The sequence below is a fragment of the Mytilus galloprovincialis genome, chromosome 1 (assembly GCF_965363235.1).
Source record: "Mytilus galloprovincialis chromosome 1, xbMytGall1.hap1.1, whole genome shotgun sequence".
NCBI lineage: Eukaryota > Metazoa > Mollusca > Bivalvia > Mytilida > Mytilidae > Mytilus > Mytilus galloprovincialis.
In genome coordinates, this window is record NC_134838.1 from 82,345,192 (window position 1) to 82,417,280 (window position 72,089).

General features: G+C 33.3%; 1 protein-coding gene and 2 long non-coding RNA genes across 7 annotated transcripts in view; 1 reads left to right on the forward strand and 2 right to left on the reverse strand.

Moving 5' to 3' along the window:
• The first annotated feature begins 491 nt into the window (after nt 1–491).
• LOC143041900 (uncharacterized) lies at nt 492–45,562 on the forward strand. Of its 2 annotated transcripts, XR_012967830.1 has the most exons (4): nt 492–615; nt 34,922–34,988; nt 43,860–43,959; nt 44,604–45,562. It is a non-coding gene; the product is annotated as an uncharacterized LOC143041900 (long non-coding RNA). The 2 variants fall into 2 exon arrangements; XR_012967828.1 differs by lacking the exon at nt 492–615 and having other exon boundaries at nt 34,841–34,988.
• Nucleotides 45,563–56,497: 10,935 nt separating this feature from the next.
• LOC143041980 (uncharacterized) lies at nt 56,498–67,567 on the reverse strand. Of its 4 annotated transcripts, none has more exons than XR_012967855.1 (5): nt 67,403–67,567; nt 65,976–66,001; nt 65,083–65,131; nt 59,429–59,528; nt 56,498–57,780 (listed from the first exon to the last, which is right to left on the reverse strand). It is a non-coding gene; the product is annotated as an uncharacterized LOC143041980 (long non-coding RNA). The 4 variants fall into 4 exon arrangements; XR_012967856.1 differs by lacking the exon at nt 67,403–67,567 and adding an exon at nt 67,160–67,385; XR_012967852.1 differs by lacking the exon at nt 65,976–66,001 and having other exon boundaries at nt 67,403–67,543.
• A 3,764-nt stretch (nt 67,568–71,331) lies between these two features.
• The window catches only part of LOC143041907 (putative E3 ubiquitin-protein ligase makorin-1), a 14,733-nt gene continuing 13,975 nt past the window's right edge, over nt 71,332–72,089 (reverse strand). Inside the window, exon 7 of the mRNA XM_076214047.1 lies at nt 71,332–72,089. This exon is cut by the window's right edge and continues 2,346 nt beyond it. The gene's annotated coding sequence lies outside the window, so the exon portion shown is untranslated.

Genomic DNA, 72,089 nt, shown 5'->3' on the forward strand with positions numbered 1-72,089 from the left:
TTTGAATATATTTTTTGCCCTTCAGGTTCATGTTGCAGAATAAATACTATAAGCTGTTTTGCTGAAAAAGACAAAGTTATTGCAACAAAGTCGGCGAGGACAGGCTTATAAGTTGACTCACAAAATATATTCGTTCGAATAAGCCCTCATTTACCACATTCAGATTTTAAAAGCGAAATAAAAAAACATTTATTAGAAGTAGTTATATATGAAATTCAATGTTTCAAAGTCTGTGAGGACAATAAAAAAAATCCTTAATGTCATGCATCCCTTTCTTGTCAAGTTTGCCAAAATTGTTTCCAATGAAAAAATATCTAATATCACATAAAGATTAAGATCATTTAAAAGTGACCCCCCTTTTTACGCTCCCCTAAATTTAGATGCATATAGTAATCGCTTTGAAACTCTGTTCATCTGTCTGTGTGGTCGAAACACATGGTTGCCAGAGGGTTTTTATGGTTTCCCTTGCTTGATTGAAATATAACTTACACATATAGTAGAGTATAGGGAAGGAAGTTGCTGGGACCAATGGCACATGATATTGCTATCTAGGATTATTGGAAACACGGCCAAATTCGTTGTTTGAAACCTTGAAATACAAGAAGAAACATATAAGTATGGCATTTATTTTTATTTCATATCTAAAGTTTTATTAAAGAAAAAAAAATAGTAATAATATATGTGACGTAGTAAAATTGAGAATGGAAATGAGGCAATCTAATTAAAAACCGATCTCTCATCGCTCCCGTTAACAGGAGCGATGAGAGATCGGTTTTTAATTAGATTGGAAATGAGGAATGTGTCAAAGAAAAAAACAACCGACCAAAGGCCATCAATGGGTCTTCAACACAGCGAGAAAATCCTGCATCCGGAGGCGGGCTTTTACCTCTGTGGCCCTTTTAACAAAAATGATTATGTGTACTTGACAGTGAAAATAGACGTCACATTTAACTCCGAAAAATATAAATGATCTAAACTAACTGAGTAATATATATTCACCTCTACTTTGGTATCATTTAAATTTAAGAGATTTATAACAATAGATGGCAAAGAAAAATGTTTTGATAACGATTTAAACCCGAAATTCAAATATAAGAATTTATTTGTTTGAAACTAAATGTTTATAAAATAATTCTATTAAATTTTGTCAATTATAAGTTGTGCTTGATTTGACATAAATACTTTGTCAGATCTTGTCATACGAAAAAAGCAACCTGGGGGTGTAGTAAGGAAACTTAAAAACAGCCTTTCTTTCATATAAATGACAGAGTATTTGTTTTTGCGGTTTTCACATTTTTTAAAAGGAAAGAGTCGACTATCCTTGACCCTCCGTTTGGAACGGCCTCTTGCACTGCTTTATAAATGTTTGTAAGTTTTTCTAAGGTTCAACAATTAATTAAATGCAAATTAATGTAGTTTTGGTGTTTTCTTAATGTCAGTTATAAAGATCAATGACAAAAAACAAATATTGATAATAAAACTGAGAATGGAAATGGGGAATATGTCAAAGTGGTTAAAAATTTACACTGGCAAGGTTTTCGAAAGTATTTTTTTGACTTAGATATAGTACGGTCTTAAGGATACAATTTTTGAAAATTGTCTGAAGTTAGGTTATATCAAGAAGCATCGAAAAACATGTCTTAAAGATAAGCTAAGATTTGTAAGATAACAGCCATCAGTGATATTGTTTGCCTTAAATTAATGGAGAATAAAGGCTTTTTCCCCTGGAGAAGAATCTCAATTTGAAATAAAAATGGCTTAAAATTATTCCCAAAAAGACAACTTTTTTCCCAAACTGTGCAGTTTCAGTAGTAATTGTTCATGAATTCAAACTGAAAAACACTCATTTATACATTTTTCATGCCTAAAATAACTATATGTGCAGATTTGAGGGTCTATTTGTGTATGCATAGGCGGATTTAGGGGGGGGGGCAGGGGGCCCGCCCCCCCCCCTTTTTGGGGAAAGAATTGGTTGCTTATATAGGGAATCACTGAAGCGTGACTGGAGCGGGCCCCCTCTTAGGTCAGTCAGTGGGCCCCCACTTATGAAAATTTCTGGATCCGCCACTGGTATCATCACTGACAATAAGGAGTCTTATTTCAAAGCAGGGTTTGGCTATTGAAAGGGGGTCTGTGAATTGAAGTGTCAGTCAAATTCTATTCTAAATTTCCCAACTTGATGAAAATTACGCATATTTTCCCAATAAAAATGGGTAGAGGTAGTTCTGAAAAAAGCCAACAATATCACTGGCCATTTTGTAGTATTTTAAATAAGATGTGTAGTCATGTAAAAAACGATCATAATAACGAAAAAACAATGATTTTGATTATTCTTATCGCATGTTTTATCACTCGAAAAAAAACCCCGATCTACACTCGAAAAAGTGGGCCGATTCACTCTATAAACCACGATCCTAGTCATTACATCCTAGCTCCTTTGTTCTATCCGGCTCAGATCTCCCCTACCAGATCACTCCACTGAGTTTGAGTTTCTTTGTTATGCATGCTTTCCTTTGTTCTGTAACATTTTGGCGGGAATGCCAAATCCACTATAAAACTTATAATTAATTATACGGAAAAGACTATCTATAAAAATTCACACAGAAAAAATCCAGTGTATATGCTGGGATTCGAACTCAAGACCTTTAGCAAATCAAGCCACGACAGATTCTACTACACCAGGACGACTGGATACGAACTGTCAGTAATTAAACATACTTAAAGGAAGCAAGATATTTTTATAAGTGGGGCGAGTTGGCAGACCTGTATTCAGTGGGGTTTAAACCCTTTTCGTTTATAAGTGAGTTGTCAGACTGATTGTTCAATTTGATTTTACACATTTTCAAATTGGGACGAGTCGGTAAACAAGAGTGAGGCATTTTTTTTTATAAAGTGACGATATAGTGTGGGCCGATTGGCCAGTGGGGGGGGGGGGGGGGTGACATTATTTGATATCTACTCATCGTGTTCGGGGTCATTAAGGGTATACATCATATAGTAATATATAAAGTATATTGTAATGGTTGTGTGGCGTTCTAAATTAGATTTTATGAATTGTAAATGGTTTTTCGTCTAATCTAAAACAGCTGGGATGTAAAATAGTTATCCCATTCGGACTTGGTGTGTCAGTGTTAGATTACCATCTGGTCTCCGGCCATCGGGGTAATCTTACACTGACACACCGTGTCCTCGTGGGATAACTATTAATTACATCCCAGTTCCTTTGTTCTACCAGGGGTCATCTGAGCTGGATCATCCCTACCAGATCACCCCAGCTTGAGTTTCTTTGTTTTGAATGATTTTGGCGGGAATATCTTATCTACAATAATATTTAGTATTATTTATTGAGAAAAGACACACTTTCAAAATTTATGTAGAAAAAATCCATTGTCTATGCTGGGAATCGACCTCAAGACCTTTAGCATGTTAACCCATGACACGCACATCTACGCAGGACGACTGGATGGCTAATCTCAGTAATTTAACATATTTAAAGGAAGCAAGATATTTTTATTAGTGGGGGCGAGTTAGCAAATCTTTATTCAGTGGGATTTTAACTCTTTTCATAAATAAGTCGAGTCGTCAGACTGATTATTCAATGGTATTTCACCCTTTTCATATGTGGGGCGAGTTGCTAAACAAAAGTGGGGCGATTTTTTTAGAAAGTGGCGATTTAGTGTGGGCCGATTGGTCAGTGGGGCGAGTTGACATCGTGTTCGGGGGTCATAAAGGGTATATATTATAATTATGTAGTAAGATATAACTTATGTTATAATGGTTGTGTGACGTTCTTAACTAGATTTTATTAATTGTTTAAATGTTTTTGTCTAATCTAAAACAGCTGGGATGTAAAATAGTTATCCCATTCGGACTTTGTGTGTCAGTGTCAGATCACCCTCTGGCTTATACAATATATAATATTTTGTAATAAGTGTGACCAAGGAAAAAAGTAGCTTCGTTTATTATTTTCGACTTAATTTAAAATTTTCAATTTTGATATTTTAGACTTTAATTAGCTGTTAGCTAATTAGTGACATTTTACCTCTTTCATAATGTATGTTCTTAATTGTCATAATCAGATTATCATTTAATATTTATTCTTCAAGTTCTAAAAATAGTTTAATCTTTGTCAGTGAACAATATTGCTCAAATTAATTGTTATTTGTTATGTCTATACTTGTCAATTCAATTGTGTATAAATACTTGTTTATAATTTTTATATGGAAGATTTGGACTCAGGACTTTACACTGCACACAGTTCATCTGTAATAAAAGTAGGCTATTAGTATTCCATGCTGAATTATTGGTTTATTCATTGCTAGTTGAACCAGGGGCGTAGCTACCCGGAGGCACGACAGCACGTGCATCCACGTCGTTTTCACAAAACAAAAACAAAAACAAAAAAAAAAAAAGCAGAAGAGAGAAGGATGAGTTGGTCAATCGGAATCGGAGACTGTTGGTGTCTTTTCCGTCTATCCCGGATATTAGTTTGACAACCTAGTTACAAGTGTTGATGAAGCTGTTCATTCAGAAAAAGATCGTAGCTTCGAAGTTGCGTTCACATTGATTCGGCATTCAAAAAAAGAAATGGCAAAATAAAAAAATATAAATTGAATGTTAAAGGAAACACCTATGTTGTCACTTTTTTTAATTGATGAAATATCATTAAATAACGACATTTGGTTTCAAAATAAATTTTTTTTAAAGATTATAACAAAATCGGAAGGTTACTTGTATCTTTTACAAGATTTTACTTTTGAATTTGTAATACTCAGTCTAAGAATTAAAGATATGTAGTTTTGGAGCACATTTTACAGTGTACAGTTCATCAGTTTGGAATGAGATGTACCAATCGGCATTACTTATCAGATCCCTTCAATATCGTTGAAAATATGCCGAGGCGTGGTTGACAGACTACCGGAGACAATCACCCTGCAACCACGCCAAAACAGTATTGGAAAGTCTCATTATTTTTTGCGTTCATATACCATTTGATAAGGCAACTGGACAGTGGAGTCGCGTCAAGTTATCAGAAAATCGCTTCTTTGTGCTGTATCTGCTTCATCGTGTTGTAGGAAATATCACAAACGAACAAATCTCAATATTGTCTGAAACATACGAAACTGACCTAGCATGTAATTTTGACGAATTCAATTGGGAGGTCGCTCGATGCCGAACACGAACGCTGGTTTATAATATCTCGCGAGTGCTACCATGCCATGATGGCCCTGAGATATATCAGTCACGGTACTACGTATGTAAATGAAAACAAATGTACGATCAACAATGAACAACGAAAGTTTCATAACATTACTGGATTTGAGTGTGAATGTTGACAAAGGAATAGAGAAGTTTGTTTCTGCCCAGACCCGAAGAGCAGATTTTGGACAATATTGAGTAAATTCTGTATCACAAATATGCAGTTGTTTATGTATTACTATATTCAGAAGATTTTTTAATAGTTTACATATAGCTCCTCTTTTAACCGTCCTATGACCTAAAACCGAAAAAAAAAAATTCTGCATAATAGGGTCCCAAAAATTTTTCGCCTCGATCCGCTCGGCGGTAGTTGCTTCCACATCGTTTCTTTCTAGCTACGCCCCTGAGTTCCAAAGTCTCAGTAGTTAGTTTTCATCAGAGTTCAGAGTTCTCAATGCTATTCACAGCAATCGTTCGTTGTGTGATCAGGTGCATCACACAGGTTTCAGTAACAAGAGGCCATTCAGTCAGACTCTTGTTACACAACCCCAAAAGTTACCAAGTTTCCCCGGTGACAGATGTATAAAAAAGAAGATGTGGTATGATTGCCAATGAGACAACTGTCCACAAGAGACCAAAAAGACACAGAAATTAGCAACCATAGGTGATCAGAGGTCACCGTACGGCCTTCAACAATGAGCAAAGCCAATCCCACATAATCGGCTATATTAAAAAGGCTCCGAAATAACTATGCAAAACACTTCAACCGAGAAAACTAACTAAGGCATACTTATAGCATTATGTATGTAACAATAGATACGTCAGCGACTAATTTTATGTATATAATAAATATATCTGTACAATAAACTATGTTTTATTTTGAAAGCGGAATGAATATATTTTGATATGTTATAGAGCTCTTTTGTGTATCATGAAAAGATCTACCTTTCAGCCTGAAGGCAAGTTTAACAAACGGATGTCCATTTGAAATTAAACAATATACATGTATTATATAGCTATGACACTCTCAATTATAGAAGACCCCCCCCCCTCCCCCAATAGAAGGTTAAATAAATAGAAGAGTTTTGAATGTGGGATGTAATCAGGTGAAATCTGGGGTCCTTTATAGCTTGCTGTTCGGTGTGAGCTAAGGCTCCGTGTTGAAGGTCAGGCCCTACATTGACCTATAATGGTTAACTTTTATAAATTGTAACTTGGATGGAGACTTGTCTCATTGGAACTGATACCACATCTTGAAGATGTGATTCTTCCGGCGGGAGTTAAAATCTCCCGCTTTTCAGACCCTCTTTCGTCCCTCCCGTTAAAATTTGAAATCTTCCGATTTTTGAAAATATCAATCTCGAAAAAATTTCAGTAGACATTTCTGTTTTCAAACTAGATACGGACAGGGAAAAAGTCCGAGAATGTTGATATGGGAAAAGTCCGAGAAAAACGGAAGTTTCCTGAATGGAATTTGTGTCAAAAAGGTAAATAGGAAAATAGCCTCGAGTAATCAATGAAGGTGTTAAGGATTTGACTGTATATACAACAATAAAAGATGATTGGCATTTACCTAGTAATCAACTAGCTAGTTAAATATACACGTCTGGATGATTAAAAGTGAAATATACTGACAATAGAACAGTTGTATAAACATCGACTTAAAAAAAAATGATGCTGATAAAACACTTTAATAAATTTTGATGCTGTTGCAATCATGGAACAGATTTACAGTTTATACTGAACCTCAAAGACAGACAATGGAATACCTATATAAGTGTGTTTGTGTTATAATTTGACAAAATGCAAACTGTATGTTATCACCAAATACCCCAGCATCAAATTAAAGAAGACAAAGTATCTAGCCAAATTTAAAAATGGTGCACGTCCAGTGCCAAGGGTCAAGACCATGCTTACTACACTTCATGCAAAACTGACTATGGTGACCTTAATTACTTGACCAAAAATATGTAGACAGCTACCTACCAGAAAGCTCCCACAATTCTATCAACTTAACACCTTCTGTTTCAAACATTTTCAGTAGTGGTACTAAAGTTGACAATGTGGCTAAAGCAGAGGTACTTTTTGCCAACTATGTATGACATTTATCTATAAAACGTATATACCAAATTATAAAAAGTCTATAATATACAATTTACAATGCATGGGCTCGATAATATGTATCATCATTTTGTGTGTATTTCTTTTTTGGAGTAGATGTCATCTAACTAACTATCGAAGTGACCTCCAAAGACTGCCGACAGTCATATATAAGCGATATAAACATAATTATGTATAGATATGAATAATTGGATTTTTTATTAGGTCTGTTTACTTTCATATTATCAGTTACAGCCAAATGACTTGAGAGTGCGAGTTGAAACAAAAGCTTTGGTTAGCTTGTTTGCTATCTTAACCGCTAGATAACAAAACATGCTGATTAACTTACACACTCAAATTTTTGACCGGTTTAAAAAATGTCACACCCGGTCTCATACGCGAGTACTATACTTATATACTAATTCCAAAAAAATAAATCGTGTATATATTCTTTTTTCTGTAAAAGGGATATAATTTGCTACTTCCGGTGTAGATATGTCACTTCCGGTCTCTAATCATAGCTATATTTAGACTGATTCCAAAAGTATATACCGGTTTTATATACTTATATATCATATGATAGTCATAAAATGGTCATACAGTTTAAAGATATTTCTTAGCCATATCCTAGGATACTCTCGAAAACCATGCCCCCGTTGATCATGTTGCTCTATCTAATTTACATCATCGTTGAAACGAAGAGCGGCTAAATTGATTTTAAATAAAAGAATAAATATAACCAGCGAATAATTACATTTAATTTAGTATATAAAGGGTTGGCTACTACGCACACTTTCATGATTGTCGCTTAACAAGAAATTGTCAATATGAACGGCTTACAAAATAATCTGATACATCTGAATATATTTCGTTTTTCAAACAACTGCTTGAAAGCGTTAGTCTTAACCATTACAAAAATGATAACTCAAACCTTGGTGTTTTCATAATATTTTATAGCCTAACCATGATAGACGGTATAGGGTTGAACATATAAAATATGACGTCTCAAATTATCCCGACTTCTTATAAAAGTTGCCTCAGGCAAGAATTTGAACTTTAAACGACTGTAAATTCGAAAAATCACGTCTAAGAGGTGCTAGCCAAAATTTAAACTCGTATCTTTAAGTGATGTCGTTGTTAGAAACCGATAGTGATGAAATTTGTAATAGATTTAAATATTTTGTATACATTTCATTTGACCGCTTTAAGACGTTTAACGTTAACATGTGTTTGATTGTTTTAAAGAGGTTTCTGTTAACTTAATTGTTATAAAGTTTCGATTTTAAGTGCTATCGCTGTACGATAAACATACTTTAATGATCAATAATTATGTATATTTCACAAATTCAGAAAAGGGAGACAGTTTGGTGCCATTGCTAATGGCGTATAAGAAGGTAAAGAGTTAACTTAGGGAAAAGGGGTGGTGGGGGTATGAAAGTGACAAAACATGTAAGCTTAATATATTCTTGTTGCTAATCATCGTCCTTTACTTTAAATTGTAATTGCTCCTTGTCCCTACTCGTACACCTCTTCTATAGTAAAACTAATAACGAGGCTGTGAATAAAACAAACAAGTCTATGAATGCAAAAGATGCATAACCAAGTTGATATGAAGTGTTTAGTTCATATTTCATAACTTATAATTAAATATGAAATAGAGAATGGAAGAGGGGAATGTGTCACTAATGAGATAACAACCCGACCAAAGAGTAAAAACAACCGAAGGAGGCGTACTTCAACTGCCCCCTAAACAAAAATGTGTAATAGTTTAGTGAAAATGGACGGTGTATAGTTTATTACAATTTTTGTTGTTTCACATGCCAAATTTGGAATACATAGTAGTATTTATGCAATGAGTAAAGATTTGTATTACAAGCTTTACAAATATAGCTTGATAATGTTTCTTTTATGCTATACTTCCGACTGAATGGGAATCAATAACATACATATCTCTTTTTTATAATTAAGTAACAATTAATTGTAAAGATATTTTGTAAACCTGATATTGCTGACGTCATCTATTTTTATTTATACATATTTCTAAAATTGGTTGTAAAAAAAAAAAATACTTTTTATAATTCATCTAGGAACAGTGGTGAGCATTATGATCAAAGTCAATAAACAATTTGACTGCCCAAACGGTTGGCATCCTCAATGTTAAGGGGTAGTTTCCCTAAGAAATATATATAAATTTCTTCCTCTAAGATCAAATTCCTTGACACTGCTGCACAAGTAAACAATGGAATCCTATTTTCAGACTTGTATTGCAAGCCCACAGACAAACTCTCCAGACTATCAGAATAAAGCGGATTGATCCACCAATGTCATTATGATACTGTGACCGACCGATTTCAAGAGCTTCGCAGTCACCTAAAAAATAAAGAGATTGATAGAGGTTTTCCTCGTGCTCACAATGTCAACCGGAATGAACTATTACATTATAAGGAGAGAACTGTAAGCAAAAAAGTTGCGTTTGTGTTGACTAACCATCCTGACAAATTGTCATACCTTATCCTAAAATTGGAAAGAAATTGAAGAAAAAAAAACTATCTAAGATCTTTCCCGAACCACCCGTATACTTGCTTTTAGTAATCCCAAAAGCCTTAAAGCCTTCCTGTGCCAAATGATTTATCCTATAAGTCAGGATCTAATTCAGCAGGCTCTTGCAATAGTACGGTGACCAGACCCAATATTTTTTAGATTTAATCGTCAAACATACTATATGGCTATATTATATATCATTGGATTCGGAAAAATGAGTACTATTGACATATCGATGTCGTCAAAAAGAAATGTGGTAACAGTTTTGCATAAAATGAGGTCAAAGATCAAATTCTGTTTTTTTTTCTTCTTCTATACTTTCAAAATTTGAAGAAATATACAACAATTTAGGTTAAATTTTAGATACATACATTTTCTTATATCAATTTTCAATGAATCATCTCGAAAATGTTAAAAAAAAAATGAAAAAGAAATCGATTTATTCTGGAAATTGGCGTTTTTCAAATATTTGTTCTATTACACAAGATCAACACATATTCTGTTAAAATTACTGTAGTTACCTTGCCGGCTAAAATCTAACCTCATCAATAAATGATGAATATTATTTTTACCTGCATCCTTCTGTCATGAAGGCATATTTTGCATAAGACTATTCATGAAATTCATTAAAACTAAAAAGCACTCAATTATTCGAAAATAGTTACAATTCAACATTCCAATCAAAGAGATCCACACAACAGAATTATATCTTCTGGTTAATTGTCAAGGAACATGATTTGAAATTTCTACATAATTCTGACCCTTTACAGGACCAAAGCCCCGGACATGTAAGGTTTTGTAGTGAACAAACACATGACTCTTTCACATGCAGATTTTCCTTCAATGAAGACACAAGATCCTGCAAGAACTCTGCTGAAATATGCCTTTTAAAATACACGGGGTGTAATGAATCATTTTACTCACGCCAACCGTATTCTAAAGGTGACCGGATAGGGGTTTAGCAATGTGTAATGCGTTTCAAATTTTTAGTTTAAAACGAAGTACGTAAAACATACTGTTTCAGTGCCGTCTTGCAGGAAGGTAACCTGACTAAACTTACATCTTACTTGTGGTAAACTTGAATAATTATTATGATGGAGTGGTTTTAAAGAGATAGTTCTGATCATAAACCTTTGAAATTATCTTTCATGCCAAAACAAGGGCTTCATCATTGTCAATATTACCGAAACTCTAAACACAACTGAAATAGTCGTGCGTGTCCTTCGAAGTCTTGTAGACAGTTTGTATACCTACTCCAAACAGAGACGAAGTTGCGTCGCATCCGGTAAGTACATGTGCAGCAGGCAATAGTTTACAAATTGTTGGGGAAAGACAGACACATAGTTATTGAATGGGTGAAAATCTCCGCCCATCATTTACACTGCTAATGTTCCACATCTGCAACCACAACTCGCTTGTATGTGTCCTATTTTTATAGTAGCGAACACACAAAACAATTACAATTGTATAAGAGGTCTTTATGATTGTTCTTCCACTTTTTCACATTTCCCTTAACTCCGTGTCAAAGTTTAAGGCATTGGGTATAGGCCTTCTCTTGAGTGCTGAACAAGTTACGACAGCCATAAACAGTGTTGGTATAAATAACTAAGTTTCAAACGTTCTGACTATGTAAAGCTCACATCAGGTGGAATCTTATCGGATTTGTCAAGGTTTTCCAGTCAGGAATACTTCTCCGCTCTATAATCTGATACACTTTGATGGAAGCTGTAGTCTCTGTGCGGCGTTCCCTTTCGGCAGACTTTATAGAGTTGTTCGTGTCGTAGCGGTCAAAAACATGTGCTACTATGTGCGCCATAGAAATTCATTGGGATATATTTTTTAATAGTAAGCTGCAAGGTCGCCGCATGTTTTACCTTTCTTAGCATTAATAAATTGAACCAATGCCATACCATCTCTTATGTAAGTTGTGAGCGATGATATAAAGGAAGGTAGGGAAAGTGCACAAGAGACTTAAGATTCGAATTGCTTCACAAAATCCGACTTGCATGATTTTCTCATGGTGCCGTCATTTTGAAAAGGGGATAATGGAATGGGTGCGACAACACATGTTCTATGATAACATCATCTCTACATTTTGCCGAAATTAGTGCACGTCTAATTACAAGTAAGTTATGGATTTATGCGACCTGAAAGTATTTCCCCCGATTTATTTTTCAGGTTTGTGTTTGACTTTGATATTGGACTATAAAATCTCCTTGTGATCTTAAGAAAGAGCACTAATGATAAAATGTTTAGACATTTTCAAGCCTTCCTCGACAACTGTGAGCAAAGAACCTCGAATATGTCTTGAAGCATGCATTTAAGAAGAGATATTGATAAGACATTGAGGGTGGGATTCCACACCAAAGGGATCAGTCATGGATCATTTAGATGGTTCACAATGGCAATAACATGTTCTTCATCTCTGTTCATTGCTGTCGGCTTTGTTTCTTACTGTGAATTTGCATAATTTTCAGCATTTCCATCCATTTTCAGTATTACACGACTAATGGATTCTATGAAATGTCTAGTAAGGGCCCATCTAACAAGCGCAGACTTTTGAATTGTTATGCCTACAGTGCCATCTAATCCCCTTGAGGCTTTTATAACGGTCTTTTCTGTTGCCATGTTATAGTACTTTTAAAATGTCCAGGAATCTGTCTAAAAAGCAAAGTAGCCATCTATAAAAGGTGATCAAATGGTCACAGAAAATTGAAGCATATCGAGTATGTTAAATGGCATCCACCTTCGTGGAGTACGGTTGGTTACAAAAATATAATTTTACATTTGAGATGACGATCTCAAGGAAGAGACCAATTTCCCTCTCGTTCTGCTCTAACATTTGACAGCTAAATGTCTACTGCTTCAGGGAACATATCCCAGTATGTAAATGTAAGTAATACATCACATCCCAATAGCGTATATGTATCTATAAGAGGCTGTATATGAGCTTCGAATAGCTCCGTCATATGAGCGTTATGAATTTTGTCTGGCTTGAATTGCTGAAATAGTGCTTCTGAGACAAATGAATTTGATATTATTGATTAATAAAGGTACAAATGTATGAAATAACATATAAATGTTAATTATTTTACATTTTGCGTTAAAAAAAATCATGAAATGAAATTGGAACGCACTCTATTAAATGCAAAGTATTCGTAGTGTTAAACTTTTACAAAAACTCTTTAATAACGAATTAATTTTGCTAAACTTTCTTTGAAATCGTTAAAATAATATGAATAAGGTGTAACAACAATGTATATAATAACAGAAATCATATCACGGATGTTATTTTACAATGTTGACCTCAAAACTTTTCTTAGTCGATTTTTCGTTCAAGTTAATTAACGTACTTCAAAGCCCATTTTACGAAAATTGCACCGTACGATTTTTTGACGACAAGTCAAAATGTTAAGTTTAACCTTTGAACTACCAATACTGTGATTTATAGCCGTATAGTCCGAATGACAATTAAACTCCTTAAATAAGCGACTTTTCCTTACTCGGTCACCGTACTACAAGGGTTGCGGGGAGAAAACTATGTATGACTGGCAAGCAATACTGTATACCCTTACGATTAACAGGCACTCCACCTGTATGAAATACAACAAAAACCCAACAGCTGCAGTATCAGACTTAACGATCCGAATATCATTTCTCGAAAATTATTAAGTTAGGTATACTGCCCTCCTTTAAAGAAGACTAGTCAGACAAATAACCAATCAATCTGTCTGTAGGACTGGACTACTCCGAAAGGATGATTCTCGACTCTTAGACTCCTAGGAGTCGAGATTAAGAATTGAACGATGGACAGATATTGCGTGAATTTTTCTTGCTTCCTGATTGGAAGATATTACGAGACGTGAATAATCAAAGTTTATTGATTGGTTAGGACAATCCAAACCAAGTAAATGTCCTTCAATCCCGTAGAGTATCGGATTTGTCCTCTCTATTTTAGCAATTAGATTTTACACAGGTAACCTTTATCTATAAATAGTCGAATCTTCTGGAGTAAACAACAACGTTAAACGATAATGTGGTAAAATTTGCTGATTGATGCACGTGGCTATTCTAGTAAATGAATTAAGTTACAAAGCGAGAGCACTTTCCATTTTCATCAGCTAAGAGTCGAATAGCCTTTTTGAAAGGCTAACGCTTGTGTTATACTTTACATTAAAATGATATTCACAGTTCAAGATATTACCTTCACCTACACACCAAAGGCGTTTTACTATAATGGTGTCCATCGGATGACAAATCACGTATTTGTTATATATTATTTCAGAAAACATCACGATTTAGCAAATAAATTAAATTGACAGCGAATTGTTTGAAAAATGTTTTGCGTAGGTGTAATTCTGTAGATTAAATTAAACATTAAAAGAACTTTTATAAAATTTGTTAGTTTTAACAAAACAATATTATACATGGGGGCTTGATTAAAATAAGATTAAGTTGTACTTGTTTTCGATCAAGTACTTTTATTGTACCTTTAAACAAAATATTTAAATTGAAATAATTTAAAAATCAAATTGCTTTTCACCAGAAAACAATTTCGTCAAATCAATGTCTATTCAATATATTGTTTATTCGGTTATATGCAGGTCAAACTTTCATTGTGCTTGACATTGAGCTTGAAAATTATATTTAAAATTATATTAAAAATTTTGTTATAGGGTTATTGCTTAATATTCTTATATTGGTGTAAAATTGTGTATATGTATCCTATAAGCTGTATTGCTTCCGGAATAAAGTATTATTGTTATTATTATTGCATGAATATTGGGAAATATTGTCCCGAGTAGAATTTTATATTGCACGAGCTTGCGAGTGCAATATATGATCTACGATGACAATATTCCCTAATAAACATGCAATAACCCTTTTATTGTATAGCAATATAATATTTGAAAGTAAAAATTGGTTTTAACTAAGATTTTGTCGTTGATTACGTCATGATTTTTGAAGATTTATTGCACTAGTGCAATATTAGAATTTATTGCACACTAACTTTTTTTTTGTGGGAAATATTATATTGCTATGCAATAATATCAGATTATTACATGGCATTTTTCATATCGCATGTATTATCAGCCCTAGGTTCAATATCAGCCCAAGGGCTCTGATGATACATGCGATATGAAAAATGACATGTTATGATCTTTCTATCATATGCTTCAACAATGGAGAAAATAACAGATTCATTAATTGATCCTTTTACGTGTTTCCCAAATAGAAGTTTAATTAAAGAGGGAAAAGTTCACGGACGTCGGACCCCAAATGACCCCCCACCAAATTTAGATCATTCGATATGAAATTTTTCTATCATATGCCTCAACAGAGAAGAAACATATTTTAATATGGACGAATCGACAAAAATGTACATAATGAACACTGTTTGGAAAAGTCAACTTTTTTAAAGTAACTTTCTAAATTATGTTTGAAACTTTTAAAAATGCATTTATTCAATAATTTTGTGGGTTTTTTTTGTGTATTATTTTACACAATATACTTTCCAGTATCCAAATAATTGTTTTGTACACTACTTTGTAATGTTTAAACTTTTTCATAGAAAACGAAAACGTAGCATTGTGAGGTGTATTTTCCGGAATTTGCCGAGTATCACCGGAATGCCATGCGATAACGTTACGAAAAGGCATGTGATAACAATCGAAGCATGTGATAAACTTTTCATATCAGCCCGCTAAGCACCAATTCTAAAAAATATGGAATTTACGTTGATTTAATGCTATTATCATACAGTAAAAAGTATATGTTATTTAGTCTAAGTATATCCAATCACAGATATAAAACTCTGAAATAATATTTGTTTAACATTTGACACGTAAAGGTTGACCTGTAGTATTTAGACGTTTAGAAACAGTTGAACTGAAGTTCTAATTTTATATTGCTGTCTAATATCATAGATAGCAGGACACGTCTATCAAATTTTATAAAATGATGAATAGCATTATGAAATGATTCCAAACAGATATAAATAGGCAGGGTCTAAAACATTCGAGGGGTACTAATAGAATAGCCAATACAGTCAAACAAAAGTTTTGCTTAAGTTGCAAGTTGAATTTTATCGCAAGTATATTTTATGTCATGCCGTTACTAGATTTTTACATGAGAGTCCTGATTCTGTTCTATTTGAATATGCAGTTATCAATTTTAAGTTGAAATAAGCACCTGATGCAACATAATTGGTACCGTCAAATAATGTTATAAAATTGAGAATGGAAATCGGGAATGTGCCAAAGAGACAACAACCCGACCATAGAGCAGACAACAGCAGAAGGTCGCCAACAGGTCTTCAATGTAACGAAAAATTCCCGCAACCGGAGGCGTCCTTCAGCTGGCCCCTAAACAAATATATACTAGCTATCACTGCTTCTCTACTTGCTTTGTGTTAGTCCTAGAGAGTAGGCCTATCACAACCACAGAAGCCAGTATTTCGGTACTAGCATTATACAATATACAACTATGGCCCGGTGAAGAGGTGAATTTCCAAACTGGTTTCTAACGTAAGTGTTTTGACAATCTGTTACAATATTTTACTATTGATAGTACAAGTGTGGACACAGATAAGTGTGGATAGTACGATTTACTATTGAAAGTAATATGTTCCTTCGGTATCATATAACAACTATGGCTCATTTGGATATTTAGCTCCTCAGCGGGCCATAATTGTATACAATTGTTCTTTGCATGTTTGTTGTTATAAAATTTTAAAATCATCTTAAATGTACAGGATAGTATTTCCTTCATGCATAGCTCTGATTCCTTGTCCGGTTGGAAATTTAAAAAGTAAAATTGCAGCAATAAAAAACTCCAAGGAAAATCAAAACGTAAAAGTCCTTTATAAAAAGACAAACTCAAATAAAATTAACTGTAATTTCCAAGGGCTAGTTGTCAAGATGTCAGATGGACATTAAAAAATTAGTTAAATAAGGCGGAAGCTTTATCTTATGTAAAAACAGATGAAAATGGCAAATGGCAAAATTTAGTTTTAAAGGATGCCATTCTTCAGGGACGTTCTACACTAGTATAAGAAGTCCCTGCATTCGTGAACAGGCTCAGTAAGAAAACCAATTATAAAACAAACGAATTGAATTAAATGAACTTAGTAAACATTGGACTATGACTTATTGATAATTCAGCGCTATTGATTTAGGAAGCGTTGACTCTAGAAAGATAGATCTTTTAAATTTCTATGCTTTTTTTACCATTTAAAAAAAAGACAAACGTGTACAATTGATTTTATCTTGTTTTACTGGTTTCTGGTTACAGTTATCTTACTGTGCTATAATAGTTCTGAAAAAAAGCCCCCCAAAATTGGTAAAAATTTTAATTTAGGGGAAATAATCCCGAAATGAACACAAACTGCAAACCTCGTGACTTGCACAATAACTATGTCTGGGTAGGAAAATGTCGTACTGGTTCTAAAGATAAGGGTGGAATTGGTATATGTGTTAACTCCCGGCTAAAGATTTTAGACGAAAACTTAATTGATAGTGTCGAGACGATGGTTTTGAACGACTTTGAATCCTGTGCAGAATGAATAATGTTTAAACGGCTGTAGGGGGTTGTTTACTTTCCAAATGATGGAGTGGATAAACCCACTACTGATAAGCTGTTCTACGAGCTTTTGGAAAACTGTTCAGTTTTTCGCCGGCTCGGGTACGAGATCTGTCTTACGGGCGACTTTAATGGTAAATTCCTAAGTATAAATGCGATTTTACTGGCAAGACGTTAGTAACCGATATAAAACAAAGCTACAACGGTGTAAGACTTCGTCAATTCTCAGAAACCGTAAATCTAGAAATTGACAACTCTATGAACTGCTGTGAAGGTTTTTACACCAGGGTTCTTAATATTAACCAGAAGTCTGCAATTGACTATATTTTATTATCGGAAGCGCTTTGTAACCATGTCAAATCGGTTTTCATCGACGAACTCGGGAGTTTACATCTCCATAGCGACCATGTAATTATTTGGATTCGGTTGCGTAAACAACGAGACGACGTTAATAAACTGCGAAATCCGACATGGCTTATGTGGAAAACTGAAAATGTTGACTGGGACAGATTCAAAGTTAACATAGACAATGTATTCGATGAACATTGGCACGAAACATCAAATGATATAAATGTTCTTTGGGATATTTGGAAAGCCAAAGTTAACTACGCGGCTGATATGGGTATGAAAAAAGTTCCGTTTGTAAAAAAATATAGAAACTTTTGGGACAAACCCCTAGATCGAATGCTAAAGTTCAGACGTGATGCAAATAGATTGCAACGTTTACATAATAGAACAAGAAATCATGATAGCCAACTCGGAACTCATATTTCTGACGTTTATAAAAAAACGGAAATTAGCACTTCATGAAGCCATTAAGCGTAAGGAATTCGACAGAAAGGTTAAGTGTCTCACGGTTAAGGGCATAGCTACTAATAAAAATAGTAAATTTTTCTGGAAACTGCTCAGAGGTCCGAAAGAAAATGTTAACCCCAGTCGAATTATCGATCCCAACAATAAGGGCGATTTTATCGAGGACGATGCAGACATAAGTGAGTGTCTAAAAACTCATTTTAGCAAAATCGGAAAAGACACAACTACTAAACCCGATTTCAAAAACCATGTCACAAACCTGTTATCTGAAATTGAGAGCAACCGTGGCCGTGGCGAAAATTTGCTTTCAGTATCTTTTTCGAGTGACTCTATTTCAGATGTACTGCGTTGGATTCAACTAGGAAAAGCACCCGGCTTCGATGATATTCCGAACGAGTTTTTTGAAATATGGTGGTGATACGATGGTTAAGACTTTGTGTGATCTGTTTACCTTCATATCTGATCACGAACAGTTACCGGTGGAATGGCAGAGGGGGATTATAAAACCTCTCTATAAATCCGGTTCTGTTTACGATTTAGATAATTACAGAGGTATCACTTTGTCATCAAATGTATATAAACTTTTTTCGAAGACTTTGGAAATACATATCGTGAACTTCCCCGAACAACACAAAGTACTTGGGGAAAACCAGGGCGCTTTTCGAAAGGATCGACGCATTGAAGATCAAATATTTGCTTTACAAGGTATTTGTGCTTTGTCACGCTCTTCTAAAAGACCCCTTTACTTAGCCTTTTTGGATTTATCAAAGGCGTTTGATAGGGTATGGCGCGATAGGCTTTTTGTTAAATTATGGCAAAATGGGATACAAGGGAAGGTATGGCGTCTAGTTAAGAATATTTATAGTCATGTAGAAAATAAGGTACTATTTGTTGATATTGAATCTACCTGGTTTGAACAGGAATATGGTGTCAAACAAGGCTGTGTATTATCACCCACTTTATTCTCTGTGCTCATGAATGACTTGGTTGATATGCTTAATGAAAGCGGTGTAGGTTTTGATCTTTCGCAATCTCATAAGATTGGATCTTTCGCAACAACTTATAAATTGTCTCCTATTTGCAGATGATGTTGTACTTGTTGCCAAATCGCCAGAAGACTTACAGACGTTACTTTGGATTTCACACGATTTCGCAACTAAATGGAACTTGAAATTTAATCATAAGAAATCTAAAGTTCTAGTGGTTGGGAAGCGGTTGAATCCGGAACGAGTCGGGTCTCTTGGTGATGTAAATATCGAGGAAGTAAACGAATATAAATACCTCGGTTACTAAATAAATAGATCACTAAAGTCAAATTTCCATGTAAATAACTATTTGAAAGATAAGATGAATAATATGCTGAACTATTTGTTACGTGTCCTCGGTGAGCATGGAAATTTTAACCGTGTTAAATTTGGAGACGCCCTTTGGAACTCAGTGCTCCGGCCTTCTTTAACACACGCATGCGCAGTCTGGATGCCAGGGAGTTTACATCTCCATAGCGACCATGTAATTATTTGGATTCGGTTGCGTAAACAACGAGACGACGTTAATAAACTGCGAAATCCGACATGGCTTATGTGGAAAACTGAAAATGTTGACTGGGACAGATTCAAAGTTAACATAGACAATGTATTCGATGAACATTGGCACGAAACATCAAATGATATAAATGTTCTTTGGGATATTTGGAAAGCCAAAGTTAACTACGCGGCTGATATGGGTATGAAAAAAGTTCCGTTTGTAAAAAAATATAGAAACTTTTGGGACAAACCCCTAGATCGAATGCTAAAGTTCAGACGTGATGCAAATAGATTGCAACGTTTACATAATAGAACAAGAAATCATGATAGCCAACTCGGAACTCATATTTCTGACGTTTATAAAAAAACGGAAATTAGCACTTCATGAAGCCATTAAGCGTAAGGAATTCGACAGAAAGGTTAAGTGTCTCACGGTTAAGGGCATAGCTACTAATAAAAATAGTAAATTTTTCTGGAAACTGCTCAGAGGTCCGAAAGAAAATGTTAACCCCAGTCGAATTATCGATCCCAACAATAAGGGCGATTTTATCGAGGACGATGCAGACATAAGTGAGTGTCTAAAAACTCATTTTAGCAAAATCGGAAAAGACACAACTACTAAACCCGATTTCAAAAACCATGTCACAAACCTGTTATCTGAAATTGAGAGCAACCGTGGCCGTGGCGAAAATTTGCTTTCAGTATCTTTTTCGAGTGACTCTATTTCAGATGTACTGCGTTGGATTCAACTAGGAAAAGCACCCGGCTTCGATGATATTCCGAACGAGTTTTTTGAAATATGGTGGTGATACGATGGTTAAGACTTTGTGTGATCTGTTTACCTTCATATCTGATCACGAACAGTTACCGGTGGAATGGCAGAGGGGGATTATAAAACCTCTCTATAAATCCGGTTCTGTTTACGATTTAGATAATTACAGAGGTATCACTTTGTCATCAAATGTATATAAACTTTTTTCGAAGACTTTGGAAATACATATCGTGAACTTCCCCGAACAACACAAAGTACTTGGGGAAAACCAGGGCGCTTTTCGAAAGGATCGACGCATTGAAGATCAAATATTTGCTTTACAAGGTATTTGTGCTTTGTCACGCTCTTCTAAAAGACCCCTTTACTTAGCCTTTTTGGATTTATCAAAGGCGTTTGATAGGGTATGGCGCGATAGGCTTTTTGTTAAATTATGGCAAAATGGGATACAAGGGAAGGTATGGCGTCTAGTTAAGAATATTTATAGTCATGTAGAAAATAAGGTACTATTTGTTGATATTGAATCTACCTGGTTTGAACAGGAATATGGTGTCAAACAAGGCTGTGTATTATCACCCACTTTATTCTCTGTGCTCATGAATGACTTGGTTGATATGCTTAATGAAAGCGGTGTAGGTTTTGATCTTTCGCAATCTCATAAGATTGGATCTTTCGCAACAACTTATAAATTGTCTCCTATTTGCAGATGATGTTGTACTTGTTGCCAAATCGCCAGAAGACTTACAGACGTTACTTTGGATTTCACACGATTTCGCAACTAAATGGAACTTGAAATTTAATCATAAGAAATCTAAAGTTCTAGTGGTTGGGAAGCGGTTGAATCCGGAACGAGTCGGGTCTCTTGGTGATGTAAATATCGAGGAAGTAAACGAATATAAATACCTCGGTTACTAAATAAATAGATCACTAAAGTCAAATTTCCATGTAAATAACTATTTGAAAGATAAGATGAATAATATGCTGAACTATTTGTTACGTGTCCTCGGTGAGCATGGAAATTTTAACCGTGTTAAATTTGGAGACGCCCTTTGGAACTCAGTGCTCCGGCCTTCTTTAACACACGCATGCGCAGTCTGGATGCCACTTTCAGCTACAAATATATCGATCATCGACAGTTGGCAATACCGCGCAGCTAAGATCATTATGAACACTAAAATGAATATTCCCCGTTCCGCTCTCCTTCTCGAGCTTGGATGGGAACCCGTATCTGCATTTATCACCCGCCAAAAAGTTGCGTACTTTAAAAGGATTAATAACCTACCAGACGATAGACTGTGCAAGCGAGTCTTTAGTGAAATGGTTCAATTAAACGAAAGTGTCTGGAAATATGTTCAAGAGATGAACACCTACACGGAAAGTATTGGGTCTGATAAATTTAACTGTCAATATTGTAATGCCATAAGGGAAAGTTTAATTATTGATGTTACTACTAAAAGTAGCCTTGATTTGTATCAGCACTGCTATATTAAGACAGGTAGCCAGTTATACTTAGAGGACATAGGCGATTTTAATTCATCTCGTCTTAAACTGCTCGCAAGAACAAATTATTTGCCATTAAAGCAGTTTCTTTTTAGAATGCATATGTCCGAGGACAACCTATGTCCCATTTGTGGTTCAGGGGAGTCAAAAGATTTAGAACATTTTCTGCTCGGGTGTACATCTCTTGAACAAACCAGGTCTAAATTTTTCACCTTATTTGCCTCTTTTAATGATAGAAATGTAAGTTTTCTGGAACTGTCGCCACGTGCACAAGTATTATTTTTAGTTGGCGATATTGGTTATGCTTTTAACGATGAAATTGGTTCATTTTATGATGTTTATGGAAGAATGTATCTCTTAGAATTATTTAGATTACGTCAAACTATGGTTGAACCAAAATAACCTTTGAGTTAACTTACTCGTATGTACTATTATATATTGATTGATCTTAGTTTTTATGCTTTATACATGCTGCATGGTCAGGTTTGTCTATGAATGTTTTAATTACATGTATATTTTAACATTCTATAAATTGTCTTTTTTAATGTGCCATGTATGTTATTGTTTCAAAGACATTCTATAATGAAACCATTAACTAAAATGTATATAATTGTAAATAATATAGTATAGACGCACTATATATATATATGTTAGACTCAGATCGACGTCCGGCCTCTAATCGACGTCCGTTCCTCAAATCGACGTCCGTTTCACAAATCGACGTCCAAATCTGACGTCACATTCTCAAATCGACGTCCAATATTTTGATACTCTAATCGACGTCCAATATTTTGATACTCTAATTTACGTCCAATGTGACGGCACTACTTGCCAAAACTACACCCGATTGATTGTTGTCGTCTTAATTTAATGTCCAATATCAATAAATAATAAATTATTGGTCACAGATAAGGCTTTTAGTTTATTCGTTTGAATTGTTTTACACTGTCATTTCGGGGCCTTTTATAGCTGACTATGCGGTATGGGCTTTGCGCATTGTTGAAGGCCGTATGGTGACCTATAGTTGTAGAGAGTTGTCTCATTGGCAGTCATACCACATCTTCTTTTTTATATCAATTGTTTACACTTATACATGTACATAATTTATTTTTCAATCCGAAATAGGTATCATGCATATTAAAGTTTTTCTTGATATAAAGTTAATCCAATTGATCCACATCAAGGAGCGTGTGTCATTCCTATTCATAATAATTAGGCAATTAGTAATGCAACCCAAAGACTAAGAAAACCAAACGACATGTAGGAGCTTCGTCCCTCTTTTTTAATAGATCCTTCTTAGTAAATAATGTACAGTTACTGTCTCAACAAGTTTCTTTAATAGCCCAATAAAGGAAGTTAGAAAAAAAAGCTCCCCAAAGCACTGGCTTGCTCTACCCATTTAATATTCATGAAAGAGTCCTATGTCAAGGCAATGTTCCTGCAAATATGGTTTTGGACTCAATTCACTGAAAATATTTCATGTTTGCAATATTTCTGTGAAATAACATGATAAGTGTATTGCATGTTAACATTTTGGCATGTTTAATAGAGGGGAGGGGGGGGGGTCACATTTTTTTTATTTTTTTTACAGGGGGGATCAAATCAAAACAGATAAATTTTATGGGGGGATCAAGAAAATTTTATACTTTTGATTTCAAAATGACCAGTCCCCCTCCCAGGTAAATAATGATAAGTCCCTAAATATATTTTATTTGTCTCACATAATATGTTTAAAGGTTTAAATGTTTCAGCTACTATCGGTTCACTTCAGTTTTGTATTCTGTGTCAAAAACGGACGTTGATTAGAGAAGCTCAAAATCGGACGTCGATTAGACAGTCATAAAATTGGCCGTCGATTTGGAATGTTATTTTATTGTGACGTCAGATTTGGACGTCGATTTGAGGAACGGACGTCGATTAGAGACCGGACGTCGATCTGAGTCTTACATATATAACACGATTTCAGAAACAGCGATTGTTTTTTAGAGCTTTCTATTTTAGTGTGTCTGACTCTCTATTTATTATGTGTTTTTAAGATAAAAAGTAATAGCGCCAAAAAATGGTAATATTCGTTATTAAAAGCCTATATTTTGAAGATCTTGTCTTGCAAATCATATTTGTCATTTAAAAATTATATCCTTCTAAATAAAAGGCAAAAACACAAAACGATCATAAAAATTGTCATTTAAGGTCAATAACTCTTATAAAATGTCAATCTATGATTTCAATGTTGACTGAACTGTAGATCTTGATTTGTTCATTTTTGCTTCTTAAAGTTTCCAACTACCTAGCTATTATTGTTTTCAAGATAAAAGACATAAACACAAAAATAAATCATGATGTCTTTTAAGAAAAGACAAATAACCGATCAAAATATGCGAAAAGCTTCACACAAAAATACTCAATCAATGTACTGAAGACCAGAAGTACTGAACATCGGATGACCGCTGGTTGTTGTGGATGGTCACAAAAAATCACACCTTTATACCTGAAAATGAGGTTAATGTACAGAGATATAATTTTTCTGAGACAAGTTCGTGTGTGGACGAGGAATAAATGACACGGAATTCAACCCCACCGTAATAATTTTTTATATTTTAGTGATACAATTAAATCAGTATACTCTGGTTTGTTGTTATATATTATATTAATATTTGTATGTAACATTTACATCTATGAATAATTTTCATCCATTTGTATATATATCATTCTATTGTACTACTAGTAGTCTAATAATAGTACTGTAACACTGCAAGTGCATGGTGGACTATCTTCTGTAATAATTCGATTTTTCTAATACATTGGATTTGAGTAGGCATTCATATTTTCCCGCAAAACGTTCTGGAGATATTCTTCCACATGCGTTAACACAATTTTTCTGTACATGTTCATAAAAATTAATGATTTGTCTTATATATATATATATATATAACTCGTCTAAACATCAACCCAACAATGTTAGATCTGTAAATTTGCTTTCGCAAATTTTTGGTTCTTCCCTCGCCGGGATTCGAACCCATGCTACTGTGATATCGTGACACCAAATCGCCTGCACTGCAGCCGTCCCGCTAGACCACACGACCACCTGGGCTCTCAAAAAAAGAGCTTTCGCTAACCGTGTGTTACCTTTCCACGTCAGTTTTAATCTAGCGGCGTACTGCAGTACATGATATATATATATATATATAATATATATATATATATATAATAATATTTTTAAATTTGCAAACTACATTTCACATCAAATAATAACAGTTCGTTAAAATATTGTCACTAGCGCTTTCATGCCTTCTGGCAATCTTCAGGCGACGTTTTAACAATGTCCTTGACGACACTGCCGTTGGTAACGTTTATTACGTTACAAAAACGATAAGGGGAGATAAATCAAACGTGTTTAAGTAGATCCGTTTAATTTTGGCTGAAAGTCCTTTATAAAGTGTGCTTCCTTTGCCAGTCTTTTATATTTGTTCGATTCGTTCATTTTATAGAACGGATATACGGTAAATTTTCCACTACTGCACGTTTCGAAATGTTCGCTCACATCTTGCATTCGTGTGGATGGATCTCGTATCTGTTGTCTGTGAACACGAACTCTTTGACAAATTGAGTTACCAGTCTGTCCGATGTACCATTCCTTGCAAGTGCTGCATACAATACAGTAAATAAGGTTTACCGTTTTGCAATTCATGTCTGCATTTGGAATAATGGTTTGGCCGTTTTTCAATGTTATTTGCGGACCGGTTGCCATGTATTCACAAAGACCACATCTAGGGTCATTACATTTTGAAACGTTGTATTGTATTCCATTTTGGTCATAAAACTTAGCCCTTGTTAAAATCTTTTTAAGATTTAAAGGCTGTCTTTTACTTTTCAGGAATTTTTCTGTAGGGAAAAGCTTTTTTAATTTTTTCGTTTTTTGTAAAACTGGCAAATTTGCTTTTATGACGTTGAATATGTCAGGATTGTACGGGTTATGAGTGCTAACAAACGGGATAAGTTCTGTATTACTCTCTTTACGTGCTGTGGACCTGAGTTAAACGGGATAAGTTCTGTATTACTCTCTTTACGTGATGTGGACCTGCTATATATATATATATATATATATATATATATATATATATATATATATATATATATATATATATATATATATTATCGCTTGTTATGATTTCATTCCTTCAATGATTACTCATAACAATATTTTTTTTAGAACATTAATGATATAAAAATGTTTTGTCTTTAGAAATATATATATATATATATATATATTTCTAAAGATTTTTTTTAGAACATTAATGATATAAAAATGTTTTGTCTTTAGAAATATATATATTATATATATATATATTTCTAAAGACAAAACATTTTTATATCATTAATGTTCTAAAAAAAATATTGTTATGAGTAATCATTGAAGGAATGAAATCATAACAAGCGATAAGGCATCTTATATTGCACTCGACAATATCCGCCTATTAATACGATGGATACTGGCCAGTCAAAAACGAAAGTTAATTAAATCTTTGTTGCAACAATACATCGGAATGCCCTCACGATCATCACGACGTAAAAAGTATTTTAAACCAGTTATAGAATTTAAATAAGACATGGGAGATAATTCAAACATACTTTTCACTTCACTATAGTCTATAGACAGCAGGATGGGTTTATACCTTTTCGGCGGGACTACAGTTTGTCATATTTACAATTACTTTTTATATTTCTGACATACTTCAACTTTACTTAAGAATTGATTGATTCTTTTTGTAACTTCATTTGGGGTGTAAAAGCGTTTACCGAAGTACATTTTGTTTCCGCGCTTCATTCCAAAAATGTACGCACGGTCAACGATTTTACAACCCTATGAAGTTACAAAAAGAAGCATTCAATACTTATAATTAATACATTTTTTGCTTGGAACATGAAAACACGATTTTTGTCAAGTTTTAAAACTATTACAGATTGACCGGATCACGATGCTTTCGAAGAAAAAGATAATCGAATATGCCTTTATATTTGAACTATTTTCTAAACTTTTAGATATTGTGCTAAAGCAAATATGCACATTATGTTTTAGAATATTCAATTCAATAGTTTAAAGACAAATATTTAAAGAATTTATTATCTAAATTTTATTGATATATAAAGACTTTTTTTCCGTTTTTATTAATTCACAGGTTTCAAACGATTTTTATAAAAAAGTAAAATTTAAAATAACATTTTCACAATTACAGCTTTCAACAGTTTAAAAGCCTTTCTTGCGTAATAAGGTTTAATACTCAAGTTGACATATTTGGTTATGTCATATGGAATGAGGATCGTTTTAGTGTTTCGGTTATCTAAATCTTTCTAATTAGCCTGTAAAGGACCTCAAACGGAAACAAAGTCACAAGACTTCTGTGTTAATTTTTGGTTATAACTTTTAAAGAGAAGCTCTGAAAGGTGATCCTAATGGTACATTTATTACAGAAAACCTAACACATTTTAGGACAAACCTCGTCAAACAGTTAGCAACGCTAAAGTTCAACAACAAAATCAATGCCTGCTGGACCACAGACGGTCGGATCTTTGTCAAAGTGAATGCTAACAGTCAAAAGCGCATTATTAACAACCTCGATGATATTAGTGATCTCGAGTCAGATATCCAACAACTTGAAGAACGCACGAACACAAATAACTCTGATGGAATGTAGAGTACAAGGTTTCACCATATTTCATATTGATATATATATATAATAAAGACTTATCTTTAATTCTACTACAATTGAATAACTTTTTGAGAGTGTGTCATATGTACTGAACAGTTAATAACAAAATATTATATTTACAGATTGTTTCTTTCCCAAATGTGAAACTGTATGAAAACCCCGCATCTTACCAAAAGCAATCAAAGTCAGTGATCCTATTAAAAAATTCTATGTTCATCCATTAACACAATGTATTGAGAGTAAATTAAAGTCTCGGTTTTTTTTTTGTTTTTTGTTTTTTTGTTTTTTGTTTTGTTTTGTTTTTTAAAGGTTCATTCATTCTTATTCTTAAACTTGAAAAACACTGAAGTAAAGATTCATTTGAAAGAAAAATCAATTTAAAAAACAAAAAGCAGTAGCTAGTACTGTTAGTTAAATAATACACATTCCAACTTAATATGTGTGTATATTCTCGATATATAGTTGTCGGAATCCGTAAAACTTGTTCCAATCTGTTTTTTTTTTTATTTTGATTTGTTTTTGATTTGTTTTTCTTTGGTTAGAAAGGAACAAAAACTAAATCCAAAAGTGTCCCTAAAATCATAGCCTTTTTTGTTACCTTATATTACACTTATTTTGACCTTCACCACTGTATTTAATATTTTCAATTGCATGGTATGTTGTTTGTATGTATATATTATGTTTATTAGGTGCATCTAAAAATTGAACAATTTTGTTAATTTTATTGCAGGTACTAACTTGACAGAGACCTAATGAGAATCTTTTTTAAAAATAAATAATTATAGCCCATTTCATTAAAAGTCTTTAAAAAAATTACATCGATTGAACATTTCCGTTTGCCGTAAATTTTATGTTTATCTATGAGTACATACTCTAACCAGTCTACTGACCATAGGTGTCAACAATAGATAATTGTGGTTAAGCTCGAGTAATTTACCATTTCGAAACCGTTATACATTGCCTAGAGATTCACGAATTAATTGTAGTTCACCCACAAACAAAATCTAACCGAACTACATACAGATGACCGCTTTAAACTAACATAATACCCTATTAAAAAATATTAATACCCTATTAAAAAATATCAACTATTTGATAAGAATAAGAAAAAAGTTAAACATGTCGAGAAATGGGGAAATCCAATATTTCACTTACTAAGTTTTTCAAGCATCACAATTCATTGTTCAATAGTTAGATAAGCCATTTGAAACAACTATAAATTGAACGGGATTTTTGCTTGTCTGCAAATTGTAAATTGTATGTTGACGTACTAACCTATTGCGTATCATATCATAATTTGTTATCTAATGTTTATAGCCTGTCTTTAACTCTATTAAGCTAACAGCATTTCTGGAAGTTTGTGATAATAGTCATAACACAAAAACATTTGTTTTGTTTAGCCAGGATATATATATATAAAAAAAAAAAACAACTTAAAGCTACAAACCTACTTACAGCCATGTCTATTGATCGCTGGCTAATAGTTGTCTCATCGGCAATCATACTTTAGTTTCTGGGGTAACTATCAAATACAGTCCCATGTACTTTTTTCTTTCTTTATTTATTTACCAATTGCTTTTTTTTTTTTTTTTCTAAATACAATACATATAACTTCTTCAGTATTACAATATCCCATTTTCATTCTCCTTTTTTTTATGACTTCCATATTTGCGAGGCTTATTTATTGGCCTTTAACATTTTTCAACTTTTCTTGCTCTTACTTTTTTGTATTTTTCTGTGATGATGAAGGTGGTGATGATAATGATGATATGTGTGTCAGTTTTGTAATGTTCTCCTACAGCAGTCCTCTCCTAATTCCTGTAACAGTTTATTCATGTAATGGATAACTGCGTCCAGGAATACAGGGCTGCTATAGGTATATTTAATAACAGAAAAAAACGATGTGGACCTTCATCCAATTTACACATAGCTTCCTATCTAGACATATTTATAATCAACTTACGTTGCAGTCTCCTCATCTTCAATCTCTCTGTTTTACAAACAATTAATCCAAGATCAAACATTATTTTTCTGTTGTACGTACTTCATTTTCTCCTTATTATTGGAAATGTTGAAACAAATCCTGGTCCAAGTTTTCGTAATGAATCGAACGCACCGTCGATGAATGAAACACAACCACAAGAAAATTTTATATCCATTTGTAGTCTCAACATAAGATCCGTGAGAAATAAACTAAAATTTCTAAATAATTTTTGTGATGAATTTGATATTATTACGCTATCGGAAACACACTTAGATCCCAACATTGCTGACGCCGATATAAAACTTGATTCCTTCTCTTCAAATATAGTCCGAAAAGATAGAAATAGCTTTGGTGGTGGTTTACTCATTTATGTCAAAGATGGTATCGGACTTAGTCGAATAAATGCACTCGAAACGAAAGAAGACGAATCCCTTTTTGTCAATATCCATGCTAAAGGTCAAAGCTTCCTATTGTGTCACACTTACCGATCGCCTAATTCAGATAATAACTACTGGACACGATTAAATCATGCAATTGGGATGGGTTTGCAGGTCAATGAGAGGATGTAATTACGGGTGATTTGAACTCTGACTTACTTACTACGCATAATAAAAAACTGATTGACACATTCAATTTGTTCAATTTAACCAATGTTATTGAATTACCTACTAGAGTAACGGACCATAGTAGTACTCTGTTAGATCCGATTATTATTAGTGACTCTATGTCATGTTCCTTTTCAAATGTTCTAAAAACTCCATCTGTATCTGCAATTAGTGATCATGATGCACCTGTTGCATTTCTCGAATGTCCAATGTCCGATTTTAAATCTTTTAAAAGAGAAGTATGGCTATACGATCGGGCTGATAAAGCCAAATTTGCTGAGAAATTAGACGAAATAGACTGGAATACTATGCTTCCCGAAAGTAAAACCACTAATGAGATGTGTGAATGTTTTACAATAGAATTTTTGAAAATAGCTAAAAAATGCATTCCTACTAAAATAGTAACAGTACGACATAATGACAAACACTGGTTCAATAATGACATAAGACGTGAAATTCGAATCCGAGACAGATTAAGAAAAAAAGCTATTAAATATAATTGTGAAAATAATATTATGAAGTACAAAAAACAACGAAATAAGGTAAATAATATGAAAAAAATCGCCAAAGAAAATTTTGAAACAAATTTGGACTGTCTAATATCAAAACAACCCTCAAACTCAAAAACGTATTGGAAATTAATGAAAACGTTAATTAAATCCAAAAAAGGTTCAGAAACCATACCCCCTCTCCAAAATATTATAAATGATAATGAACTGAATGATACTGTATATGAAGATGAGGAGAAATGTAATTTGTTGAACAAATATTTTAGTATGATTTCAAAATTAGATGAGGATCATGTTGATTTGCCCGAATTTGATACAAAAACTAATAGTAAGTTTTCAGATATTCAAGTAAATATAAAAGAAATAATAGATATTATTCAGATATTAGATCCAAACAAAGCATCTGGTCCTGATGTGATCAGTCATAAGATGCTAAAGCTGTGTCCAGAAAAGGTAGCAGTTCCACTCCATATTATATTTAATAAATCCTTAAGAGAGGGAATATACCCAACTAGCTGGAAGATAGCAAATCTGATACCCATTTTCAAAAAGGGAGATTCATCCTTGCCATCAAATTATAGACCGATATCCTTAATTAGTTGTGTAGGAAAAGTTATGGAAAGAGTAGTGTTTAAGCACTTATACAATCATTTAAAAGCTAATAAATTAATTTATGAGTATCAATCAGGATTTCTCCCTAAAAATTCAACTGTTCATCAACTCTTAGAAATATATAATTGCATATTAAACTCTTTGGAAAAAAAAGATATAAATTGTTTTGTATTCTGTGACTTCTCTAAAGCTTTTGACAAAGTTTGGCATAGGGGTCTTATATATAAAATGAAAGCTTATGGTGTTGACGGAAACGTATTGAATTGGTTTCAGGATTATCTACACGACAGAAAACAGAGAGTAGTATTAAATAACTCGTCTTCTTCCTTCTGTAATGTCTCAGCTGGTGTCCCCCAGGGATCAGTTCTGGGCCCTCTTCTCTTTGTCTTATATATTAATGATATTGCTGATAAGCTTACTTCACTGTGTCGGCTATTTGCTGACGACACATCATTCAACTATTCTGGTAACGATGGAGAACAGATTAGATCTGTTATTGATCGCGACTTGAAAGAGCTGGATGTTTGGTCTTCTAAATGGCCTATGTCATTCAACCCAGATAAAACCGAAATTATGATTTTTTCAAATATTGAGACTCCAGACCTCAGCTTTTCCTTAAATGGTAAAAATATACCTTTAAGTACATCTCATAAGCACCTGGGAGTTAATTTCAGTAGTGACGCAAAATGGAACAATCATATTGAAAGTATAATTACAAGTGTAAAGAAACACTTAAATGTTTTACGTAAACTTAAATATCGATTATCTCGAAATAATTTAGAAAAACTATACTTAGTTTTTATTAGACCCATTTTCGAATATGCCACGGAAGTGTGGGATAATTGTGGAATAGGCTACTCAAATAAATTAGAAAATTTACAATTGGAGGCCGCAAGAATAGTAACAGGTCTACCAATATTTACAAAAACTGAAACTTTATATTCTGAGGTTGGCTGGGAATCTCTTTTTGAAAGAAGAAGAAGAAGAAAATTACAGATGTTTTATAACATGAACCAAAAGCATACACCAGAATATCTATGTAATCTTGTACCTCCTTGTGTACAAAGTACAACCAACTACCCGTTGCGAAATGGTCAAGATATTATTGTTCCATTTTGTAGACTTTCCCTTACTACTGAATCGTTTATTCCCTCTACTATACGTGAATGGAATAAACTTGATCCAAAAATTCGCAGTGTCGACTCTATTTCTAAATTTAAGAAAGAATTAAAAAACGATAGTCTAGTATGTAAAATTGAAACGTTTTATTTGTACGGCCCAAGGAAATTAAATATTATCTTAACGCAATTGCGATGTTCCGCTTCATCCTTAAACAATGACCTATTTAGAGCTAACATTATAAATGATCCCTCTTGTCATTGTGGGTCCGATATTGAGGATGTCTACTATTACTTTTTCGTTTGCCCAAAATACACATTATGTAGGAAAAACTTATTCGATAACCTTAACTGGCTATCTGAAAACTTTGTTTTAGATACAAAACTATTAATTTGCGGACACTTGGAACTTTCGAACGAACAAAATATTCAAATTTTCAAACATGTTCAGAATTACATAAAAAGTCAAACAGATTTCTTATGCCTTGATAGAGCGTTATTATTGCTGACACAGGACGTCATCGTTGCCATCAATCCACAAGTCATCGTCACAGAAGTTTACGATTTTTCAAACTTTCTTTTTCCTTTTTTACTTTGTCTCCTCTTTGTTCACCTATGAAAGCTAGTATTATATTGTATAAACTGTTTGTTTTATATGCATGTCCATTATATTATACTATTATTGTAACTTTATATTGTATTATGGAGAAGACTTCATAAGTATGATTTACTTGTGTCTAATCCATTTTGCTTTAATTCAGCAAATAAAATATGTTTAAACTAGAAAGAGAATATCCGTATTAGTCAGTAATGAACGGATCACACACACAATATCAATCCATTATACCCTTATCATTCACTATCCCAACAGAGAACGTAAAGTCGAAAGCCCACAATATTTCTTAATCAGATGATATAATGTTACTTAAGGATGTTCGCTTGCTTTGGAATTATTGTCAAATTTTCCAAATCCTCTGGTTTTATCTATTTGTTTGCCTTAAAAAATCTGCCCATTGACCACCATTTTTCTTTTTATACATCTTTTACATGCATAATTATAAGCCATCTGTAAGAGTCTTATAAAATCATTGTTATTTTTTAATAGTTTTTGAGAAGTTTAACTGGTCAATGAAAAGTCAAGAGAGAACATTTTCCCGCCAAAATTCAAATGGCTAATATATCGAAAACAAGCACATTGACCCCTATATTTTTTTTCTTTTTTTGATTCCTCAATTAATCCCCTATCAATATATACTAGTGTTATAAAAAGCTATTTATTTTGAAACTGAGCAGCGAACTTCCTTAATTTTTTTTTAAAGTTTAAAGGGTTGTACAGAGACCCTATCATATAAACTATGCAGAGCAAGTATGAAAGAATTATCAAAATCAACAAATACACAAAGGTTTAGAAACACAATACAGTTTAAAGTCCCAAAATGTAATACTAAAAGTAAATGAAGGAATGAACGTATATATACATAATATTTATATTCTATGAATCTAAGGCGCAATTACAAAACAAGTAAGCGGCCTACCAAAACCAAAGCCAATAGCAACAATAATACAGCTGAATACAAAGAAGAGGCTTAAGATACCAAAGGAACTGACACTCCCATGGCAAATAAAGCAAAACATAACTTCCATGGCAAATAAAGCAAAACATAACTTCCATGGCAAATAAAGCAAAACATAACTTCCATGGCAAACAAAGCAAATCATAACTTCCATGGCAAATAAAGAAAAACACAACTTCCATGGCAAATAAAGCAAAACACAACTTCCATAGCAAATAAAGTAAAACACAACTTCCATGGCAAATAAAAGAAAAACACAAACAGTTACTATATACAAAACTCAACACGAAACCAACTTTAAAGTCAGGGATGCTATCAGGTGGTCTAGAAGAGTACCAACGATTATATACAATGTTGGTTAGTATCTAAAGAAGATGTACAATACACACATAAAAAACCTATCAACAACAATGGACCAAAACAACAACATCATCATCACGATATCCTAGTCCTTGTTGTAAACTCTCGTGTATGTTTCAAAACTCGTTATAGCAACGGGACATGATATGGAAAGAAAATGATAAAAAGGACTTATTTTGTTATATCTTATTTCTAATTATTTTGTTTTAAAAGAGAGGTTGCTTTGCATTCAACTCGCCTCTAGTCTGAACAATTGCGTTGATAAAAATATATATTTAAACCTCTTTACTATATTTTTACCTATACACATGAATTTTGTCATACCTGTGTATGTACATAAGACAAGTTAGTCAAGTAATTAATACTTAGATAACTAAGGATTGTAAGCATTTACCTATGTATGTTGCAATTTTATTTTCATCTAGGTAACTTTTATTTTCTTCCGGAAATAGAATGGAAATTTTCTACAAAGGAGGAAGTACTTAAATCAAGGTACAGGTTTCTTTTTTTCTTTCTTTATTTTATACATACATTCATTCATTCGTTTGTTTGTTTGTTTGTTTGTTTGTTTGTTTGTTTGTTTGTTTGTTTGTTTGTTTATTCACTTACACTTTGAATTCGTTTATTAATACCTATCTTTATGCAATCTTGGTTAAAAAGAGTTCAGATATGAAAAAGACATGGCGCAAAATACAAAAGACAAGCAACAGTATCTACAGAATTCAACAAAATAAACTTAAAACTGAGCAACACGAAAGTCGTAAAATTATGCCAAAAAATACAATGCACAGACACATTCAATTTAGTAATGACGTATTTTACCAACATATTTAAACAAAGGTAAACACACGTTATTAGTAACGAAACATTACATAGTCCACATTGGCTATATGTAAAGGTGGGTGAGGTGGGTTGGGGTGGATGAGATCTAACAAAACACGTTTAACACCAATCCATATTTGCACCGGTTCTCAAATCAAGAACCTCTAGTCTTTGTTCGTCTTTTGTTGTTTATTAATTTTGGTTTATATGTATTTTTCGGAGTTAAGTGTGGCGACCCTTTGTTTGAACTAATTTTTAATGTTATTGTTTAGGTGTCAGCTAAATCCCGTTTACGGGTGCAGAATTTTCTCGCTGCATTGAGGACCCCTTGGTGGTCTTATTGGCTGTTTTCTGTACTTTGGTCGGGTTGTTGTCTCTTTGGCACATATCCGTTATCCCCATTATCTATCTGATTATTGCAATACTATTATGTTTGTAGACACAAAACAACAAGTAGTTGATACGATGCATTATATTTCAAGCACCCATAAACCTATATTCTGGTAGTTTACTTTCTTGTCGTACACTTCACTAGACAGTTTAAAGAGAAAGATACACCATAATACAACGAACTTTTGATGAAATTCTTTCCAAACTACAAAACTGATATACATATAGACTACACTAGAACACACCCGTGATATCGCGGGGTCGTGACTGAATTGAAGTATATAACTATGCGTAAGCCTTATTTTAGTATTGGAATTGTCATCTGATAAAGTCATGCCGATTATAAGACGCACAGTTTCTCTGCTTTCAAATTCTTTCTGTTTGAACCCGTCGACCTGGAACTTATCAATTATTGGCAATATTAAATATTTGGAAAACAAGAGGTTCTGGAATTGAGTACTTTTTAATAAACAGCATTGTCCTACAGTAGAGATCACTTCTAACCTCTCATTAAATCTGTCAGAATCTGTCAGGAGAACTGTTCTAGGACAGTACGTAGAACTGTCAGCCTGACACCTTTTAGTCAGTTCTAGCTAGAACAGTTCTAACCTAAAACTGATTTGGTCAGTTCTACCTAGATCTGATCCTGACAGTTCTACCCTAGAACAGATTTAGACAGATCTACCTAGATCTGACCAAATCGTTGGTCAGTTCTACTTCTAAAACAGTTCTACTTTTAGAATTGATACAAATTTTACGGCTAGAATTGATTTATAAATTCTACGGCTAGAATTGATTTATGAATTCTACGGCTAAAATTGATTTATAAATTAATTGATTTATAAATTTTAAGAACTCTTTGTCTAAATAAAAAGGCTTCGGCAAAATAGCGATTAGAATGAAATTCAAAACAGTTTGGCTGTGGCCATTGATTGACACATTAAATTCATCCATTGACTGGGACAATTTAGGTGAACGTTTGTATGTAACGACCACTGCTCACTATGTACTTTTTAAAGACACTTTAACTATGGGGTCACCAAAGGTTCTCAACACCTTAATAAAGTAATTCGAAAAACTAATCAGAAATAACACGATGTTTTGATTTATATCAATTATATAAATCAAAACATAAAGGTTATTCCTGATTAATTTTTCGAATTATTTTATAATTAAAGGCGTTAAGAAACCTTTGGTGACCCCACAGTTTAAATGTCTATCGTAGGTACGTCGTAAACAGTGGTCGTTACAGACAAACGTTCATGTAAATTGTTCCAGTCAATGGATGAATTTAATGTGTCAATCAATGGCCACAGCCACACTGTTTTGAATTTCATTCTAATATTATATAGTGTTTTGCTATTTTTACGGTTTTATTTCAGATTTTTAATCGGCAAGAGAACATGTTTAACCCCGCCATATTCTGCATGTATGTGCCTGTTCCAATTCAGGAGCCTGAAATTTAGTGATTTTCTTTTGTTGATGTGTTACATAAATTATTTGTTTTTCTTTCATCGTTTGTACATAACTTAGGCCGTTAGTATTAGGGGGGTATTATTTGAATTGTTTTACATTTGTCATTCCGGGAGTCAGGATGGCTCGTTTCACATAACAAAATTATTTGACTTCTTTAACCAAATGTAATAACTTGTTTCCCAATCCACTATTATAAATAAATATATTTTGAAATTAAACTTAAACTGACCATATTTGCTCTTCATCATGTATTGGTATATAGGTCAAGAGGGACTGTAGTATATAAATAACTGCAATATTGGAAATCAATGACCACAATTCAAGTTTTTTTCGCATCAATTGAGAGTGCCAGCATTTGCTATTTTATTCAAAAGATCACATCAGAAAACAAATATCAGTAGTTTTCATACCTCAGACTGACTCACGTAACAAAATTATTTGTCTGCATCAATCAAAACTGACCATATTTGACAGCATCAACCAAAACTGACCATATTTGCTCTTTTTTTTGTAACTCTTATAGTCTCATAGTAAATCAAAACTGACTATATTTGACAGCATCAACCAAAAACTGACCATATTTGACCGCATCAACCAAAACTTATCATATTTTTTCTTATTTATGTAACTCTTATAGTCTCATAGTAAATCTGTAATATTTTTATGTAAGGATGGATTGTACAATACCAATGATAGAAATATTGGAACACAATGCTACCTAATTTCGTTTGCATCAATTTAGAGTGCCAGCATGTCCTCTTTTTATTCAAAATATTGCATCATAAACAAATATCAGCAGTTTTCATACCTCAGACTGACTGGTATAGCAAAATCATTTGTCCGCATCAACCAAAACTGACCATATTTGCACTTTATTATGTACATGATGCAAATCTTGATAGCTGCAAAGTAAATCACTTATATTTTTATATCAGGATGGATTGTTTAATATAAATGAAAGCAATATTGGAAAACAATGACTACAAAATTATGCTCACATCAGTTTATAGTGCCAGCATTTCCTCTTTTTATTAAAAATTTTGAATCGTAAACTAATTTCAGTAGTTTTGACATCTCAGACTGACTCATATAACAAAATTATTTGTCTGCATCAACCAAAACTGACCATATTTGACAACATCAACCAAAACTGACCATATGTGACATCAATCTAGAGTACCATCATGTCCTCTTTTTATTCAAAATATTGAATCGTAAACAAATTTCAGTAGTTTCGATATATCAAACTTAGTCGTTTTAACAAAACCGCATCAACCAAAACTGAACATATTTACACTTTATCATGTGGCTTCATTGTAAACCAATAATATTTCTATGTCAGGACGGATCGTATGATAAAGATGACACCAACTTTGGAACACAATGTATACCGTATCTAAAAATTTTGTCCACATCAATTTAGCGCGCCATTATTTCCTCTCTGTATCCATAATAATGAACCGTCACTAAAGTGACTTTTCAAGTCAGTGGTTCGTGATAGTTTTTTTTTTTAAACAAAACTATTTAACGGCATCATCCAACACTCATATGACTGATTCATATACTTTATTTTAAAATGAAAAGTACATGTATGTAATAATGAGAAGTTCTCTTCTTGGAATAGTATACTGTTATTATAATTTGAAAAAGGCAAAGAAAAATGATTGATTTTGTTTTTAGGCTAACGTCTAGGGGCAAATGTTTCAATCATGTTCAGATCGAGTATATTTTTCTTACGTTCCAGACTACCATATATCATTTATAATCATTATGGCTAAGTCTGGCTAAAGTTACGAGATGGTGCAAATGTACATAGTTTTTTTTTTACGCTATACAACATTTTTTTCATTAATATCCCATAATTCATCCGCTGTACAATTTTCGTTTGAACATTTGTCAAAACAGAATCTTAAATCATGAAAGTAAATCCAAGGCAAACAAGGTAAATTACGATTAAAATTCCATGAATTAATGCAGAGTTATATTTAGGAAGAGACTGTTAAAAACGGGGAACGATGATGTTTCATTTGCAATCTTATAAAAATATTTCTCCGATGAGTTGGATAACCTTCTATCCACTTCGATATTTGTACATTGTAACGTTTGATCAGTAAAACATATAGGAAATCTGCTATTATATAGTAAAGTAAGTGGAACTGATTTTTTTTGCTTCTAAATTTTAAAGTGCTCTTACTGCAGTGACGTCATATAAAACTGTTCTACGGTTATTTAGTCAGTTCTGCTGACAGTTCTACGGTTAGAACTGATTTGGGCAGTTCTACCTAGAACACTTTTAGACAGTTCTATCCTAGAACTGATCCTGACAGTTCTACCTAGAATTGATATAGTCAGTTCTACCTAGAACTGATTCTGACAGTTCTACTTAGAACAGTTCTAGGGTAGAACTGTTCTAGGTAGAACTGTTCTAGGACAGGTTAGAACAGTTCTATGACAGATTATTCTGACAGTTCTAATGAGAGGTTAGAAGTGATCTCCACTGTATAATAGTTATAAATCATGTAAAGTTTTACGTCATGCCCGCTAACAAATTAAAAACTGTACCTATACGCCTTTTTTCAGTAAGTCTAGAATTTAAGTATTCGTATTGTCATCTTAGAAAGTCTTACTGATTTAAATTCTACAATTGGGAACAATTTGAAAATGATTGAATTTAGTAGTGTCAACCCTGTGATTGTGACCCGTGTATATAGCAAAATCCGAAATACACCGTTTGGTGGTGCGCCTGTCAATTGCGGAACGTACAGCTAAGGTAATAGGTAACAGGTGATTATACTATTTGTATCGGTATAGGATTCGACCCGGATCTTGTTTATTATTGGCTATATTAATTATGTGGAAAACAAAAGGGTCTGGAGTGGTGTAATTTTTAATCAACACCATTGTCCTATATTGGCTATATATAAAATTGAATTATTTGATTTGTCGTTTTTAACCCATGACGGCTGACAAATTGGACCTCGTTATTTTAGTATTATTGATATCAATTTGTCATGATATAAAGAATACCATAGCTTTGAAAGAATATGACTCCAGTGTTTGTAGTACAGGTTTAACAGGTTTTACCAATTCACATTTTGTGCCAATGCAAAACTAGAGGCTCTCAAGGGCCTGTATCGCTCACCTGACTCACCTGGGTTTTTGAAATCATATAAAAAAAAATTGGCTACAACACTTGGCCAGCACCTCATTAGGAAAGGAACATGTATGCTATGTTTGGTTTCATTCAATTCAGTGGTTCTCTAAAAGATGAAATTTGTAAGTATTTCCCATAGGGTCCTATTTTAAACTAAGCCCCCCCCCCTGGCGGCAATCGTGAACGTTGGATTGGCGACAAAGTAACAACACTTGGTCAGCATCTCATCAGAAACATTCATGCTATGTTTGGTTTCATTCCATTCAGTGGTTCTCTAAAAGAAGAAATTTGTATGTATTTCCCATGGAATCCTATGTTAAACCAAGCCCCCTCCCCCACTGGCGGCCATCTTGGACGTTGGATTGGCGACATCTCATTAGGAACATTCATGCTATGTTTGGTTTCATTGCATTCGGTGGTTCTCTAAAAGAGAACATTTGTATGTATTTCCCATAGGGTCCTATGTTTAACCAAGTCCCCAGCTGGTGGCCATCTTGGATGTTGGATTGTAGACAAAGTAACAAATCTTGGTCAGCATCGAATAAGGAACATTCATGCTTTGTTTGACTTCATTCCATTCAGTGGTTCTCTAGAAGAGGACATTTGTATGTATTTTCCATTGGGTCCTATGTATAACTAAGTCCCCCACTGACGGCCATCTTGGATGATGGATCGGTTACAAAGTAACACCACTTGGTCAGCATCTCATCAGAAACATTCATGCTATGTTTGGTTTCATTCCATTCAGTGGTTCTCTAAAAGAAGAAATTTGTATGTATTTCCCATGGAATCCTATGTTAAACTAAGCCCCCCTCCCCCACTGGAGGCCATCTTGGACGTTGGATTGGCGACATCTCATTAGGAACATTCATGCTATGTTTGGTTTCATTGCATTCAGTGGTTCTCTAAAAGATGACATTTGTATGTATTTCCCATAGGGTCCTATGTTAAACCAAGTCCCCTGCTGGTGGCCATCTTGGATGTTGGATTGGAGACAAAGTAACAACTCTTGGTCAGCATCTCATAAGGAACATTCATGCTTTGTTTGACTTCATTCCATTCAGTGGTTCTCTAGAAGAGGACATTTGTATGTATTTCCCATTGGGTCCTATGTAAAACGAAGTCCCCCACTGACGGCCATCTTGGATGATGGATCGGCTACAAAGTAACACCACTTGGTCAGCACCTCAAAAGGAACATTCATGCCATGTTTGGTTACATTCCATTCAGTGGTTCTCTAGAAGAAGTTCAAAATGTGAAAATTTAACGCCGACGACGGACGACGGACGCCAAGTGATGAGAAAAGCTCACTTGGCCTTTCGGGCCAGGTGAGCTAAAAAGGAGGGTATAAAAGCAATAAGAAGAATAAAAACAATAAAAAAGGGGCGATAGGAAAAACAACAGTCTCAATACTCAGATGCTCCGCAAGGGTCAGCAGTTTGTGTTCCACTAGTGACATGTGTAAATCTTGTTAAAAACATGGATTTATATTTAGTGATAAAAGGATTTTGCAATTGTTTGTTACTAAAATTCTCGTGAATTATTATTTACACAAGGTTTCTGTTGACCATTCTTTCTTATAAATCGAAGCGGACTTATTCTTTAAATATGTCTTTAGAATCAAGATTGCTTGTGTTAAGAGAATTTTCAAATTGTTTATACTATTGCACAAGAATTTCTTGTAATTATTAGGTAAACATATTTGGTTCATAATTCTCCTAAAGTAAAGACAGTCTCATGCACAGTAAAGGAGTAGGTTCAGTAAGACCCCTTTTTGGCTCCAAAATATAGCAGTTTTACAAAAATGTTAAAATGTAAACTGTTAGTTATTTATTGGAAAGAAAAATGCTTCTGCTACATAAATGTGTGCTGTTTTTGACAATACAATGTACATATATCGGGTACTAGTATCCTTAAGTCATGCCAAATTACTGAAATCTTCACAAATTTAGCATTTTAGTTAAATTTTTGACGGTTTCCGTCTCAAATGAAAGTGACCGCATTTGTGTTCATTCTTAATATTGAAATGTAAGTTGTACAAGTACACACCCGTGACTGAATTAAAGTATATAACTATGCCTAAGCCTTATTTTAGTAATTAGTATTGTCATCTGATAAAGTCATGTCGATTATAAGATACAAAGTTTTCTCTGCTTTCAAATCTTTCTGTTTGAACCCGTCGACCTGGAACTTATCAATTATATATTGATACTTATCAATTATTGATAATATTAATTATTTGGAAAACAAAAGGTCCTGGCTATCCAGGAATGGAGTATTTTTTAATCAACAGCATTGTCCTATATTAGTTATCTTAGAAAGTCTTGCTGATTGCTGAATAAAACTACAATAGGGAACAATTTGACAATGATTGAATTTAGTAGTGTCAGCCCTTTGATTATGACCCGTGTATATAGCAAAATCCTAAATACACCGTTTGGTGGTGCGCCTGTCAAATGCGGAACGTACAGATAAGGTAATAGCTAACAGGTGAATATACTATTGTATCGGTATCGGATTCGACCCGGAACTTGTTAATTATTTGCAATATTAATTATGTGGAAAACAAAAGGGTCTGGAGTGGTGTAATTTTTAATCTACACCATTGTCCTATATTAGTTATATATAGAGTTGAATTCTTTGATTAGTCGTTTTTACCCGATGACGGCTGACAAATTGGACCTCGTAATTTTAGTATTATAGATTTGATGATAATACATAACATATATAAAGGTTGAGGATGAACACGGATGCGACCACTTTCATTTTGGACAAAAAACATCTGAAAAGTGACATTTTTTGGCATGTTTGATAGATTTATCATATTTAAGCTTGAATCGGAGCGTTTTTAATGACTAAATCAATAAAAATCCTTCACATGAACTAATTGAATCAACTGAAATAGACACATCAGTGTTTAAAAAGTGTCTAAAATCTTTCGTCAGATGAACTTGAAATTTGAGGCCATAATCGGCCCTTACCATACCTACTCCTTTGAAGCCCAGGTTTGATTGCTAAAAATCAGTAAAGTGCTTTCATGGAGCATTTTGCAGACCAAATTATTAACTTTGTATGTAAGGACACTAATGCAATTTTGAAAGTCAATATATCTGCAACCTGCAGTAAATGTTTTACGTTGTTGTTTAACTTTATTTGCATGTCTTTTTCTTCTAAGAAGTCGGGTGCTGGTGTTTGGTTCTTCTAAGAAGTTTGGAGTTTGGTGATTGGTTCTTCTGAGAAGTTAGGAGTTTGGTGGTTGGTTCTTCTGAGAAATCGGGTGTTGGTGGTTGGTTCTTCTGATAAGGCAGGTGTTGGTGTTGGTGTTGGTGTTGTGCGTTTGGATTTGGGATTTTGGTCGGTGTAGTCTTGTGACCTGTCCCTCAAGTCATTATTGGGTCAGACAATAATAAAATATTGTGTATAATTTACTAGGTTAACGATCGGAACAAGAGTAATTAAATGTTTAGAATTTGTTAAGAAAGTATTATCATTTGATTGGATCATTTTTGGTTTACTTTCAGCAACTATAAAAGGAATATGCCATTATGCAGTTTAGAAAAATAATTTCTATAGGTACATCTGTAATCCAATTTGGAAATGTGGTGTGCCGGTCTACGGCAGGTAATACATAAAACTTGATAACGAGACTCTATTGATTAACAATTACAAATTAGAATTATAGCTGCTGCTTCTTTTCTTTCGATTGTGTTATGTTAAGTGTTGCAGTTTTGTTTATCTATTCATATTCCATATAGCAACAGCGTCTTACAATGTATCTAAAACATACTTATTTATAAGTGGATAGAAGTCTTTCAATTTGATAAAAAAATCATATTTCTTTCAACAACATACACCTTTAAGCCTAGTTTACAGTTTCTTTGGTATAGATAATGGACAGGAAACGTGCGCTATCATGTGATGGTTAACTACATGTTACATGTTCCATTTTAGTATTTATTCTTCCTTCATGTTTTCTTACATCAAATTTGTACTTCTCATGTGAAACAGGACAGGTGCCAGATGTGGAACAGAATCCGTTTGCTGTTCGCATTACACCGGTTTCTTAGCCTCGTACAAATGCAGCTGATATTTAAAGACACTTAACGGTTATTGTCTATACATAAAAGGTGACATGAATTTTAAACACCAGCGGAAATATAACTAAAGAAAACGACTTTGAACTTGAAAATTCTTGAGCCTTTATAAAATGAAACAACTAAGCTAATTCTGAATATTTTTGCATTTTTCTTTTAATTCTATTTCAGATAGTGCCACTCAGGATGCCATACCAGAAAACTTCGTCACGACAAACATAATAACATTATCAGTGGTTTCGTTATGTTGTGTGATAGCAATCGTTTCTCTTCTTCTTTCATGTGGAATTTGTGATATTTCAAATGGCGAAGTCAGTGGTGAACTTTCCGTTGCAAATCTGCAAAAAACAAAACCTGCCATATATTACAGTTCTACTCCGTCTTACGATGCATCTTGTGATATATCACCAAACAAAACTTTGCCATACAAATTAGATCCTAAAATGTGCGACAATTTATCAAGCAGCCAGAGATCACATGCCCAAGTCGCTGTTAACAACAATCATATGGACAACGCGAGCGATTTTGAAGGCACCATTGTCAGGCATACGGATAACATGTGAATTCATTTTTTTTTACCACCAGAGATGATTAACTTGAGAATTTTGAAATAAGCAGTATCTTGCCCTTGTAATTAAACAGTATTGTAAACGTTTAGATTAATATGAAAGACATTCTGATTGAATTTTCGATCAATATTAACTCGCTTGCTCGCCTGATCGTAAATCAGAAAATCATATTTTAATTAGAATGTAGAACAGATTCATTCTTTTGGGAAAATATGAAGGGCATTTTTACTCAAATTGAAACTTTTTATGGCTTATTATGCAGTATGGGTTTTGCTAATTGTTGAAGGCCATCAGGTCCTCTGTACATTATTGTTAACTCCCAATAGTCCTATGTCTTTTGGTCTCTTGTTTTTATATTTTACGTTATTTTCATGTTTCCGAGCAATTTAAAAAACAAAAACAAAACTTGAAACAGATATGCAAACACATCCTGTTACTTGGTTTAAAGAAACTAAACATTAGCTCTATCTATAGCGTCTATAGACATAGTTCATGATACATATCAAGTTCACAATACAATTTATATTAATTTGCAAGCAAAAATAGCAATTGAAACAATAATTCACTTGTCTTTTTTATTTCTTTCTGTATATGGTTTCTTTTTTTTTAATTCATTTGAATCATATGTTGCTTATATCAGCGGCCTATATTACAGTTATATACCGAAGGAAAATTTAATATATGATGCTTCGCATCCTTTCGATATAAAACAATAATTTTAATAACGAAAGTACCTTGTTTCACTTGTCTTTTTTTTTGTGTGTGTATGGTTTTCTATTTCATCCTGTAAAATGAAGGTGATACCAAGATGTTGTTCAAAGAATTTAAAAGAAATGACCAAAGTGCATACTTCATTAATTCATGCATTCGCTTTATACAAATATCAGAAGTGAAAGACAGGTTCAGTATGGCCGGACTGAAAAATAGAAAAGAATGGATAGAAAACAAAAAGGCTAAATGATCATGTCCAGTATTTACAAGCAAGAAAAAATACACAGACTATTAGCTCCTTTATTTGCTTCCAATCAAGGGAATAGCACTACAATATAACTTCTTAAAAGGAAAGAAGCTATGTGATGTATTTTTTTTCTCTTTTCATCAACAGTAGAGTTAAGTACTTAATTTTCAACAGTTTGATCATTGGGCTATGTGGAGCAGAGGTAACATGAATCGACTGTCATCACACAGATCCCGTGTTCAAGTCTCACAGCCGGAGATGGAAAAATGATTTACTATATTATATGTAACTTAACTTTAATTTCAATTTCTAAAAGACAACTTACCTACATATTGTTTGTCTAACTGCATTCCCTCAGTTGTTTGCTACATTACCGTCATACGTACATGTACAGTCCCTTTGATTATTTTTGTTACTGGGTTGCTGTCTGAATGAGGTTAGCCCCATATCTCATTTTATTGTCAATCGCGTGAAAAGGTGTTTTTTTAATCATTTTTTTTAATCAAGTATATAACCATGTTTATATTTTCAGTACGCATTGTTGGACTACCAAACAATCGGTTGTCAAAGTTGAATAAATGTCAACTCTGTGTATTTTAACATAATTTCTTTATTATGCGAAAAAAAAAAGAATCTGGAAAATCATACGCTAAAAAGTGCGACTTTTTCAATAACTGAATTGTATGTTTATGGAGTTGAGCATAAGTAGATACGCGTCTTTTAGTCAAGCTGTGATACAGATTGAAACTTTTTGTTTCATTTTGTAACGTTGTACATCCCATGTTTGTACCTAAAAATTCTAATGTCTTCACTGGGGACTCCAGAGCTGAAACCTTATAAAGTAAGTTTAGCAGGGAAGTTACTCTGCAGATATTGTTTTCATGTTTTTCATGTTTTTCAAATCGCTTCTTGGAAGCAACATCCTGCTTCTTAAAATATACCATGTTTATTCACTGACAGAATGATGCATTTAAACCATTATTGCACGATACCTTGTAGGAAATTTTGCAATTCGTATGTAAAGAAAACACCCTTTCCTAGTAACAAAATATGTCCTATATGTAAATGTGTCGTCCTGATGTTGGTAAACGGTTATAAATTTACTTTCAAAACAACTCTTACTTTCCGTAATGATAAAAAAAACCTCTTACTTTCCGTAATGACTTAAAACAAAAGGTCCTCATTAAACTATCACGCAAACTCTTCAGTCTAATTCAGCATGTTCTTTCAATTTAAAAAAACACACCATTTCTAAATAAATTACACTAAAGATCTTTAAATTTAATCATTCTTTAGCGCACTCTGACAATCGATTTATATTAGCTGTTTCTTGTCCAGTGGCCTATATTACAGTTATATACCGAAGGAAAATTTAATATATGATGCTTCGCATCCTTTCGATATAAAACAATAATTTTAATAACGAAAGTACCTTGTTTCACTTGTCTTTTTTTCTTTGTGTATATGGTTTTCTATTTCATCCTGTAAAATGAAGGTGATGATACCAAGATGTTGTTCAAAGAATTTAAAAGAAATGACCAAAGTGCATACTTCATTAATTCATGCATTCGCTTTATACAAATATCAGAAGTGAAAGACAGTTTCAGTATGGCCGGACTGAAAAATAGAAAAGAATCTATAGAAAACAAAAAGGCTAAATGATCATGTCCAGTATTTACAAGCAAGAAAAAATACACAGACTATTAGCTACTTTATTTGCTTCAAATCAAGGGAATAGCACTACAATATAACTTCTTAAAAGGAAAGAAGCTATGTGATGTACTTTTTTTCTCCTTTCATCAACAGTAGAGTTAAGTACTTAATTTTCAACAGTTTGATCATTGGGCTATGTGGAGCAGAGGTAACATGAATCGACTGTCATCACACAGATCCCGTGTTCAAGTCTCACAGCCGGAGATGAAAAAATGATTTACTTTATTATATGTAACTTAACTTAACTTTAATTTCAATTTCTAAAAAACAACTTAATTTAATTTTGCCATGTGATTATGGACTTTCCCAATGGATCTTCATCTAAGTTCAGTATTTTTGTGATTTTACTTTTTACCTACATATTGTTTGTCTAACTGCATTCCCTCAGTTGTTTGCTACATTACCGTCATACGTACATGTACAGTCCCTTTGATTATTTTTGTTACTGGGTTGCTGTCTGAATGAGGTTAGCCCCATATCTCATTTTATTGTCAATCGCGTGAAAAGGTGTTTTTTTAATCATTTTTTTTTAATCAAGTATATAACCATGTTTATATTTTCAGTACGCATTGTTGGACTACCAAACAATCGGTTGTCAAAGTTGAATAAATGTCAACTCTGTGTATTTTAACGTAATTTCTTTATTATGCGAAAAAAAAAAAAGAATCTGGAAAATCATACGCTAAAAAGTGCGACTTTTTCAATAACTGAATTGTATGTTTTTGGAGTTGAGCATTAGTAGATACGCGTCTTTTAGTCAAGCTGTGATACAGATTGAAACTTTTTGTTTCATTTTGTAACGTTGTTCATCCAATGTTTGTACCTAAAAATTCTAATGTCTTCACTGGGGACTCCAGAGCTGAAACCTTATAAAGTAAGTTTAGCAGGGAAGTTACTCTGCAGATATTGTTTTCATGTTTTCATGTTTTTTCAAATCGCTTCTTGGAAGCAACATCCTGCTTCTTAAAATATACCATGTTTATTCACTGACAGAATGATGCATTTAAACCATTATTGCACGATACATTGTAGGAAATTTTGCAATTCGTATGTAAAGAAAACACCCTTTCCTAGTAACAAAATATGTCCTATATGTAAATGTGTCGTCCTGATGTTGGTAAACGGTTATAAATTTACATTCAAAACAACTCTTACTTTCCGTAATGACTTAAAACAAAAGGTCCTCAAGTATCTACCCTGGCCTCGTCCTCTTTAACCTATCACCCAAACTCTTCAGTCTAATTCAGCATGTTCTTTCAATTTAAAAAAACACACCATTTCTAAATAAATTACACTAAAGATCTTTCAATTTAATCATTCTTTAGCGCACTCTGACAATCGATTTATATTAGCTGTTTCTTGTCCAGTGGCCTATATTACAGTTATATACTGAAGGAAAATTTAATATATGATGCTTCGCATCCTTTCGATATAAAACAATAATTTTAATAACGAAAGTACCTTGTTTCACTTGTCTTTTTTTCTTTGTGTATATGGTTTTCTATTTCATCCTGTAAAATGAAGGTGATACCAAGATGTTGTTCAAAGAATTTAAAAGAAATGACCAAAGTGCATACTTCATTAATTCATGCATTCGCTTTATACAAATATCAGAAGTGAAAGACAGTTTCAGTATGGCCGGACTGAAAAATAGAAAAGAATGGATAGAAAACAAAAAGGCTAAATGATCATGTCCAGTATTTACAAGCAAGAAAAAATACACAGACTATTAGCTCCTTTATTTGCTTCCAATCAAGGGAATAGCACTACAATATAACTTCTTAAAAGGGAAGAAGCTATGTGATGTACTTTTTTTCTCCTTTCATCAACAGTAGAGTTAAGTACTTAATTTTCAACAGATCATTGGTCTATGTGGAGCAGAGGTAACATGAATCGACTGTCATCACACAGATCCCGTGTTCAAGTCTCACAGCCGGAGATGGAAAAATGATTTACTATATTATATGTAACTTAACTTTAATTTCAATTTCTAAAAGACAACTTACCTACATATTGTTTATCTAACTGCATTCCCTCAGTTGTTTGCTACATTACCGTCATACGTACATGTACAGTCCGTTTGATTATTTTTGTCACTGGGTTGCTGTCTGAATGAGGTTAGCCCCATATCTCATTTTATTGTCAATCGCGTGAAAAGGTGTTTTTTTAATCATTTTTTTTTAATCAAGTATATTACCATGTTTATATTTTCAGTACGCATTGTTGGACTACCAAACAATCGGTTGTCAAAGTAGAATAAATGTCAACTCTGTATTTTAACGTAATTTCTTTATTATGCGAAAAAAAAAGAAATCTGGAAAATCATACGCTAAAAAGTGCGTCTTTTTCAATAACTGAATTGTATGTTTATGGAGTTGAGCATAAGTAGATACGCGTCTTTTAGTCAAGCTGTGATACAGATTGAAACTTTTTGTTTCATTTTGTAACGTTGTACATCCAAAGTTTGTACCTAAAAATTCTAATGTCTTTACTGGGTACTCCAGAGCTGAAACCTTATAAAGTAAGTTTAGCAGGGAAGTTACTCTGCAGATATTGTTTTCATGTTTTCATGTTTTTGCAAATCGCTTCTTGGAAGCAACATCCTGCTTCTGAAAATATACCATGTTTATTCACTGACAGAATGATGCATTTAAACCATTATTGCACGATACATCGTAGGAAATTTTGCAAATTGTATTAAAGAAAACATCCTTTCCTAGTAACAAAATATATCCTATATGAAAATGTGTCGTCCACTTAAATATACTTTCAAAACAAATCTTACTTTCCGTAATGACTTAAAACAAAAGGTCCTCATGTATCTCTTGGATAATACTACCCTGGCCTCGTCCTCTTTAACCTAATATGAGACAGGCATTACCTGTGAACGGGGACGAAGTCTATTTTGTTTTTTTTATTTAATAAAATTGAGAATGGAAATGGGGATGTCAAAGAGACAACAACCCGACCAAATAAAAAACAACAGCAGAGGGTCACCAACAGGTCTTCAATGTAGCGAGAAATTCCCGCACCCGGAGGCGTCCTTCAGCTGGCCCCTAAACAAATATATACTAGTCCAGTGATAATGAACGCCATACTAATTTCCAAATTGTACACAAGAAACTAAAATTAAAATAATACAAGACTAACACAGGCCAGAGGCTCCTGACTTGGGACAGGCGCAAAAATGCGGCGGGGTTAAACATGTTTGTGAGATCTCAACCCTCCCCCTATACCTCTAACCAATGTAGTAAAGTAAAACATGTTGATAAACGGAAATACCGTAACGTTTCCGATATTGGTTCTGTTGTTAGGGATTTAATTGTGACATTATTTAAGGTGGTACCTAACACTTAAACTAAAATTAATTTGGCTCGTTTAATTTTCTTAAAATTTTGACAAAGTATTTACTTTGACCCTTTGACAAAAATATTAAAATTTCAAAAAATTTGAACCAACCGTTTAATCAGAAAAATTACACTGGTTATATAGCAGTTTGACAAACACTTATTTTGATCATTGAGAAGCTTAATATTCCCTTATGAACACAACGTCATTAAAAGGTTCTGCTGATTTTACAGAGTTATCTCCCTGTAGTGTTAGGTACCACCTTAAGTTACGACGTCATATTTAATGTAAACAAAGAAACGCTGTTATCAGGTAACATTTTTTTTCATATCAAACAATTATTATTAAAATATATTTGTTGATAAATATACATTTTATTCAAAGTCTCATGCCAACAAGACGGAATTAGGAAACAACAAGACCGGAACAGGAAGTAGATCTGAAAAAAAAGTTAACGATTTTGAGCAATCGTAACTACTCGGCCATTCTCGCTATGCAGTACAATTTCTTCGTGCAACCAGAAAGGCCGAGTTGTTCCGATTGCGATTTTGAGTTCATTAGTAGAATGAAAAATTCGGAAAAATTTTCCGATTTTAAAAAAAAAAATTTTTATTGATTTTTCTACCGTAATTGGGGACTTCGTCCCCATATAAGGGAAAAGAACATGGATTAGCATGGAGACATAAAACTTTCGAGCACGATTTTCGTACTCAGACTCGAAAATCAACCAATCAAAATACTGGATTTGGTGTTTCGAGCACTTATTTCGTACTCCAAGTTCTGAGTAAAGTTTAATGACTTAAAAACAGCTAAAATATATGGATTTTCGATGATTTTCTATTAAAGAATATCAAAGAAAGGTTTGGAATTTTAGGGCAAACTAAGATGCATCTCTATCAGAGTGAAACTTTTCACATGATGTTGAATAATAATATGAGGCAGGCATAACCTTGTTGGACTACCAAACAATCGGTTGTCAAAGTTGAATAAATGTCAACTCTGTGTATTTTAACGTAATTTCTTTATTATGCGAAATAAAAAAAAGAATCTGGAAAATCGTACGCTAAAAAGTGCGACTTTTTCAATAACTGAATTGTATGTTTATGGAGTTGCGCATAAGTAGATACGCGTCTTTTAGTCAAGCTGTGATACAGATTGAAACTTTTTGTTTCATTTTGTAACGTTGTACATCCAATGTTTGTACCTAAAAATTCTAATGTCTTCACTGAGTACTCCAGAGCTGAAACCTTATAAAGTAAGTTTAGCAGAGAAGTTACTCTGCAGATATTGTTTTCATGTTTTCATGTTTTTGCAAATCGCTTCTTGGAAGCAACATCCTGCTTCTTGAAATATATCATGTTTATTCACTGACAGAATGATGCATTTAAACCATTATTGCACGATACACTGTAGGAAATTTTGCAATTCGTATGTAAAGAAAACACCCTTTCCTAGTAACAAAATATATCCTATATGAAAATGTGTCGTCCTGAAGTTGGTAAACGGGTTTGAATATACTTTTCAAACAAGTCTTACTTTCCGTAATGACTTAAAACAAAAGGTCCTCAAGTATCTCTTGGATAATCTTACCCTGGCATCGTCCTCTTTAACCTATCACCCAAACTCTTCAGTCTAATTCAGCATTTTCTTTCATTTAAAACACACCATTTCTAAATAAATTACACTAAAGATCTTTAAATTTAATCATTCTTTAGCGCACTCTGACAATCGATTTATATTAGCTGTTTCTTGTCCAGTGGCCTATATTACAGTTATATACCGAAGGAAAATTTAATATATGATGCTTCGCATCCTTTCGATATAAAACAATAATTTTAATAACGAAAGTACTTTGTTTCACTTGTCTTTTTTTCTTTGTGTATATGGTTTTCTATTTTATCCTGTAAAATGAAGGTGATACCAAGATGTTGTTCAAAGAATTTAAAAGAAATGACCAAAGTGCATACTTCATTAATTCATGCATTCGCTTTATACAAATATCAGAAGTTAAAGACAGTATCAGTATTGCCGGACTGAAAAATAGAAAAGAATGGATAGAAAACAAAAAGGCTAAATGATCATGTCCAGTATTTACAAGCAAGAAAAAATACACAGACTATTAGCTCCTTTATTTGCTTCCAATCAAGGGAATAGCACTACAATATAACTTCTTAAAAGGAAAGAAGCTATGTGATGTTCTTTTTTCTCCTAAATCAACAGTAGAGTTAAGTACTTAAATTTCAATTATCTGGCCATTATTTTTCCATGTGTAGCAGAGGTAACATGAATCGACTGTTATCACACAGATCCCGTGTTCAAGTCTCACAGACGAAGAGGGAAAAATGAATTACTATAATATATGTTACTTAAATGATGATTTATGAGTTTGACTGTCCCTTTGGTATCTTTCGTCCCTCTTTTTTAACTTAACTTTAATTTCAATTTCTGAAAGACAACTTAGTACCTACATATTGTTTGTCTAGCTGCATTCCCTCAGTTATTTGCTTCATTGCCGTCATTCGTGCATGTACAGTTCCTTTGATTATTTTTGTCACTGGGTTGCTGTCTAAATGAGGTTAGCCCCATATCTCATTTAATTGTCAATCGCATTTTTTTAATTTTTTTTTAAAATATTTCTTTGATCAAAAATTGAAAACAACACGCTCAAAGTCAAACATTTGAAATCCGAAGATGTCTAAGTACCGAAACCGTTGAAGAGCTATATGTCAAAAATACCTAAAATAAATAGCCAAATTCATCTAAAGCCAACTTTGCCTGATGGAGTTGAAACCTTAGTTTCTTAATAATTTCAAAATTTATAAACGAACAATCAAGTATATTACCATGTTTACATTTTCAGGACGCCTTGTTGGACTACAAAACAGTTAGTGGTCAAAGTTGAATAAAGGTAAACTCTGTGTATTTTAACGTAAATTCTTTATTATGCGAAAAAAAAAAAGAATCTGGAAAATCGTACGCTAAAAAGTGTGACTTTTCCAAAGACTGAATGGTATGTTTATGGAGTTGGGCATAAGTAAATACCCGTCTTTTTGTCAAGCTGTGATTCAGATTGAAACTTTTTATTTTGTAACGTTGTACATCCAATGTACGTAAAAATTCTAATGTCTTCACTGGGGACTCCAGAGCTGAAACCTTATAACGTAAGTTTAGCAGGGAAGTTACTCTGTAGATATTGGTTTCATGTTTTTTCAAATTGGTTCTATAGACTCTATCTTGGAAGCAACATCCTGCTTCCCAAAATATACCATGTTTATTCATTGACAAAATGATGCATTCAAACAATTACTGCTCGATACATTATCAGAAAATTTGCAATCCTTGTGTAAAGAACAAATTGACAAACGAACTTAAATATATTATCAAAACAAGTGGTACTTTTCGAAATGTTTACAATAAAAGGTCCGCACATAACTCTTGGACTTTCTAACTCAGGCTTTAACCACTTATCAACCAAACTTCTCAATTTTATCAAACACATTCTTTCCATTAAAACACACACTTTCTAAATTTTATCAAAAGTCTTTAAGTTTATTCTTTCAAAGATTTTGCAAGTTTCATTTATAGATTCTATGATGGAAGAAGAGTTCTGATTATCGAAAAATACTACTACCATGTTTTCTCACCGACAAAATGATGCATTTAAAAAATGACATATAGAAATTTTGCAATCGTGGTTACTATTTTCTAGTTACAATATATAGCTTATATGGAAATGTGTTGTCATTGAGATACCAATCGAACTTTAAAAACCTTTTAAGCAAGTCTTAAATTTGTTAAGGACTTAAACAAGTTTACGTACATATTTCTTGTACTTCGCAAATTAGATAAACTTTCAAAACAATGACAAATCGCATTTGACTGTCATTCGTATATTAATATATGTTTTTATTGTTATATTGTGAAATACATTACCATGGTTATATTTGCACATGGCATTGTTGGACTACTAAGAAAAATATGATAAAGATGTATTTCTATTTTAAACTCAGTTCACAGTTTGTCGAAAACATAATCAAAATAATCGAATGCTAAAAACTGCAATTTTTTCAAAGACTTCATTTGATGTCTTTTTTTCAAGTTTGATCTTTAGACTATTGAGGAAGCACAATTCTGTCAATTGTATGTTAATGTGCCCTTAAGGTGTTTTTTTTTTGCTAGGTCGTTGTTTCACTGAGGTTCACCCCACATTTCATCAAAAGTTTAAATGCTTTACTTGCAAACTATTTTTGGAATTTCCTCAAACATTGTAGTTGAGATTGACACCATGACATTTTGGTCTCTTGTGGACAGTTGTCGCATTTGCAATCATACCACATCTTCTTGTTTTAAACCAACATCAAATGAATCGGTAGGCGGAGTAACTATCTGTTGATTTGATTTAATTTGACGTAAAACAATAAGATATTCATTGTTCAATCAAATCTTTGAAATATGTAAACAGACTGTTGCTCCGCCTACCCATTGCATTTAGGTGTCAATCTTTATGTAAACAGACTGTTGCTCTGCCTACCCATTGCATTTAGATGTCAATCTTTATTACTATGTTTTAAAGTTGTTTTTGTTGCACTTCAGTGTTTCTTTTGTTTCGTTGTTTTCCTCTCATAGTTGATGTAAAATTGAGAATGGAAATGGGGAATGTGTCAAAGAGACAACAACCCGACCAAATAAAAAACAACAGCAGAGGGTCACCAACAGGTCTTCAATTTAGCGAGAAATTCCCGCACCCGGAGGCGTCCCTCAGCTGGCCCCTAAACAAATATATACTAGTCCAGTGATAATGAACGCCATACTAATTTCCAAATTGTACACAAGAAACTAAAATTAAAATAATACAAGACTAACAAAGGCCAGAGGCTCCTGACTTGGGACAGGCGCAAAAATGCGGCGGGGTTAAACATGTTTGTGAGATCTCAACCCTCCCCCTTTACCTCTAACCAATGTAGAAAAGTAAACGCATAACAATACGCACATTAAAATTCAGTTCAAGAGAAGTCCGAGTCTGATGTCAGAAGATGTAACCAAAGAAAATAAACAAAATGACAATAATACATAGATAACAACAGACTACTAGCAGTTAACTGACATGCCAGCTCCAGACTTCAATTAAACTGACTGAAAGATTATGATTTCATCATATGAACATCAGACACAATCCTTCCCGTTAGGGGTTTAGTATCATACCATCATAACATATATGAGAAGAACATAACCCGTGTCATGCCAATAACTGTTTTTAGAATAAATGTGTTTAGTTTCGATGCAAAGACCTTATCAGTGACTCAATTGATGTGTTTACCTCAGTTTAGTTTGTAACCCGGTTTTGTTTTCCCTCAATCGATTTATGACTTTCGAACAGAGTTATACTACTGTTGCATTTATTAAGCAAACATCTAACCAAATTTTGCTAGCAAGGCATTTTGATTTTGATCAGCATGGACATAATAATAGCTCTAAAATGCAGTATTTATACCTTTTATACCTTTTACGAAGAAATACCAAAAGAATTTAACTATTTTAAAAACAAAAAAAGGTCTGTTTGGTCGCTCGTTATCAGACGCAAATGTGTCCTCATTAAGTTATAAAACCAAAATATCTTAAACTTTAAAAAGGCTAGTATCTAGTAATGACTTAAGTCGCCATACATATTTTGTGAAAGATAATGGAACTCATCTTCGCTAGCCTAGGGTAACGATCATTTCCCCTCATCTCCACCCTTGACAGATTAAGCCATCATTTCTGATAACACTGTTGCGGATAGGAGCGAAGATGAATGGAACTATATTATATAAAATATTTTCTACAGTTTACAAAACAATAATAATGGATATGATGAGGGAAATAAGTAATATCTTGATAAGTTCCCCTTTCGATGAGAAAACTTTATTTAAAGTCAAACAACACACTTAGATCACGGTTTATAAAATATAAAAAAGAAGATGTGGTATGATTACCAATGAGACAACTATCCACAAAAGACAAAAATGACACAGACATTAACAACTATAGGTCACCGTACGGCCTTCAACAATGAGCAAAGCCCATACCGCATAGTCAGCTCATAGGCCCCGATAAGACAATGTAAAACAATTCAAACGAGAAAACTAACGGCCTTATTTATATAAAAAAATGAACGAAAAACAAATATGTAACACATAAACAAACGACAACCACTGAATTACAGGCTCCTGACTTGGGACAGGCACATACATAAATAATGTGGCGGGGTTAAACATGTTAGCGGGATCCCAACCCTCCCCTAACCTGGGACAGTGGTATAACAGTACAACATAAGAACGAACTATAAACATCAGTTGAAAAAGGCTTAACTCGTCAGATGGACAAAAATACAAGTAGAGAATGTCATGTTTTGGAGAACATTGTTATAATTTTTGCTTTTCAATTTTTATAACTTTTCAGCATTGATATGTATCTCCTTAAACAGAATGTTTGTCTGATATTTCCAAGCAAGTCTTTAATCATTTGGATCCTATATCTATTTGGAGAATGGTCAAGTATCATCAGCTGTCACATTGCCTCGATGTGAACATCAATAAGTCGGAAGAAAATGTTCAACTGTTTTGTCGTTGGTTGTCTTATTTCATGTCATACTATTGAAATATGTTTCCATCTACTTCTGTTCCTATCATCTGATTTATACCAAACAAGTATCAGAGTAATTGTGATAAACAACAAGAACGCCAGCGATCCTGTTATAATTCCTGTTAACTCACCTCCAAACCTGAAATGAATACATATAAAAAGATTAACTAGGTTTACACTCTCGTTCTCTGATCTCTGGTAGAGATGGGAAATTCTAAAAGTTCTAATCGCTGCCTTTTGTCAACGGCGCAACCAATTAAATGCATTTATATATGTTTACTATGAATGTAAAGAAAATTATCAGACTAAATGACATATAGTTTGATAGAACTGACGCCAAATAAAAACAAGATTTGTATGTTGTGTTGGCTTTTCTATCTAAGAACATGCCTGTACCAACTCAGGAATATGACAGTTGTTGTCCATTTGTTTAATGTGTTAGAGCTTTTGATTTTGTCATTTGATAAGGGACTTTCCGTTTTGAATTTTCTTCGGAGTTCAGTATTTTTGTGATTTTACTGTTTATCTCCCTCTTGTTTTGATAGGTATTGGGATAAAGTAATATTTGGGATTCAGGATCCAATACAAGGCGTGAATAATGTCATGAATGCATTCTTAAACTAAATAATGATTGTATCTCTAAAGCGATGAAGCCAGATATAACTAATCATGACAATATTTACATTTTATAGAGGCTTCGATTTTCGTAGCTAGCTGAATGAAATCATAATTGGGATATTAATGTCCCAAATGCAGAGTAGGGAAAATTTTATATAAGAGATTACACATATAAACTATGTAACCGCTAGAGTATTAAATAAGAAAAATGACCGAAGGGGAAAAGTAAGTCGGTCATCAGTTTGAGATGCATATTTTAGATCTGTATAAAATTATAAAGAAATTTGAATAATGTTAAAAAACACTCTAAGATTTCAGATGACTCAAATTAGATAACGGAGTATATATATCTCACAGCTGTTACGATATTCCAGAGCTTGTATTTCCTATCATGATTTTCTTGCTTATAAGGAAGTTCTAAACAAAGAGTTTAAAGAGGTGAAGTTGCAATTATTCCTTTGTATGCCATCACGAGTAGGTTGACCGGTAAGGAATATATATTTTAGAAATTATAGAGGATATTCTCCAAATGTCGTAACCAAAATCCCAACCCCTTTCCCCCGAATGTGACCTATCAAGTTAAACTTATTACCAGATGTGTACTAACATGAGCAACATGACGGGTGGCATATGTGGGACCGTATCTGTTGACCCTAAGATCACTCTCAGATATTATGGGTTTCATGTGCTCAGTCTATAATTTTCTATGTTGTGTTTAGTGTACTATTGTTTGGCTGTTTGGCTTTTTTCTTTTTAAGCCATGACGTTGTCAGTTTATTTCTACTCATTAGAATGAATGTCGCTTTTATATCTGTTGCTTCTTTTTTAGAACATGAAAAGAAATTGTTCGACACATTTCAAGCATGAAAATATAACATACAATTTTCAAAAATATTAGATGCACATTTTTAATTTGCGTTAAATTGGTGTTAAAGTTCGATTAGTTTTGGAAAACACTCTTTGGGTAACGGATGAATTAACCTAGTTACTGTCAGCGTTTCAAACCGTGACGTATGCACCGAGTGCTACTATTTTTATATATGCTTTCGTATATTGTGTGCAGGAGATAAGAAAAACGATAAATATGTACATGAAGTTATTAGTTGAAGAATGACAAAAACAACTAAATGTTTTCTCTTTTCTCATCTATTATTCGTTACTTTACTTACAATTCGTTTTCTGGACAACAACTGCTTCCACAGCAACCAACTGGACAGGATTGAACAAATGTATAGCCATCAAGGGAGCATGAAATCATTGGGGGAAGTCCTGCAATTAAAAGGAGCTTTATTAAAGATAGCTATCAAGGGAGCATGCAAAACTTTGAGAAAGTTCTGCAATCAAACTCACCTTTATTAGAGATAGCCATCAAGGGAGTATGCAATAATTGGCGGAAGTTCTGCAATTAAATCACAGCTTTATGAGAGATAACCATCAAGGAAGCATGCTATCATTGAAGGAAGTTCTGATATTAAACGCAGCTTTATTAGAGGAGGAGTTTCTACAATAAAGCACGTCATTAAATTGAAAGCATATATAACGAACCATTAATGATAAATATAACTAACCATATATGATAAATACCTTGCTTAAAATGTAAGTTTTCATAAAAATCCAATCTTGAGATATTTTTTCCCAGTATAGCTCTTGTGCATTACGTCTTTTTACGCATTCGTTTGTTAATGCATTTTAATTTGTAAGCATCAATGATTCTTTTTGTATCAAAGTTTAAATTTTGTTCCTCAGATCGGTGGGGTTAGATATCTTACTGTTTTGAGTATTGAATGTAAAATTCAGTCGTACATGAGGAATGCTATTAGATATAAACTCAACATAGATACCAGGATTACATTTTGTATTTACGCCAGACGCACGTTTCGTCTACAAAAGACTCATCAGTGACGCAAACTTCATGAGATTGTGATGAATACCTTACGGCTTTTGTATAAATGACAGAAGTTCATTAATATAATAGAGACATAATGGGGAGTATATGATGTATATTGTCGATGACATATTGCAATAGAAGCATTTCATAAATAAACTCATTATAGATATAAGGCTTAAAGTTGTATACGTCAAACGCGCGTTTCATCTACAGAACACTCATCAGTGACGTTCGAATCAAAATGGTTAAAACGGCTAATAAAGGAGGGCGAAAGATACCAGAAGAAAAGTCAACCTCATAGATCGAAATAAACTGACAACACCAGGGCTAAAAAAAATGACAAACAGACAAATAATAGAACACAAAACATAACACATAACATAGAAAACCAAAGACTAAGTAACACGAACCCCACCAAATACTGGGGGTGATCTCAGGTGCTCCGGAAGGGTTAGCAGATCCTGCTCCACATGTGGCACCGGTATTTTTGCTCATATTATTACAAATCCGGTAAATAGTCTAATTTGGTATTCACATTCATGAAAAGGGAATGACATTGTAGTTACGACATAAGGAACATGTCCGAAATCATCTGTGAAACGATTTAACGGTCAACCAACTTGTGATGGCGTCCGTAAAGTTTACGAAGGGATGATTTCAACTTTTCCATTTAGAAATCTTGGTTTATTAGCTCCCTAATAAGCAGCAATCCTCTATGAAGGAAATCATAATAGGACATACAAGCCCGGTATAACGTATCAATTGTGAGATATATACTCCGTATGCCGACGCTGCTGGAATGTTGCTACATAGAAATGGAAAGTTCACGATTAGGAAGCTGAAATCATCTCTTTTGTAGTAAAGTTTTGTTTACAACCGACTCTCATTGTCAATTTCTAGATGTAAGTCAAGATATGATTTTGTTATCAGTAAATTAAAAGCAAACTAAATATTACTAGTATGTTATATACATATACACATGCATGGATCTACAATCTGTCGATACCTGTAACTTGGCATTGCACAAGGTCATGTTTTTCTCTAGCTGTTTATGACGTCTTTACACTAAATCCATTGGAGGTTGGATGTGTACCGATTGATAGTTTATTCTTAGATGCATGATTTTTTTATTAGTTGTTAGTGGCTTTGAACTAGCTGTCAGACAACTGCGAGTACTCTCAAATCTGCTCCTAGTGTCTTTTTGTTTTCGGGATGTACAAGTACCCGTCCACTTGTATTTTTGTCCATCTGATGAGTTAAGCCTTTTTGAACTGATTTTTATAGTTCGTTCTTATGTTGTACTGTTATACCACTGTCCCAGGTTAGGGTGAGGGTTGGGATCCCGCTAACATGTTTAACCCCGCCACATTATTTAAGTATGTGCCTGTCCCAAGTCAGAAGCCTGTAATTCAGTGGTTGTCGTTTGTTTATGTGTTACATATTTGTTTTTCGTTCATTTTTTTTTTATATAAATAAGGCCGTTAGTTTTCTCGTTTTAATTATTTACATTGTTTTATCGGGCCTTTTATAGCTGACTATGCGGTATGGGCTTTGCTCATTGTTGAAGGCCGTACGGTGATCTATAGTTGTTAATATCTGTGTCATTTTGGTCTCTTGTGGACAGTTGTCTCATTGGCAATCATACCACATCTTCTTTTTTATATGAGGCAGACTTAATTGTATCTGTTGTATCCTTATCTCTAGTTCAATGGTATAGATGTGAATTATTCATTGAGAGAACATCATCTATATAGCGGAAAGTAAAGTTAAAGGATATTTATAAATTCTTATCTTTCTTCCTAAGAAGTTCCTGTATGAAGTCAGCTTCATAATATAAAGGAACAGGTCGGCAGGAAGAGGGACACAATTGGTATCCATTGGAATGCCGACAGTCTGTTGAAAAACACGTCCTCCAAACGTAACAGAAGGATTCTTTACAAAGAAGGATGTATCCCTCCCCAAGACAAGATACTTGTATCTACGTTTGCCATTCTTTTTTATGAAACAAAGCAATACCAACTCTTTCAATTTTTATTTTAGTTTGAAATGGGCTATACTTGTGTAAAGTGTAGAAAAGTCTTTTTTTAATACTAAATGTTTTAAAATACGAAGTTGAAGAGGACGGAGCATCTCGAATTTCGTAAGTGTTTGCCAAGTAGAGCCAAGATAACATGTTCCTGGGGTTAAAAATGCAAAGTTTGTAAAGGACGACATCAAAAGTTCAATGTAGGATAAAAAAATATAATTCATATAGTTTTTTCACTGACCCTCTACCCTTCTTAGCTTTTAAAATATGGGAAAAATTGATTGACCAATAAGTTATATAAGAAATCGATGTCAATTAAACAAAACTGACATCCCCACCCCCAAACTATTTGAATAAAGTTTTTCATCCTTCATTGATGTTTTGATGTCGTCCCTAAGCAGTGTTGTTCGATGACTATTGATTCTTCCACAATATATATCGAAATCCAAAATCTAATTAAAAGGTTGAAAAGGTAATAAAATGCAAAACAAAAATTCAAAAATAAACTAATCCCGGAATCAGATCTATGCACCTGGGATATTCATTATATGCAACACATTTTAATCAAACAATATCCGTAGTTTCACTATACTGGCTACTGGGTTAGTGTGGCTCTCCAGTTAGTAAGTCCACTAGGATATAGTTTGACCTAATGGAAGTTATAACATTAAATGTTTTTATATTTCTGCATCAGAACTGTACTTTGAACTACATCTTGAACATTATTATGAAAGTTATACGGTATCGTTTGGTCAATCTCAAACCCCGGGGTTACCCCACTTATTATATTATTTTCAAAAGACAATCTATTATGTTGGTTTTATCTCTAATAAACTTCGTTCATTTTATGGAAAGCTGAATACTAAAATTTATGATAAAAGGGATGATTTTTCATTTCCTATCGTTAATTATCCGTTTTTAGATGGTGACGTTCCCTTGTCACCATCCTACGGTGTTTATATATCTCAACTTGTACGATTCGCTCGTGTATGTAACAATGTTTTAGATTTTAACGAGAGAAATTTATGTATTACTGAAAAATTATTACACCAGGGTTTTCGATATCACAAACTAGTCAAAACATTTACTAAATTTTATCATCGGTATAAAGACATCATTCGTAAATATAGCTCAACATGCAGACTTCTAATACGTTCAGGTATTTCACATCCAATTTTTTATGGTAATATTCTTTATAAAGCACAAAGGTGTCAGTATTCACCTCAGAAACTTACAAAACCTTTGAATAGACTTATTAAGAAGGGATATAATTACGATACTGTTGTCAAGTCATTAAAGATTGCATATTTTGGCGTTAATATTGAGTCACTGATAAGGTCTTTGCATCGGAACTAAACACATTTTTTTTTTTTAAAACAGTTGTTGGCATGACACGGGTTATGTTCTTCTCATATATGTTATGATGGTATGATACTAAACCCCTAACGGGAAGGATTGTGCCTGATGTTCATATGATAAAATCATAATCTTTCAGTCAGTTTAATTGAAGTCTGGAGCTGGCATGTCAGTTAACTGCTAGTAGTCTGTTGTTATTTATGTATTTTTGTCATTTTGTTTATTTTCTTTGGTTACATCTTCTGACATCAGACTCGGATTTCTCTTGAACTGAATTTTAATGTGCGTATTGTTATGCGTTTACTTTACTACATTGGTTAGAGGTAAAGGGGGAGGGTTGAGATCTCACAAACATGTTTAACCCCGCCGCATTTTTGCGCCTGTCCCAAGTCAGGAGCCTCTGGCCTTTGTTAGTCTTGTATTATTTTAATTTTAGTTTCTTGTGTACAATTTGGAAATTAGTATGGCGTTCATTATCACTGGACTAGTATATATTTGTTTAGGGGCCAGCTGAAGGACGCCTCCGGGTGCGGGAATTTCTCGCTACATTGAAGACCTGTTGGTGACCCTCTGCTGTTGGTTTTTATTTGGTCGGGTTGTTGTCTCTTTGACACATTCCCCATTTCCATTCTCAATTTTATTCAATATATGATTAAAAACTTACATCTGTGAATTCTTCATGAAACATGTGAAACGTTTTAGTATTAGCTTTAGTTTTGGTAAAATGTCACATTACGTAATTGAATAAGGAGAAAATTGTTATAATAAGTAGTAAATTTATATAGTACAGTCCTGGTTAATCTCTTTACAGTACATTTTCACAAATCTAAAGTAAAATTAAAATAGAATGGAGGATGCGTCATGATAACTTGCAGTAAGCATTTCATATAAATAGCGATTACAAGAACCGTTTCTCTTTTACCGTCTCCTAGTACAATGAGATAAACAGTAAAGTTGTCGTGACATGATCTATTTATATTTGCTTTGGCATTTTTGTTTTAATAAAGGCAATAGTAGTATACCATTGTTCAATAATCATGAGTCGATTTAACTGAAACACATCCGGGTCACAAACCAAACCTGAGGGAAACCCATCAACTATGAGAGGGAAAAAACGAAACAATAGAAACACTGAACTGCTACGAAAACAAACGCCAATTTACATAGAACGGACTTTGTGATAGCAACTACTAGTACCATATTCCTAAACAAGTACAGAAAATTTTCAGAAAAAAAAGATGGATCGAACCTAGTTGTATGACTAGTAAAACCTCTGCTTATTTGGCAAAGTAAAAGATGTCTTTTAGATGACAATAGTACGTGAAATGAATTCATATGTTCATTGATGGTCCTTGGATATATTTTGTCTTAAAATGAATTCGTCTTTAAGTAGTTGAAACCTTTTTCAAATATTAAAAAAAAAATATTTACTGTACTAGCGAAAGACATACTCACGATTTTTAGTTTTAAATTTGGTATTATGAAATTATATGTATTACATTGGTTCAAAACTGATTAAATAATATATGAATTCAAAAGGGTATCAAACTTACTAATTTATAAATGTTTTTTCAGAGAGTCATTTCCTCTAGAATTAGGATCCTGAAAAAGAAATCTGGTTTTGTAATCGGTTATTATGCTTACAACTGAAATCTGATACCGCTCGTTCTTAAATCTAATGTATGCCAAACGAGTGTCACAATAACTATAGGAAACAACAAATGTATTCGAAATATCTTCTTTAAAATATTCAATCACATTAATTGAAAGTTTGCGATAATATCAAAACTTTTGATTTATCTACGTAATCGGAACTAGATACAAATTTCTTGTTTTAGATCTATAAATTGGCCAGTTTTGTCTTCTTCCCGATTGTGTCAATAATCCTGAATAGGGTCATGCATCCGTGCATAGCAAAGGACGCTTCTGTTATGTTTTGATCCTGTGTCGTTCCTTAAGAGTTCATGTGATGCTTTAATACAGTTTTCTTTTTCATATTGATAGACATTGAATTGTATCGTCTCAAAATTAGATAAAAACATCAAAACTATCGTTGTATATTAGCTGTTGTTTCATTTTCATATGTATGACCGGCCATGACATGTGCAGGCTTATGAAGGTAGAACGTCATTGTAAGAAAAATTATAAACATGATAAATATCGAGATTCAATGAAATACGTATTTGTGAAGAAGAGATAAACACTTGCCTTGGCTTCTTTTTTGCTGACGCCGAACTATACATCATATATAAGTTTTGAAGAAGTTTTACTTTATCGTTTGAATATTTGAATCTACATTTTGAATTGATACAAAAAAAAAATCAAATTTCTGCTCTATAAATGTCCTTTCATAAATGAAATCTAAACTATATCCTTAACAAATGCACTGTATAAAATGCATATAAGAGAACACCTACTTATAAACTGTTACGCGTCGCATACTTACTAAGTATAGAGACATGCATAATAAATCTAAAATAAAAAAAAGGAATTCTTTAAGCTTACTTTGACAAGTTTTAAACTAACTTCATTTCAACAAGTTTAAATAACATGTTCTAAAAAAATGCTCTGCTTTATAAATTAACTTTCATAAATGGAGTCTGAAATATATCCATAATAAATGCACCGTATCAAATGCATATATGAGAACACCTACCTATAAACTGATACGCGTCGCATACTATGTTTAGAGACATGCATGATAAATCTAATTAAAAGACGAATTAAAAAAACAAAATCTTAAAGCTTACTTTAATCTAATTTAACTTCATTTCAACAAGTTTAAATTACATGTTCTAAAAAGAGCTAAGAATTGTTTGTATTAAAGTAAATTTAAGTCTTTGAAATTTTATTCAAATACGCTTTTGAACATTACTAAGAGCCAATAAATACAATAATTTTGTATTTTATAAATTAGTGCCTTCAATAAATAAAAGCCGTCATAGAACAGTCTCATTTTCATACCGATATTCGAAATGACTCGTTTCATTGCTATTAAACAAATATGTCATAATAACATGACAGAGAGGTTTGTTTCGGGATATTCTAGATAAATATACAAAAAGCTAATTTTAGACAGTGTACCCTCCTAAGCTTGGAAGTGGCTAGTCACATATAGTTAATGGCGTTTTTCTCACAAAGACGTTCTACCTCCATAAGCCTTGATATGTCGTGGCTGGTCACATATGTTTGACAGATGACAAATGCGTTTGTAAATGCTAATTGCGATTGTCATACAAGTGGGGTGTTTAGCTAGATATAAAACCAGGTTTGATCTACCCCTTTCTACATAAGAAAATGCATGTACCAAGTCAGGTATATGACAGTTGACTGTCCCTCTGGTATCTTTCGTCCCTCTGTTGTTATCCATTCGTTTGATATGTTTGAACTTTTGATTTTGCCTTTTGATTACGGAAATTCTGTTTTGAATTTTTCTCGAAGTTTGTTATTTAAGTATATTTTTTTCTTCGGTAAACGTCCTAATAAAATTGTGTTAATTCATAAGAAAACAAGCATTGCCAAATGGTGTGAAGGATGTCGCAGTCACATTAATATCAATAATAAAAGATGTTAATATTTTCTGCTTACAGAAGAAAACTTGAAAAATATGTACAAAACTGAGGTTCTTACCTTCAACATTTATCAAAAATGTATCTATTAGTCCTTATAAATAAAAGAAAAAAAAACAAATCATATGGTTATCAATAACACAGAATTAGCATATGCATAGGGGAAAAAGCATTATTTCCAAATGAAGTCTTTGATCAAGTCAGTCTTCTCACATTCACGAAAATTTTTAAGAAGCTAAATGTATGCACAAATACAGTATTTAAAAATACTGTCTAAGTGCATACATCATTTAGATTGGCTTACCCTCTTAAATTGAATTTCATCTCCTATGCGTAATAATATCGGTGTTAGTTATAATGTAGTTCATTGAAACCAGGAAGAAATTGTCGGATGCAATTTTATTTTTCACTTTAAAACGGAAAGATCATATATATTTACAAACATTTAATGTTTTCGCTTTATTATTTTAGGTCGCAATAGTGTTGAATCAATCGTTCAAACCCTGTCATCTCAGTCATGAGTTTTCTTTTTTTATCCTTAATCACATTCACTGCTTTAGTTTGAATATTCTAAAAAAACAAATGTACATATATGTAAACTTACATCTATTCACTTTCTAAATAAATATTCCTATACTGTTCATTTTCCTTTTGTTTAAATGTCACGCAAATTTACGATTGTAGAAACTAATTGTTATAATTAGTTTTAAAATTACACAATTCGCATTCCTAGTTAATGATTGTAATTGTTCAAAAACAGGTAATCAATTTTTTTTTTTTTTTTTTGTCGTAAACATTATACTCGATTGTGTTTTTTCCATTTATTGTGCAATATATATTAAAGATAAAATTTACAATTGGGGCTTTTATGGTAATGAACGATTTATATCTGCACATTTATATGATTAATTTATATATGTTCCTATAGTTTTGAAGATTAAATTTTAAACAGTAATGAATTTACATTTGTAAAATATTATGAAAAAATATTTTCCTTCAATGTCCGAGGATTTGGTTTTTAATTGTTCCAAAGAAAATAATATGCGCCTTGTAATTTAATCATTTTAATAGTAATCCACAATCAAAGTCAGGCTTCAAAGTAATGGTGACATTACCTATTCTAGAGGGGGTGTGAATTTTATAATATTAAAACATTTGACGATTCTACTCTTTACAGAAGTATTTCCCATTCCAAAATGAAAGATAAATTTAAAAAGTTTGTCCTGCTTTGTTTCATAACAAAAAAATGATGGCCGTCGTCGATACAAACATTTTTGTCTTGGGGAGGGATACAACCTACTTTGTAAAATATCACTCTGATTCTAACAAAGATTTCTCTGAATTTGACATTACCAAGATGCTCGATATTTTGATTGACAACATATATATCACGTTAGGATTACGTTTTAAAAAAAAAACAATTGGCATTTCAGTGCGATCCAACTGTGCCTCTATTCTTGCCGACTTGTTCTCCTATATAAGACTGACTACATACAGGATATCTTTTGAAGAAAGAAAGGAAGTTATCAATATCCTTTAACTTTACTGTCTGCTAAATAGATGATGTTATATCACTAAATGATTCAAAATGCGTGACTATGTTGAAGCGTCTATCCCATCGAACTTGAGATAAGGGATGCAATAAGCTGAGTCTGCCTCATATCTTGACAGTCATATAGAAATTGACAATGAGGGTCAGTCAATTACTATGTAGAAACATTCCACCAGCGCCTGCATGCGGAGACGAGGAAGTTGTTAAACCAATAGTTCCAAGTGGTGAAGTTGAAATCATCCATTCGTAAATTTTACGGACGCCATCATGAGTTGAATGGCCTTTAGGGATAATCCAAGGGTATCACCAGCCCAGTAGTCAGCACTTTTTTGTGCTGACATGAATTATCATTGATATGGTTATATTTATAAATTAACTGTTCACAAAATTTAGAATTTTTGAAATACTAAGGCTTTTCTACCTCAGACATAGATTACCTTAGCTGGATTTGGCAAAACTTTTAGGAATTTTGGTCCTCAATGCTCTTCAACTTCGTACTTTATTTGACCTTTTTTAACATTTTTGCATTCGAGGGTCACTGATGAGTTTTTTGTAGACGAAACGCGCGTCTGGCGTATATACAAAATTTAGTCCTGGGTATCTATGAGGAGTTTATTTTCACAGATGAAAGTGATTCAGTTTTAATTGCCGTAACTACAATCCAATCCCCTTTACCCCGAATGTGATGTACCGAATTAGACGAATTACTGGGTTTTTACCAGCATGAGTAACAAGGCCGGTGCCACATGTACAGCAGGATCTTATTTTTCTTTATTAGCCAAGGTATTGTCAGTTTATTGTCGACTTATAAGTTTAGATGACCCTTTGGTATATTTCGTCTCTCTTTAAATACTGTTGTCTCTAATGAACACAGTGTCTATAGAAATTTAAATGTACTACGTACTATCAAATTATGTTTTATCAGCCCTAAATTCGAAGTCACTTCTGGAGGAGGATTCCTCCTCGAGGATGTCACCAGCCCAGTAGTCACCACTTCTGTGTTTTGTAAACAGTTCATTTATAATTATGAACATATCAATGATAATTCATGTAAACACAGAAGTGCTGACCACTGGGCTAATGATCCTATCAGGAAATAAAAACTCCACCAGCAGTGGCATCGACACAATGGTTGTAAATATACTCATCATAAATACCAGGTATGAAATTTGAGCAAGGCACATTTACTCATGCTCTTCAACTTTGTACTTCATTGGCTTTATAACTATTTTGACATGAGCGTCACTGATGAGTCTTATGTAGACGAAACGCGCGTCGGACGTACTAAATTATAATCCTGGTGCATTTGATAACTATTAACACCACTGGGTCGATGCCACTGCTGGTCCCCGAGGGTATCATCAGCCCAGTAGTAAGCACTTTGGTGTTGACATAAATATCAATAATGTGATCACTTTTATAAATTTCTTGTTGACAAAACTTTAAATTTTTCGAAAAAGTAAGGATTTTCTTATCCCAGGAATAGATTATCTTAGACGTATTTGGCACAACTTTTTAGAATTTTGGGTCCTCAATGCTCTTCAACTTTGTAATTGTTTGACTTTATAACTATTTTAATCTGAGCGTCACTGATGAGTCTCATGAAGACGATACGCACATGTGGTGTACTAAATTATAATCCCGGCACCTTTGATGATTATTTACACCACTGGGTCGATGCCACTGCTGGTGGACGTTTCGTCCCCGATGGTATCACAAGCCCAGTAGTCAGCACTTCGGTGTTGACATGGATATCAATTATATGGTCGTTTTTATAAATTTCCTGTTACCAAACTTTGAATTTTTCGAAAAACTAACTATTTTCTTATCCCAGGAATAGATTACCTAAGCCGTATTTGGCACAACTTTTTGGGATTTTGGGTCCTCAATGCTCTTCAACTTTTTACTTGTTTGGCTTTATAACTATTCTGATCTGAGCGTCACTGATGAGTCTTATGAAGACGAAAAGCGCATGTGGTGTACTAAATTATAATCCTGGTACCTTTGATAACTATAAACATCACTGGGTTGATGCCACTGCTGGTGAACGTTTCATCCCCAAGGGTATCACCAGCCCAGTAGTCAGCACTTCGGTGTTAATATGAATATCAATTATGTGCTCTTTTTTTTTATAAATTTCCTGTTAACAATACTTTCAATTTTTCGAAAAAATAAGGATTTTGTTATCCCAGGCTAGGATTACCTTAGCCATATTTGGCACAACTTTTGGGAATTTTAGATCCTCAATGCTCTTCAACTTTGTTCTTGTTTGGTTTTATAACTATTTTGACATGAGCATCACTGGCGAGTCTTATGTAGACGAAATGCGCAACTGACGTACAAAATTATAATCCTGATACCTTTGATTAGTTTACAAATGACTCAGTGACGCTCGAATAATTTTTTTTTAAAAAGGCCAAATAAAGTACAAAGTTGGAAAGCATTGAGGACCAAAAATTCATAAAAGTTTTGCCAAATACACCTAATAAAATAAGTCCATTCCTATATATGGGAGTTTTAAAACATATTTAGGGTGTAAACCATATCATTAGATACTTGAAGATATTATAGATATTTTAGTTGAGACCATTGGTGGTTCAGTGGTACCGTAATTATGATTTTAATTAATATCTTGTGCTTCTGTTACAGGCATTATAAAAATAACAACTATTAAAAAACAATGAAATTCAACACAAGTTTATGTATATAATTGTAACATGGGTAACAAATAAATATTTCAAACAAATACAGTTGCTTTAACAATTCCATAAAAAAAGACATTGCTGAAGTCCTAATAAATGGAGTGAAAGTTCTAGGTAACATTTTCAAGGTGTACCATTAAAAGTTACAAAACAAATTACATAAACATACCTAAAGAGAATGGTTGTTAGGTAAGTAACTTATAGCAAGTTTTAAATCCAACAAGAATGTGTCCCCAGTACACGGATGCCCCATCCGCACTATCGTTTTCTATGTTTAGTGGAATGTGAAAATGGCAGGAAATCTCTAATTTGGCATTAAAATTAGAAAGATCATATCATAGAAAACATGTGTACTAAATTTCGAGTTAATTGGACTTCAACCTCATCAAAAACTACCTTGACCAAAAACTTTAACCAAAAGCGGGAGGGAGGGATGGACAAACGAACGAACAGACAGACAGACGAAAGGGCGCACAGACCAGAAAACATAATGCTCATAAATGGGGTATAAAAATTATAGACTAACAAACAAATGAAAAGGCTATTTGTGACCTTAATTTAAGACTCCTTTTGCCAAACATTATCTGTTACAGGTATTGCTGAAAAATGAAATTTACAATAGCATATTTTTTTTCAAATTTCAAAACACAAAAGCAGTACATTCAGAATCTTTCAAAGATTTACCATCAGTTCAAATCATTAAGAAACAGCATTTTAAATGTTTCACTGGTAAAAGT